Source organism: Triticum aestivum, chromosome 7A (genome assembly GCF_018294505.1).
Source record: "Triticum aestivum cultivar Chinese Spring chromosome 7A, IWGSC CS RefSeq v2.1, whole genome shotgun sequence".
In the NCBI taxonomy this organism is placed as follows: Eukaryota; Viridiplantae; Streptophyta; class Magnoliopsida; order Poales; family Poaceae; genus Triticum; species Triticum aestivum.
Genome location: NC_057812.1, coordinates 330,170,385 through 330,242,473, shown reverse-complemented (window position 1 = coordinate 330,242,473; position 72,089 = coordinate 330,170,385). Strand labels below are relative to the sequence as shown.

Here is a 72,089-nt window from a genome sequence, read left to right as displayed (position 1 = left end):
TCCGCCGGACGCGACGGCTGCTGGGCATGGATTTCATGCGGGTCCATCTTGCGCCAGAGAGGGAGATCTCGCCGGCGCCGGAGGAGGACGAGCGGGTAATCTTCCGCTCGCACTGCCTGCGCGGCTTTGGCCTGCCGGCGAGTGGGTTCCTCCGCTCCTTCCTTGAATTTTATCATCTCCAGCCGCATCACCTTACTCTGAACGCGATGATGCTATTGTCGGCCTTCGTCGCCCTGTGTGAGGGTTTTCTTGGTGTCCTCCCCACCCTTGAACTGTGGGGAGAATTCTTCCAGTGCAAGCTTGGCACTGTCGTCGTGGGCGTGCCCGCCCCATGCGGCGCCTTCATCGCCATGCAGAGGATGAGCGATAACAACCTATTTCTGCCCATCCCGCTGATCCAGTCGGTGAAGCTCTGGCAGAAATCCTACTTCTACATGAAGAACATCGCTCCGCAAGGCGACTTCGTCAATTTGCCGGCTTACATAGCCGGTCCGCCGGCTGGGAGGCAGCCCTCATGGACCTTCCGGGCCAGGTCGCTGTCTCAGGGTGGGGCCGCCTCCGTTGCACGGCTCCGTGTGATGATCCAGTCGGAGGGTCTGACTGGGTCTGACCTGGTGGATGTCTTCGTGGAGCGCCGGGTGCTCCCGCTCAAGGGCCGACCTCATATGATCTGCCAGATGAGCGGCCGCTTCAACCCGTGCCGGCTAAGCACCAAGGAGATGCCTCACGCCGAGGTGTCTTACATGGTGAACTATATTTCCAACTGCAAGCTCGCCGAGGAGTGGCAGTACAGCAAGGTGTCGTACTCTCGCGCCAATCCTCCGCCGATGGTAAGTTTCTCTTCTTTTCTTCTTTCCTTGTCGCCGGGTTCATGATGGCCGACTCCTGAACAGTCGGCTTGTTTTTGGCAGAATCCCATGCTTCCGCCGGCAACCGGGGCTGCGGGGGTGGAGCGCCAGTTCCTCCCCGACCGCACGATGGACGATGTCGACGACCCGGAACTAGGGGCGGCCGCCATGGAAGAAGACGTTGTAGGGGAGGGCGGCGAGGCAGGCGGCTCTGGGCTCGGGGCCGCCTTCGAGGATTAGCCGGATGATGCTGAGGCCGAAGTTGTTCCGCGCCGTCAGTCGGCGCCCGATCATCAAGGCGCGGGCCCATCTGCTGCGCCGGCTCCTCAAGGCGGCACGTAGAAACGCCGGACCCCGTCGACCCACTTCGGCAGTCGGCCAAAAAGCCCAAGAGTACCACGGCGGCGACCAAGCGGGATGAGGCAGCCGCGAAGGCGGCCCGCTTCCGCAAGGAGGTGAAGCAGCCGCGGTCGGTTTCAGCGTAAGTGTTATTTTTCTTACGCCTTTCTTTTCTTCTTCAGTTGGTATCTTTCTAAGCCTTCTTCTTGACTTATCAAACAGGGCCCCACTTTCTCTTGAACGGACCCCTGCTGCCTCCGTAGTCGGACCCGCGGGAGGGTCCTCAAGCTCCCGCCGTGTGGATCCCCGCGCCGATCTCCTAGAGGCGACGAAGCGAAACGCGCGGGAAGCGCGGGAGGAGCGGGAGGCAGAGGAGCGGAGGACGGCTCGGGAGGCAAGGGAGAAGTCGGCGGAGGCACGGGCCGACGCGGCTGCCAAGGCCCAGGCGGAGGCCGAAGCCACGGAGGAGATGGAGGCCCGGCGGAACCAGCCTCCGCTGCTCGTCATCCCCCTTCGGGCCGCGGCACCCGACATTCCAGTTCCCCCGACGGAGGAGACCCGCCGCGGCCAGCTAGCAAAGGGGAAGGAGACGGAATCGACGCCGCCGGCTGGAAAGGGTCAAGGTAGCCGGCCCGACGCGCCGCCCGTGCAGCCGACCGGAGGTGAGCCGACTGTCAGGGCCGACCTTGTGGTCCTGTCGCCGTCCCGTCGGCGCGAGGAGAAAGCGACTTCCGCGCCAGATCCGCACAACGCCGCTGGCGCCGGCCCGTCGGCCCAGGACCTGGAAGCGGCTAGCGATAGCTCGTCCGGGTGGACGCCGGGCGGCGGGACGACCGTGCTGAACGTGGCGGCGGAGGACGTCCAGAACCGGCTTCAGGCCCAAGCTACCGCGCTGAAGCAGTACACCCAAGAATTTCTCACGACGCGAACGGTGATCCGGGTGAGTCCTTCCGCTCTTCATTGATTGCTCCTGATTTCTTCCGTGGGGGCGCGTCAGCGCACCCACTGGGTGTAGTCCCCGAGTTCCGAGCCGGCTGCTGAGCAGGCGGCTTGGAACTTCTTGGTAGACTCTAATTGTCGTCTTGTTCTTACTTGTATCACTTACCTTATCTGCAGGAGTATCATAACCTCCGCGCGGCTGCCTTCAACTCCCAGGCCCAGGAGTTGAATCAGAAAACCACCGATCTGACCGAGAGTCGGAGTAAGTGCTTCATTTTTTGTCTCAAGTGGGGGCGCGTCAGCGCACCCACTGGGTGTAGTCCCCGAGATTCGGGCCGACTGCTGAGCAGTCTGGTCGGATCTTTTCCTGACAACTTCTTTCTTCATATCTGTAGGGGCCAATGCTGACCTGAGGAGCCAGCTGAGCGGAGCCCAGACCGCCCTTCGCGCCAAGGAGGCCGAGTGCGCCGCCCTGGCTCAAGAGCGTGACCGCCTGGCCAAGAAGTTGGCCGACCAGGAGGAGAGCCACAAGGCGGCCCTGAAGGCGGCGCAGGACAGTGAGGCCGCCCTCAAGGCCGAATACGAGACCGAGGCGGCGAATTGGGCCGAGGCCAGCAGGCGCTGAGTCAAGGCTACAGCCGGGTAGAAGACTTGATCGATGGTGGGCCGCCTTCTTCATCGTTTCTTTGCATGCCTCCTACTATCTGGTTCGTCTTTTGACTTTGTGCTACTGCTTTCTTCTTTGTGCAGATTACTTTCCCGGTTACTCTGCTGCCGCCACCCAAGCCATCGAGGCCTACCGCGACGCGCGACGGCAGGCGGGGGCCGAGGTCGCACCGGGTGCCAGCCGGTCACTTGAGGAGCAGCTTCTGGTGCTTCAAGCCTGCCTGCAGCCGACCCACCGCATGCTCCGCCGTCTTCAGCGCGCCGGGGCGCAAATGCTGGCCGCCCTATGGCCCGGCGAGGTGATCCCGTGCACCCCAAGTCAGACCGCCGACTGGCTGGAGGTCGCAGTCGGCCGCTTCGAGGCTTGGAAGGCGTTAGCAGTCCGGTCCGGCGCTGGGCAGGCACTGGAGTTCGTCCGAGCCTGGTATCCTGGGCTGAACTTGGACCAACTGAGCACCTCGCGGAAGGAGGCTGACGAGGAGCTGGAGGCGTTGCGGCCGGCTATCATCCAGCGCACCTCGGCGATCGCCGAGTACACCGACACCAGCGCCTTTGCCCCTGAGGTAGATGACGCCGGCGTCGCTCAGCCGGAGGAGTGGTTCGAGCTGAACCCGGCAGAAGGTGAGGACTCGGCGGAGGAGATTGCCTCCAGTGATGAGGGCGAAGGGGAAGAGGGGGAGGATGGTGAAGACGCTGCGCCGGACGGTGTAGCGACCAGCCCGCCTCAGCCTGATCTTGCCTCTAGCAATGACGCCGAGACTCGCCAGCCGGTCACTCCTCCAGCCGGCACTGCCGACCCCACCAACCTTCTCAGCTCGCCCGTCGTTCCCCTGGCCTTATCCGCCGTCCTTGCTTTCCTATTTGTTACTCTTTTGAACAATCTTTAAATTTGTGCGGTTCCACCCACTGGGGGTGTATTCAGACTATGTTGAATGCTGGCCTTTCGAAGGTCTTTTGTGTAAATATTATGCATGTGTTTGGCTTCCGTTCATGTTTGCTTTTCATCCTTTTGGCTTTTTACTTTGCCGCCTTTCCTTGGCCGCCGCCTTCCCAGCCGGACAGCTGCTCTGCATTCTGTGGCTGGAGAAGGACTTGGTTGTTTTGGGAAGGCAAGTAGTCGAGCTTTCTTAGATTGCAGCAAGGTGAACGGGAAGCCGGCCAGCCGGCTGCTCTGGTAGCCGGCTGGCGGGGCGGGAGGCCGGCTCGCGTTATATAAGTTCGTTGGTCCTTAGCCGTTTTTCGTGTGGGCATCCTTTCCTGCCCTTGGCTCTTGCCAGTCAGACAGTCGATTCTTCGAGCTGCGACTTTTGGCAAGAGGGGGCTTGGGTGCCGGCACACTACTTGTCTGACTGCAGGAAGAACTTTATATATAACTTAAGGCGGCAAGTTCCCGGGCCGACTGGTCAGGCCTGGTGCCGGATGAAAAAACAAAATGTAGTAACATATTCATAGGCATGATACCCATCATCCATAGATAAAAGAGGGTTAGTCCCCGAGTGCTCCTCGGGGGACCCTTTGTCTCGTACTTAGTACAAAAGTTAGCGTGATACATACTGCTTTTTAACTGTAAAATCTTCGGAGGAGATTGGCGTTCCATGGTCGTTCTGACTCCTTGCTGGAATCATCTTTCTTGCGTTCCTTCGGCTTCTGCGCGTTGATTAGGTAGTAGGAGTTGTTGCCTAGAGCTCTGCTGATGACGAAGGGGCCCTCCCAAGGGGCCGAGAGCTTGTGTTGGCCGGCTGTTCGCTGGATCAGCCGGAGCACAAGATCGCCCTCTTGGAAGGATCTTGGCTTGACTTTCCGGCTGTGGTAGCGGCGCAAACCCTGCTGATAGATGGCGGACCGGCTGAGGGCTAATAGCCGGCCCTCTTCCAGCAGGTCGACGCTGTCTTCACATGCTTCCTTGGCCTCCGCCTCCGTGTACATGGTGACCCGAGGTGAGTCGAACTCGATGTCAGTTGGGATGACCGCCTCGGCGCCATATAAAAGGAAAAAAGGGGTGAAGCCGGTTGACTTGTTTGGGGTAGTGCGCAAGCTCTAGAGGACGGCCGGCAGCTCGTCGAGCCAACAGTCGGCCGAACGCTCCAGTGGCATGACCAGTCGGGGCTTGATGCCGGAGAGGATGAGGCCGTTTGCTCGCTCGATCTGACCGTTTGACTGCGGGTGGGCGACGGACGCTAGGTCCAGCCGGATGTCGTGTGTTGCGCAGAAACGTGCCAGTGCTCCCTTTGCAAAATTTGTGCCATTGTCGGTGATGATGCTGTGCGGTATGCTGTACTGGGTTGTGATATCTGTGATGAACGTTGCAGCAGTCGGCCCATTCAGCTTCTTGATCGGCTTTGCTTCGATCCATTTGGTAAATTTGTCCATAGCGACAAGTAGATGTGTCATGCCGCCGCGTGCCGTCTTGAATGGGCCCACCATGTCCAGCCCCCAGACGGCAAAAGGCCAGGTGAGGGGGATGGTCTTGAGTGCAGAAGCCGGCAGATGTTGCTTGGAACTGAAAACTTGGCACCCTTTGCAGTGTTTGACTAGTTCCCTGGCGTCATCCAAAGCAGTCGGCCAGAAGAATCCATGGCGGAAAGCTTTGGCGACGAGTGACCGTGAGGCCGCGTGGTGACCGCATTCGCCTTGGTGGATGTCCTTGAGGATTGTTATGCCCTTCTCCGGCTTGACCAGCGCTGGAAGACTCCAGTGACACTGCGCCTAACGAGCTCTCGGTTTACTATTGTATATGCTCCGGCTCGGCGTTGAACTTGTCTTGCCGAGATTTCGTCGGTTGGCAACTCTCTGTTTACTAAGAAGTTGAGGATGGGCTGGGCCCATGATGGAGCTATGACTTCTTCTATTGTCAGAACTGCTACTATGACCAGGGCGGGTGGGCTGGGTGGTGAAGAGTTGGAGTCGGCCACCGACTGTTGCGTCGATGTAGTCCCCGGGCCGACTGCAGTAGCCCCTGGGCCGAGTTTCGAAGTCCCCAAGCCGGGTGCGACTACGGCAGCCCCCGGGCCGCTTGTCGAAGTCCCCGAGCCACCTGCTTGGTTCCCCAAGTCGGATCCGACTGCGTCAGGGTCAGGCGGCACGAAGATAGAATCAGATTCTAGAGACGGCTTGATAGACGGCTTGAGGAGGCGGTGGAGAGAAACACCGGCTGGTATAGCTTGCCGGGTGGAGCCTACTCGTGCTAGGGCGTCTGCTTGCATGTTGTCGGCGTGTGGTACATGAAGGAACTTGCATCCTTCAAAATATCCACTAATTTGATGAACGAGGAAGCGGTAGCTCGCCATGTTCGCGTCCTTGGCGTCCCAGTCGCCAGATGACTGCTGGACCACCAAGTTCGAGTCGCCATAGCACAGGATCCGGCGGATGCCGAGCTCCTTGGCTAGCCGGAGCCCGTGTATGAGCGCCTCATACTCGGCCACATTGTTGGAGGCGGCAAAATGAATTTGCAATGTGTACTTGAGCTTGTCGCCCTTGGGGGAGGTGAGGATGATGCCGGCTCCCAAGCCGGTGTGCATCTTGGACCCATCGAAGTGCATCCGCCAATGAGTGGAGTCGGGGGCCGGTGGTCGGTACTGGGTTTCGTCCCAGTCGACGAGGAAGTCGGCCAGTGCTTGGGATTTAATGGCGGTGCGGGGCTGGTAGAAGATCGTGTAAGGAGCCAACTCAATGGCCCATTTTGCCACCCGGCCGGATGCATCCCGGCTGCCTATGATCTCGACGAGCGGGGCAGTACATACTACCGTGATGGGGTGCTCTTGGAAGTAGGGCTTGAGCTTCTTGGCAGCGAAGTACACACCGTAGCACATCTTCTAGTAGTGTGGGTAGTTCTACTTCGAGGTGGATAACACTTTGCTTAAATAATACACCGGCCTCTGGACCAGCTAAGCTCGGCCTTCTTCTGGGCGCTGGACCACGATGACTGTGCTGACCACCCGGCTAGTAGCGGCAATGTAAAGGAGCATGGGCTCTTTTTCAGTCGGTGCCGCCAAGACAGGCGGCGTGGTCAGCATCTTCTTTAGCTCGTGGAAAGCTTGGTCCGCCTGGTCGTTCCACTCGAAATGAGCGGACTTCTTCATGAGTCGGTAGAGGGGGAGAGCTTTCTCCCTGAGCCGGCTGATGAAGCGGTTCAGGGAAGCCAAGCATCCGGTGAACTTCTGGACGTCTCGCAGCTTTGTGGGAATCTCCATTCTCTCTATGGCCTTGATCTTCATCGGGATGCATTCGATGCCGCGTTCGGAGACCAGGAAGCCTAGAAGCTAGCCGGCTGGTACTCCGAACACGCATTTCTCGGGGTTGAGCTTGATTTGAAATCGGCGCAAGTTTTCAAATGTCTCTCTGAGGTCTTCCAGCAAGGTGCCGCGTTTCTCCGTCTTCACCACAATATCGTCTACATGGACGTGGGAATTTCTGCTGAGCTGGTTGAGGAGGCATTTCTGCATGCAACACTGAAAGGTGGCACCAGCATTTCTCAAACCGAATGTCATAGTCAGGTAGCAGAAGGCTCCGAGTGATGTGATGTAGGCGGTTTTCAGGCGGTCAGCTAGATCCAACTTTATCTGGTGGTAGCCTGAGTAGGCATCCAAGAAGCTCAACAGCTCGCATCCGGCTGTGGAGTCTATTACTTGATCAATCCTTGGCAAGGCGAAGGGATCTTTGGGGCAGGCCTTGCTGAGGCTAGTGTAGTCTATACACATGCGCCATTTGTTATTTTTCTTCAGCACGAGGACCGGGTTGGCAAGCCACTCTAGAAAGAAAACTTCCATAATGAAGTCGGCTGCCAGAAGCCGGCCTATCTCTTCTCCTACAATCCTTATCTTCTCTTCTGATAGTCGGCGGAGGGGCTGTTTGACTGGCTTTGCACCTTCTCGGACATGTAGCTTGTGCTCGGCGAATTCCTTCGGAACACCCGGCATGTCCTTGAGGGACCATGCGAAGATGTCCTAATTCTCACAGAGGAAATCGGCGAGCTCGCCTTCCTATTTGCTGTCCAGGTTTGCCCCGATGGTGGCAAACCTTTCTGGGTACTCCGGGTCCAGAGGTACCTTCTTTGTTTCTTTGGCCGGCTGGAAAGAACCTTGGGCATCACACTCCTTGGGGTTGGGGGACAGGGCCGGCTGTTTGCCGGCCATGGCCATGACTTGGTCCAGTATCTTTTTCTCTTCAGCAATCACGAGGGACTCGGCCAGCCGGCTGCTGGCTGCCGCACACTCGGAGGATTTCTTGTAGTCTCCGGCTATGGTGATGATGCCCTTGGAACTCAGTATCTTCATCTTGAGGTAGGCATAGTGGGGTACAGCCATGAACTTGGCCAGGGCGGGTCGGCCAAGCAACGCGTGGTAAGGGCTTTCCAGATCCACTACCTCAAACCACACGGCCTCTCGGCGGAAATGGTCCTTGTCCCCGAAGAGGACATCTATCTTGATCTTGCCGATTGGGGAGCAGGACAGGCCGGGCATGATGCCATGGAACACAGTCCGGCTAGGCATGAGCTGCTTCGCCTTGATGCTAAGCTTCTCCATGGTGTCACGGTATAGGATGTTGATGCTGCTCCCACCATCTATCAGCACGTGGGAGAAGCGGGCGGCTCGCCTTTCTGTTGCGAGGGTGGCATCCAAAACCAATGCATAAGAGCCAGGAGACGGCATCACCTCTGGGTGATCAGTCCGGCTCCAGCCGATAGGCCTTTCTGACCAGTGCATGAATTCGGGGTTGTTGGAGGCAACTGCGTTGACTTCTTGATGTTGTCGGCGCCGGCTACGCCGATCTTCTGGTAGGCTTGTAAAGACGATGTAGGCGGCCTGCTCATCAGGGAATTCGTCTTGAACAGGCCCGACTGCTGGTCGAGCAGCCGGCTGCGGAGGGGCCGGAGGCGGCTGACCAGCAGGCGGAGGTGGCGCTATCCCCTCGCCCTTGGAGATCCGCGTGAGCCAGTGGCATTTTCGGGTTGTGTTGTTTGAAGGCTTCGCGCCGCTGTGAAACTTGCAGGGGGCATCAAGTGCTTGTTCGTAGGAGAAAGCCGGCTGCCAAGCCGGCTTGCTGCCTTTCTGCTTCTTGGGCGTGGGCCGCCCTTCGGGTTGTTCGTCTTCGACGGTGGCCACCAGCCGATTGGTGGGAGGCGGCGAGGGAGCCTTGCGCTTGTGGTCGTTCTGGTACGGGCGTCGGCTGGAGTCTCCTGCCGGTGTCTTGGGACTTGGAGCGAGTACCTTCCCGGAGGCGTCTACTCGGAGCTTGGTCTTCATTGAGGAGTCGGCCGTGGCGTATTTGTTAGCTATGATCAGTAGCTCGTCGAGGGTAGTCGGCTCGTCGCAGAGGAGTCGGTGCTTGAGGAGGGTGCCTTCTCGGCACCCGGCGGTGAAGTACTCTATAGCTTGAACCTCATGCGCCCCTTCGCAGGAGTTGCGGAGCTCGGCCCAACGTGTGAGGTAGTCGTGAGTTGATTCACTGGGCCCTTGCACACACAAGGAGAGCTGTCGGGGCTTAGGAGCCTGCTTGTAGGTGCTGGTGAAGTTGTGGATGAAGGCTTCTGTGAAGTCCAGTCAGCTGTTGACGCTGTAAGGCTTGAGGCTGTTGAGCCAGGTACGCGTCGTGCCTTGGAGCATGAGGAGAACATACTTCACAGCAACACGCCTGTTGCCGTTCGCGATGCTAACCGCAGTGGAGTAGTCGATCAACCAGTCTTCCGGCTTCACGGAGCCATTGTACTTGGGCGTGTCTCTTGGGAGCGAGAACCCTTTAGGGAAGGGTTCGTCGTGGATGCGGGGGCCAAAGCAGGGCGGGCCGACATCATCTTCTTCTTCCAGAGCCAGGGATCGCACTAGGCGGTCGATCCGGTGGCGGGCGTCATTCTCGCCAACTCCTTTGCGGCGACCCAGTCGGCCGCTGAGAGTCGGATGTGTGACAGGCGGCGGAGTGGGATATCTCTCCCCACGAGGCAAAGGAGGGGGAGGATCGCCCCGCCATTCCATAGCTCAAGGACGGCCTTCTGTGTCACGCTCGATGGAGATTCGAGTCCGGCTGCGGCTGGCAGCTGGCTCCTTTTCTTTCCTTGCGCGGGTGTTGCCCGCCGTCGGTGTTCAGGACGTTGCACCATGCTCTCGGCGTGGGGGAGGACTTTCGGCACGGACGCCGGCTTCATGCCGCTCCGTGGCCGCGTCGATAAGCTGCTGGATGCGTCTGGTCATGTAGGGGAGCTCGTCGGCCCTCAGTCCGTCTAGCTCATCTACGGCCTCCTGGGCGGCGCGTAGGTTCTCAAGAGGCGTGGCATAGACTGGGCGATCTGCTCCCAGCGCGCCAGCGATAGCTGTACCGCGTTTCTTGATGATACCGACATGGCTCGGCCCGTCGGGAGGCGGCGTGCCGAAGGCGGCGCGGTCGACTTCGGCTGGTGAGCCTCGGTGAGGCGTCTCATGGAGGCTAGCTTCTGGCCCTCCGCAATGAGGGCGAGGCGGCGCGCCTCCAGTGTCTGGGTGTCGGCGTCAGCCGAGATGGGGGCGGATAAGTCGTGCAGTGCCGCCTGTAGGGCGTCATGGGCGTTTTCGCCAGAGGCGGTGCCATGGCTGATGACCAGTACCTCGGTGATGGCGCTGCCGCTGCTGTCGGCTCGAGGAAGAGGGTCATTGATGATTACCACGTTGGAGGGGAAAGCGTCAAGCGATGCCATGTCGGAATCGACAAGCATCGGGCCGGTGGAGCCAACCAACTCCAAGTCCGCAGCCAGCTCGCCAAAGACATGGAGTTGGTCGAGGAGGCTGACGAGGTGGCTTTCGAGGCAGCCGGTGCCCGCGTCGGATGCGGGCTCGTCAGAGATGCGAGTCTCGCCAAGAAGATCGGTGAGGCAGCTCGCCGTGCATGCGTCAGCGACGCCTTGCAGCGCGTCGGGGCAAGCGCCATCGGGCGAGCCGGGCTGGCTACGCACGCTAGGGAGGAAGAGGGTTCCCGTCCAGAGCAGGTCTTCGGACGACGGTGCACCTGGCCCCACGGTGGGCGCCAAATGTCGGGTGGTTGGTGCGACATATGCCAACGGGTGGCTTATCATTGTGGGAGCCAATAAAACATCGCCAGTGCCTGGAAACGGGATAAGGCGAAGACATGCACGCCGGCGGATCTTACCTAACTCCAGGGCTCTCCGTGGAGATAACACCCCTACTTGTAACATCCCAAATTTCCAATTTGGAATGTTATACATTAGATCATCAATGCATATCATATTTTATATTGCATTTTGGTTGATCCTAGAAATTCTACGCAACTCAATGACCCACGGAGAGAGTTGGGGATTCCGTTATTTTTATATTTGAGTTTTCTCAAAGGATCATTGATTTTATTTATTTTATCATCAATTATTTCTACTACAAAAATATGAGAGAGGGAATAAAATGACTTTCCCAAAATAAATAAATATTGAGGATTTAATAATAAAATCAAATAAGATTTTATTTCGGAGTTTTACAGTGTTTTATTTGAATTTAGGAAAAATGTGCGTTTTTCAAAATTGCATTTAGGTCCCAAATAAATGTTCACCTTGTGCGGCTTGATTTTAGAAGCCCATGAAAATTTATTTCGGAATTTTTGGAGTCCGTTTAGTATTTCTTTTTATTTTTCTTCCAAGCGGAATAAAAAAATGAACCGACCTACGGGCCATGTCCGACTAGGACTCCGGCCCGAGGGGGCCTTTATAAGCCGAGGCCCAGCCCCGGGGAAACCCTAGCCGCCCCAGCCCCAAGCCGCCGCCGCCACCCGGTCCCGCCGCCGCCGTCGCCTGCCACCGCGCCGCCCCGAGCCGCCGTCGCCGGACGCCACCGCCGCCGCCGAGGTTCGCCGCGCCTCGACTTCTGTGCCAACGTTTTTTTAAAAAAAAATCGGTTTTCGTCGGTTTTTTAGATTCGTTTTTTTAAATAGATCGGTTTTTCCAGTTTATTTAAATAGAGAGAATTCGTCCGTCCGTTCGTTCTAGCGAGCGTTCGTCGTTTTTCTTTTTCTCGGATTAAATCCGCGATTTTTCTGATCGCGATTCCTGATCTGATTTTCGTTTTAGTATAACTTTTCGCTCGTTTATCGGAATCAGGCGATTCAAGCGCCTAGAGTTTCGTCTCGAAACCCTCTACCCGTTTAACCAACTTAAACAAGATTTTGCTACTGTAAAATTTGCCTTAGATCCAGATTACTAGAACGAAGTTGTTTTCTTTCGCCGTTTGACTTTCGTTGCTTCGTTCGATTTGATTCTTTTGGCCAACAGGAGTTCTTAAGTTGAACCTTCTGGTTAGATCTCTTATTTGAGTTTTACCTATGCATTAGATGAGTACTTATTGTATGCTTGTTTGTTTGTCTGCGATAGAATACCCGGAGTGCGCCGCTTGTTACTTCGAATCGTTAGGTTTCGCGGATCATCGGCAAGGCAAGTAACACTTTGATCATACCTTTCTACTACCCAGTTTTATTGCATTAGATCAATCCTCACACATTGCATGATTAGGATCTAATTAAATTGTGGGATGGGAAGTAGATGAGGTATTACCTATTACCTGTTATTATCAAACCTTTGGGAGTTACTTCTGCGTTTGCTTATTATGCCATGCTATGCTAGTAGACGCGGATTGGGTGAGTGATATCCATGATAGATGTGAGATTGTTAATTAATGGTTTATCTAAGGTGGCAACTTAAACACACATCTGGGTGGATTGAGGCACCTGGGTATTCCAGGACTTGCCTGTTTTCTTTTGGACCGCCACCCAGGCTCAAAGGGATCATGAGACTATTCATACTAGAAACTTCCATGTGCAGCCACAAGCTATTATGGGCTCTAGCATAGTTGACTAAGTCGTGCGAACTCTTACAGTGGTAGACTAGCAGATGTAGGGGATGTAGGTGGTATGGTCTACCCGATCGTAAGGTGCTAGCGCTTCTGAAAGACTATGTCTCGGTCATCCGTCTTCTCAAACACCATGTAGTGAGAGAAACCAAACGGAGGCGATCGAGTCTTGTGGGGAAAAGTGCGTAAACCTCTGCAGAGTGTAATAAACTAATCATGGTTAGCCGTGTCCCCGGTTATGGACATCTTGAGTATCTAGTACCTGGATTTTCATGTGAATCTCAACATGTTACTTTAATTAATATTGTTGGGTTTTAATGTTGATGCTTAATTGGGATTGAGAATGCTGTCAACCATTCTCAATGTTTAACAACTACCTTGATAGTTAAATAAATTTATTCCTTTGAAGTAGGGAAAAATTGGCTTTACGCAAAATTGTAACCATGGAGCTTTCCACCAACCAAATATGCATATAGTATAGCTATTTCATTCCATTACTCTCTATGTGTTACATTGCCAGCATATTCCATGTGCTGACCCGTTTCGGGCTGCAACGTTAATGTTGCAGACTTTTCAGATGACGATTAAGGAGTTTTTAGGTCGTGGTTCTATACTCGGTGATGTCGTTGGAGTTGATGGACTCACTTATCTTCCAAGCCTTCCGCTGTTAACGTTATTAGATGACCTTAAGCCATATTTATTGTAATAAGTTCTCTTTTGAGACATTCGATGTAATAAGTGTGTGATTGCTACTCTGCTATAAATCCTTCGAGTACTGTTTGGTGTCAGCATTACTGATCCAGGGATGACACCGGAGCACAGAGATCAGACCGTTTGAGGTCTGGTTGCTACAGAGATGGTATCAGAGCACACGCTGACTGTAGGACACAACCACTAAGTTAGAGACCTAGATCACTATCCACTCTCTTCTCTTCTGACCTCTCATCTTTTCTACTCTTTGGGATGGCGGATGCAAGGAACAAGTTCACACAACCAGATGAAGATACACCCTTTGGACGACACTTGAAGGAAGTCACTAGATACCTGAACATAGGAGTACCAAGCTTCATGGGAACCTACAACGCCACTTTACTTGAAGAAGAGCGCTGGATGATTCAAGTTCAAGTCCCAGGAAGGACGTTCATGCCAGTCACCGAGCCCATAGAGTTTTCTTTTGATGCACCAACTTGGAATCTAGGAAAGAGCATGGCAGCTCACATCGCCATGGGACGTATTGGAGAAGTCTACCGCAAGGATCTCAAGGATACTATCTACCAGATTTGTGGACGCCGAGATGAGCACTGGGAGATGATCAGCACCAGGAAGGATAGGTCAATCGCAGCTTTTATCCAGGAGTTAAATCAGCATATTCGATGACAGGAGAACCAGATGTGCGCCGACATGATAGATCCGAAGAAGGCTAAGACTAGAATCAAGAAACTGGAGGAAGAACTCAAGGCTACACGTGAAGATTATGAAGAGGAAATTGAAGTATTGGTGGAGAAGAATGACGACCTGATCAAGAAGATTGGAATATTTATGGGAGGCCCTACGCCAGTAGATGAAGACGAAGAACCCAAGGAGATTACCCCGGAAGACTACATCATCATCGACGGCACCGACTCGGAACCAGATAGTAGCGACAATGACTATGTTGATGAAGCTGGAGCAGATATCATGGAGTCTGCAACCGAAGAATATTTCTAGTAGACCACCTTATCAGTAGTAGTAGACCACCATGTAAATATAGTAGTCCGAGCACTTTTGCGATAGTTAGATCGATTGTATGCCTTTGTTTGATTGATTGAAGTGAATTGTTTGCTTTTGCCTCATGTGCATATGGGTAGTGTTTTCTCTTTAGACCCCCTCTATTCTTATATCTCATCTTTTCTAAACCCTCAGATGCCTCCGAGACGTGACCCCGGATTTGCCTTTCCACCGGAGCTCACCCAGTTGATCCAGCAGCAGAACACGTTGATGCAGTTGCTAGTCCAGAATCAGAACCAGGGGAACAACAACAACAACCCACCACCACCACCACCACCTGTTGACCACTTAGCCCGTTTTCTTAGGCTGAATCCATCGGTGTTTTCCAGTAGCACCGAGCCGATAGTAGCAGATGATTGGCTCCGCAAGACAGCTAGGGAGTTGACCACGGCAGGATGCACAGATGCGGAGAAGGTGAAGTTTACCGCACATCAGCTAGAAGGACCCACGGCATCATGGTGGGAGAATTTCACAGCCACTTTCCCTGTCGACACTGTCACATGGGACCAGTTTCAGCAAGCTTTTCGTACTGCACGTGTTTCAGCAGGAGCTATGGCCATGAAGAAGCGTGAGTTTCGCAACTTGCGCCAAGGAGGACGGATAGTTGGCCAGTATGTGGAGGAATTTAGTAAGCTAGCACGTTATGCCCCAGATGACGTCGCTACGGATGCAGCTAAGCAGGAGAAGTTTCTGGAAGGACTGAATGATGAGTTGAGCATGCAGTTGATGGTAGCAACCTTCAACAACTACCAGGAGTTGGTAGATCGTGCTCTTATGATTGAAGGGAAGCAACAGCAGATTGAGAACCGCAAGAGGAAGTATGGACAAGGAAAGTACAATTCAGGAGCTCAGCAGAAGCCACGTTTTATCCCTAGACTGGGAGGACATTTTCAGCATACCCATGGAGGAGGTAGCTCGCACAATCACAATGGCACCAAGAATGGTAATGGCAATGGAGGAAGCAACGGCCAGAACCGCACCAACCCCTCAACCCCAGCCAAGAAGGACCTGAGCCAAGTCACTTGTTTTAAGTGCCAGAAGACCGGACATTATGCCAATGAATGTCCTGAAGGCCAAAATGGCAATGGAAGTTCTGGGAAGAAGCCGAACCCTTTCAACAGGGGACAGGTGAACCACGTTAGCATGGAGGAGGTTGAAGCTCAGCCCGATGCAGTAATAGGTAAGTTTTTGGTTAAGTCATTTACTACACTCGTTATTTTTGATACTGGTGCATCGCATTCATACATCTCAAGGGAATTTGTGGATAAGTATAACCTACCAACCCAAGCCCTTAGGTCACCCATGTTAGTAACCTCGCCCGGAGCAGAGTATGTGGCTAGTCTATGGTGTGATCGCTTACCATTAAGGATTGGTAACTATGTTTTTCCCTCAGACCTAATAGTATTGGAATCTCAAGGATTGGATGTGATATTAGGCATGGATTGGTTATCAGAGTATGAAGGGAATATAGACTGTGCTAGTAAGTCAATTTTTCTTACCACCCCAGAAGGGAGAAGGATCAAGTATGTATCCCGGCATGTGCCAAAGAGGACTCAAGTAAATTGCCTAACAGGAGTTGTGCAGGAGGAAGTACCAGTGGTAAGGGATTTCCCTGATGTATTTCCAGAGGAGTTGCCAGGCATGCCACCGGATAGAGATATTGAGTTTTTGATTGAGCTATTGCCAGGCACAGGGCCAATATCAAAGAGACCATATAGGATGCCAGCAAAGGATTTGGTAGAAATTAAGAAGCAGATTAAGGAGTTACTGGATAAGGGATATATTCGCCCAAGTTCTTCGCCTTGGGGATCGCCAGTACTTCTAGTGGAGAAGAAGGATGGATCGTTAAGGATGGTTGTTGATTATCGAGGATTGAATGAAGTAACGATCAAGAACAAGTACCCACTACCAATGACCAACGATTTGTTTGATCGATTGCAAGGAGCTAAGGTATTTTCCAAGATCGATCTGCGATCAGGATACCACCAGTTGAAGATTCGAGAACAGGATATTCCGAAGACAGCTTTTACCACCAGGTATGGGTTGTACGAGTATACCGTTATATCATTTGGTCTGACTAACGCACCTGCCTATTTTATGAACATGATGAACAAAGTGTTTATGGAGTTTTTGGATAAGTTCGTCGTAGTGTTCATTGATGATATTCTGGTTTATTCGAAGAATGAAGAGGAGCATAAGGGGCATTTGTGTTTGGTACTTGGAAAGCTCAGAGAACATCAACTATATGCCAAGTTCAGCAAATGTGAGTTTTGGTTGAAAGAAGTAGGATTCCTCGGACACGTTATATCTGGAGAAGGTATAGCAGTTGATCCCACTAAAGTTGAAACCGTGACCAAGTGGGAAGCCCCAACAACAGTTGGAGAGATCCGGAGTTTTTTTGGACTCGCAGGATACTACCGGAGATTTATTTAGAATTTCTCAAAGATTGCAAAGCCTATGACTGAGTTGTTAAAGAAGGATACCAAGTTCATATGGACAGAGGAATGTGAGGCTAGTTTCCAGGAGTTGAAGAAACGCTTAGTTACCTCACCAGTATTGATTTTGCCAGACCAGACCAAAGAGTATGAGGTGTATTGCGACGCTTCACGTCGAGGACTTGGAGCAGTGCTTATGCAGGAATGGAGAGTTGTTTCATATGCCTCAAGACAACTGAAGCCTCATGAGTTGAATTATGCTACGCATGATTTGGAGTTAGTAGCCGTAGTGCATGCTTTGAAAACATGGAGACATTTTCTCATTGGAAACCATTGTGAGGTGTACACGGATCATAAGAGTTTGAAGTACATTTTCACCCAGAAGGAGTTGAATCTCAGACAAAGGAGATGGTTGGAGCTTATCAAGGATTATGATATGAAATTGCATTATCACCCCGGAAAGGCTAATGTAGTAGCTGACGCATTAAGCCGTAAGAGCCATGTCAATACGTTAATGACGGGAGAAATACCCAAGGAGTTAGCAGAAAATCTTCGTGAACTATGTTTGGAAATAGTTCCGAGAGGCTATATAGCAGCATTGGAGATTCAGTCAACCTTGATGGATAGAATCAGAGAAGCTCAGAAGACTGACAAAAAGATTGCCGCTATAAAGGAGAAACTGAGCAAAGGAAAAGCTAAAGGATTTCGTGAGGATGAGCACGACACCCTATGGTTTGAAGACCGTGTTTACGTGCCCAATGACCCAGACATCAGGAAGTTGATTTTGCAAGAGGCACGCGATTCACCATATTCAATTCACCCAGGAAATACCACGATGTATTTGGATTTGAAGGATATTTTCTGGTGGACCGGAATGAAGAAGGATATTGCGAAGTATGTAGCAGTTTGTGATGTATGTCAGAGAGTAAAGGCAGAGCATCAGAAACCAGTAGGATTGTTACAACCATTTCCGATACCCGAATGGAAGTGGGATAAGCTAGGCATGGATTTTATCACGGGATTACCTAGGACTCGTTCAGGCTATGACTCGATTTGGGTTGTAGTCGATCGATTGACGAAAGTAGCTCATTTCATCCCAGTAAAGACCACTTACACCAGTGCTAAGTTGGCAAAGATATACATGACCAGGATCGTATGTTTGCATGCCAAGGAGTATCGTATCAGATAGAGGAACCCAGTTTACCTCAAAGTTCTGGAAACAGTTGCACGAAACTTTGGGAACCAGGCTAGAATTCAGTACAGCTTTTCATCCACAGACTGATGGACAGACCGAGAGAGTCAATCAGATTTTGAAGGATATGCTGAGAGCTTGTGCGCTAGATTACGGATCTAGTTGGGACGATAATTTGCCATATGCAGAGTTCTCTTACAACAACAGTTACCAAACCAGTTTGAAGATGGCCCCTTTCGAAGCTTTGTACAGAAGGAGGTGCAGGACACCGTTGTCATGGGACGAAGTTGGAGACCGCCAGTTGTTTGGTCCTGACTTGATTAAAGAGTCTGAACAAAAGGTGAAGTTGATTCGCGATAGGCTCAGGATAGCCCAGTCCAGGCAGAAAAGTTATGTAGATTCTAAACGCAAGGAGACAGTTTACGAAGTCGGAGATAGAGCTTATCTTCGAGTATCTCCACTTCGGGGAACAAAGCGTTTTGGAGTTAAAGGGAAGTTAGCGCCACGATTTGTAGGACCATATCGAGTTTTGGAGCGTATGGGAGAAGTGGCCTACAAGTTGGAATTGCTCGAAGGATTGTCAGGAGTTCATGATGTGTTCCACGTTTCTCAATTAAAGAAATGTCACGCGGAGATGGCTGACATACCGTTGACAGACACAGTGCCCTTGGAAACTATTCAGTTGGATAACGATTTGGCCTACGAGGAGAAACCAGTTAAGATTCTTGAGTTTGCCAGCCGAGTTACCCGCGGCAAGGTTATCAAGTTTTGCAAAGTTCAGTGGAGCCACCACACGGAGGATGAAGCCACCTGAGAACGAGAGGAAAATTTACTCAAGGACCACCCTCACCTATTTTCTAGCCAACCCGAATCTCGAGGGCGAGATTCATCTTAAAGGGGGTAGGTTTGTAACATCCCAAATTTCCAATTTGGAATGTTATACATTAGATCATCAATGCATATCATATTTTATTTTGCATTTTGGTTGATCCTAGAAATTCTACGCAACTCAATGACCCACGAAGAGAGTTGGGGATTTCGTTATTTTCATATTTGAGTTTTCTCAAATTTTGAGGATAGGATCATTGATTTTATTTATTTTATCATCAATTATTTCTACTACAAAAATATGAGAGAGGGAATAAAATGACTTTCCCAAAATAAAGAAATATTAAGGATTTAATAATAAAATCAAATAAGATTTTATTTCGGAGTTTTTCGGTGTTTTATTTGAATTTAGGAAAAATGTGCGTTTTTCAAAATTGCATTTAGGTCCCAAATAAATGTTCACCTTGTGCGGCTTGATTTTAGAAGCCCGTGAAAATTTATTTCAGAATTTTTGGAATCCGTTTAGTATTTCTTTTTATTTTTCTTCCGAGCAGAATAAAAAAACGAACCGACCTACGGCCGTGTCCGACTAGGACTCCGGCCCGAGGGGGCCTTTATAAGCCGAGGCCCAGCCCCGGGGAAACCCTAGCCGCCCCAGCCCCAAGCCGCCGCCGCCACCCGGTCCCGCCGCCGTCGCCTGCTGCCGCCCGCCGCCGCCTGCTGCCGCGCCGCCATCGCCGGACGCCACCGCCGCCGCCGAGGTTCGCCGTGCCTCGACTTTCGTGCCAACGTTTTTTTTTAAATCGGTTTTTGTCGGGGTTTTTTTAGATTCGTTTTTTTAAATAGATCGGTTTTTATGGTTTATTTAAATAGCGAGCGTTCGTCCGTTCGTTCGTTCTAGCGAGCGTTCGTCGTTTTTCTTTTTCTCGGATTAAATCCGCGATTTTTCTGATCGCGATTCCTGATCCGATTTTCGTTTTAGTATAACTTTTCGCTCGTTTATCGGAATCAGGCGATTCAAGCGCCTAGAGTTTCGTCTCGAAACCCACCCGTTTAACCAACGTAAACAAGATTTTGCTACTGTAAAATTTGTCTTAGATCCAGATTACTAGAACGAAGTTGTTTTCTTTCGCCGTTTGACTTTTGTTGCTTCGTTCGATTTGATTCTTTTTGCTAACCGGAGTTCTTAAGTTGAACCTTCTGGTTAGATCTCTTATTTGAGTTTTACCTGTGCATTAGATGAGTACTTATTGTATGCTTGTTTGTTTGTCTGCGATAGAATATCCGGAGTGCGCCGCTTGTTACTTCGAATCGTTAGGTTTCGCGGATCATCAGCAAGGCAAGTAACACTTTGATCATACCTTTCTACTACCCAGTTTTATTGCATTAAATCAATGCTCACACATTGCATGATTAGGATCTAATTAAATTGTGGGATGGGAAGTAGATGAGGTAGTACCTATTACCTGTTATTATCAAACCTTTGGGAGTTACTTCTGCGTTTGCTTATTATGCCATGCTATGCTAGTAGACGTGGATTGGGTGAGTGATATCCATGATAGATGTGAGATTGTTAATTAATGGTTTATCTAAGGTGGCAACTTAAACACACATCTGGGTGGATTGAGGCACCTGGGTATTCCAGGACTTGCCTGTTTTCTTTTGGACCGCCACCCAGGCTCAAAGGGATCATGAGACTATTCATACTAGAAACTTCCATGTGCAGCCACAAGCTATTATGGGCTCTAGCATAGTTGACTAAGTCGTGCGAACTCTTACAGTGGTAGACTAGCAGATGTAGGGGATGTAGGTGGTACGGTCTACCCGATCGTAAGGTGCTAGCGCTTTTGAAAGACTATGTCTCGGTCATCCGTCTTCTCAAACACCATGTAGTGCGAGAAACCAAACGGATGCGATCGAGTCTTGTGGGAAAAAGTGCGCAAACCTCTGCAGAGTGTAATAAACTAATCATGGTTAGCCGTGTCCCCGGTTATGGACATCTTGAGTATCTAGTACCTGGATTTTCATGTGAATCTCAACATGTTACCTTAATTAATATTGTTGGGTTTTAATGTTGATGCTTAATTGGGATTGAGAATGCTGTCAATCATTCTCAATGTTTAACAACCACCATGATAGTCAAATAAATTTATTCCTTTGAAGTAGGGAAAAATTGGCTTTATGCAAAACTGTAACCATAGAGCTTTCCACCAGCCAAATATGCATATAGTATAGCTATTTCATTCCATTACTCTCTATGTGTTACATTGCCAGCATATTCCATGTGTTGACCCGTTTCGGGCTGCAACGTTAATGTTGCAGACTTTTCAGACGATGATTAAGGAGTTTTTAGGTCGTGGTTCTATACTCGGTGATGCCGTTGGAGTTGATGGACTCATTTATCTTCCAAGCCTTCCGCTGTTAACGTTATTAGATGGCCTTAAGCCATATTTATTGTAATAAGTTCTCTTTTGAGACATTCGATGTAATAAGTGTGTGATTGCTACTCTGCTATAAATCCTACGAGTACTGTGAGGTGTCAGCATTACTGATCCAGGGATGACACCGGAGCACAGAGATCAGACCGTTTGAGGTCTGGTCGCTACACTACTGCTGCTCTGCGGGGTCTCCGCGTGATCACTAGATTGACAAGTAGCTACAAGAGGCTCCTTGAGCTGTTTGGTGAAAGGATGAAGAAGGGCTAGGCTTTCCTGCTCCTCCTCTCGTTGCAATGTATAAAACTATCCTAAGAGAGCCGTCCCCTGCATGGGTGCCCGGGGGGGTTTATATAGGCATATCCCCCAGGGGTACAATGGTAATCCGGCTGGGCGCGGGCCCCAGCCATCTGTGTCTACGCTGGCCGGCTTCTCCGCCGACCAATGGGCCCGCCGCCTAGTAGGCCCCGCCGGCTGCCGGCCTTCTGGTCGACAGGCTGGCCCCACCGCTCAGGAGTCTTGTCGGAGGCTGGTTACTGTTGCCTTGCCTCTGGTGACGAGGGCTTTATCGTGGTAAGCATGGCTACAGTGCCGTCGCGGGGCGGCTCATCACTGTAGCCTTACCTCGTCTTATCTCCTTAATGAGGCACCTCCTTCGAGGGAGAGAGCCGGCCAGCTATTGGGAGCCGGCCGTACCCCAGGCCGACTGCGAGAAGCCTGGCCGCCTTTGGGGTCTCCCTAACTGAGGGTGGCCGCCACCCACGGGTCGTACTGACTACTCGCCGTGGGTGATGTCATGATCAACATGGCAACAGTGTCGCGCCGGACAGGTGATGGCCGCCCCGTACGATGCACTGTGGCCATGCGTGCTCCGGGATTCGGGGGTGTCCGGCTTCACTGTAGCCACGCCCCGTCTCGTCGCCGTTATGTGGGCGCAGACTCTGAGGGCGCGATCTTGGCCGCCTGCTGAGGGGCCGGCTCCTTGGAGTCGGCTGTGACGCCCCCGATTCAATCGTACACTAACCATGCACGCAAATGTGTACGATCAAGATCAGGGACTCACGGGAAGATATCATAACACAACTCTACAAATAAAATAAGTCATACAAGCATCATAATACAAGCCAGGGGCCTCGAGGGCTCGAATACAAGTGCTCGATCATAGACGAGTCAGCGGAAGCAACAATATCTGAGTACAGACATAAGTTAAACAAGTTTGCCTTAAGAAGGCTAGCACAAACTGGGATACAGATCGAAAGAGGCGCAGGCCTCCTGCCTGGGATCCTCCTAACTACTCCTGGTCATCGTCAACGGGCTGCACGTAGTAGTAGGCACCTCCGGTGTAGTAGTCGTCGTCGACGGTGGCGTCTGGCTCCAGGGCTCCAGCAACTGGTTGCGACAACCAGAAAGAAAGGAAAGGGGGAAAAAAGGGGGGAGAAAGCAACCGTGAGTACTCATCCAAAGTACTCGCAAGCAAGGAACTACACTACATATGCATGGGTATATGTGTAAGGAGGCCATATCAGTGGACTGAACTGCAGAATGCCAGAATAAGAGGGGGATAGCTAGTTCTATCGAAGACTACGCTTCTGGCAGCCTCCGCCTTGCATCAAGTAGAAGAGAGTAGATTGAAGTCATCCAAGTAGCATCTCCAAGTAGCATCTCCAAATAGCATCTCATAGCATAATCCTACCCGGCGATCCTCTCCTCGTCGCCCTGCGGAAAAGCGATCACCGGGTTGTCTGTGGAACTTGGAAGGGTGTGTTTTATTAAGTATCCGGTTCTAGTTGTCATAAGGTCAAGGTACAACTCCAAGTCGTCCTATTACCGAAGATCACGGCTATTCGAATAGATTAAACTTCCCTGCAGGGGTGCACCACATAGCCCAACACGCTCGATCCCATTTGGCCGGACACACTTTCCTGGGTCATGCCCGGCCTCGGAAGATCAACACGTCGCAGCCCCACCTAGGCAAAACAGAGAGGCCAGCACGCCGGTCTAAACCTAAGCGCACAGGGGTCTGGGCCCATCGCCCATAGCACACCTGCACGTTGCGAGGGCGGCCGGAAGCAGAACTAGCCCCCTTAATACAAGAGCAGGCTTACGTTCCAATCCGGCGCGCGCCGCTCCGTCGCTGACGTCTGAAGTGCTTCGGCTGATACCACGACATCGGGATACCCATAACTACTCCCACGTAGATGGTTAGTGCGTATAGGCTCGTAGCCAGACTCAGATCAAATACCAAGATCTCGTTAAGCGTGTTATTATGAAGCAACCGCGGACGCCGACCAGGGCCAGGCCCACCTGTCTCCTAGGTGGTCTCAACCTGCCCTGTCGCTCCGCCACAAAGTAACAGTCGAGGGCCGTCGGGAACCCAGGCCCACCTCTACCGGGATGGAGCCACCTGTCCTTTCAGCCCCCTCGTCAGAATCACCTGCGGGTACTCAATGAGCTGACCCGACTTTAGTCACCATCTGTATAGTATGTATGTATAGTATATACCCGTGATCACCTCCCAAGTGATCACGGCCCGATAGTATAGCAAGGCAGACTGACAAGAATGTAGGGCCAATGATGATAAACTAGCATCCTATACTAAGTATTTAGGATTGCGTGTAAGGTATCAATGACTGTAGCAGCAATGACAGGCTATGCAGCAGAATAGGATTAACGGAAAGCAGTAACATGCTACGCTACACTAATGCAAGCAGTATAGAGAAGAATAGGCGATATCTGGTGATCAAGGGGGGGGGGGGGCTTGCCTGGTTGCTCTGGCAAGAGAGAGGGGTCGTCAACTCCGTAGTCGAACTGGTCAGCAGCAGCGTCGGTCTCGTAGTCTACCGGAGAGAAGAGGGGGGAGAAATAATGAATACAGAGCAAACAAAGCACCACAAAATATATCAAGGTAATACGCGGTGTTCGGTGTGCCCTAACGCGGTAGTAGGTGATACCGACGAAGGGGGAAAACATCCGGAAAGTATTCCCGGTGTTTCGTGTTTTCGGGCAGAGGAGCCGGAGGGGGAAAGTTGCGGGTTCGATAGGTTAGAGGGGTGTGGCGGACGAACGGACCGCGTATCCGGATTCGTCTCGTCGTTCTGAGCAACTTTCATGTTGAAAATATTTTAATCCGAATTACGGATTAAAAGATATGATTTTTAAAAGATTTTAACAATTTTGGAATTTAATTATTTATTTAATTAATTCGAAAAAATGTATTTATGACGTCAGCATGATGTCATGCTGACGTCAGCAGTCAACAGGGGTTGACTGAGTCAACCCTGACATGTGGGTCCAGTGGGACCCACCTGTCATTCTTTATTTAAATTAATTATGATTTAGTTAAACTAATTATTGTTTAATTAAGCTAACAGGTTAATTAGATTAATTAATTAAGGTTAATTAACTTAATTAATTTAGTTAATTAATTAATTAATTAAATTTATTTTTATTTTAATTATTGTTTTATTTATTTTATATATTATTTTTAATTCCTCTTTTTTTTTAAACATTATGGGCGTGGGGCCCATCTGTCATAGGCCCCAGGGGCCAAACGGTTGCGGGCGACGGGCGCTGGGCGCCAGCCCGATACGGCGCTCGCCCAGATCGACAGAGGGCCGACCAAAGGCGCAGCGGGGCCAACCGGGGTCGTAGTGGGGCGCCGGCCAGGGCAGTGGGGCGGTGGCCGGCAGGGGTGGCCGGGGAACGGATGCGGGGGGTGTTCAAAAGGGGGCGGAGGACCATGGCGAGGCGCAAGGCCGAGCGCGGTCGGTACGCGGTGGACGGCGCCGGCGTCAGAGAACGAGGGAGAGAGAGAGAGGACGGGGCTCACCGAGCTCGGTAGTTGAGCAAAGCCTGCTCGAGGAGGAGTCGGGGCTGGCGCGACGGGGTGACGACGAGGTGGCCGTGGCGGAGGCGTCCTGCGCGGCACCGCGGCGAGGAGGAGACGAGGACGACGGGGCGACGGCGCCGTCGGCGGAGACCTCAGGCGACTGGCACGCCGGCGAGGTGGAGCTCCATCGCAGCAATGGGGGGGTCGGGCGCTAGGTGGCTCCGGTGCGGTGGACGGCGACGGGCGGGCGCCGCGTGGCTTGGGGAGGCCGTCGGGCCCGATCCCGATTGGATCGGGGGAAGAGGGAGAAAGCGAGTGGGGGGGAGGGTCGAGGCGGAGGGCGACGGTGGCAGCTCCGGCGTAGTGGCCGCGGGGGTCGGCGGCGGCGTCAACGGGATCCCGATCCAGATCGGATCGGGAGGGAGTGGACCGAGCGGGGGGGGGGGGAGTGGGGGATACGGGCTAGGGTTCGGTGGGAGTGGGGGGTTAAGCAGGGGTAGGGTGGGCCGGTCGGTTGGCCTTTGCCCAGTTGGGCTGGTGGCCTGCTGGGCCGAAGCCCAGTGGTGGGGGGGGGGGTTTGCTTTTCTTTCTTTTTTTTTTACTTATTTTCTTTAATGTTTTCATTTAAAGTTTCTTTTATTTTAGTTTTATAAAATACCCAGTCAGCACCTAAATTAGTGTTACTAATTAGTCCACTGCCACAATTATTTTGGCACACTACTAATTTAGTTTTATTATTATAACTTTATAAAAGGCATCTAATTAATTGTTTTTGGCTGTCATTTCTATTACTTTAGTGCATTTAAATATTTTATTAAAAGATAATTTATCCACCAATATTTACTAAGGATTATTAGACACCTTAGGAACAATTTAGTTTTGAGTTTTGAAAACTTTAATTGTTTAACTTAAATTCAAATTTTGAATATGAATTGTTTCGAACTAACGTGAGATTATCAACAGTAATCCGAGGTGACATGGCATCATTAATGTGGGGTTACTATAGCCTAATCATCCGGGCGTCACAATTCTCCTCCACTACAAGAAATCTCGTCCCGAGATTTAAGACGGGAGTAAGGGGGGGGGGGTTCTGGTTATTCTAATGGATCTTCTTGAAGAAGTTAATCCCTTTCGTTGATGTCTTCAATTCTTTATTCCAAAGCATCATGATGAAGTTGTCGTCCTTTCTTCGGGGAACTCCATCGTACTTACGAATAGGTAAGGGGCAGTTCTACAAAAATAGGAGGTTATAAGGGAAATTCATCTGGGGGTATCCCAAGAATGAACATATGAGTATCTCTCGAGTTGAACAAATTACACCTATCGAGAGCAAAGTAAGACGGGGCAATAAGAAGTTTCAAGCGGATAGGCAATCGTTCATTGCCTGAAGCGAAGTGTGAAAGGGGTTCAGAGCAATGGGAATAAGTATTGCGTCTGATACCAAATTGATGATCTCATCAGAAGGTGGCTCGTGAATTACACACGAGGCCACTGAGGAATAACTTTGGGAACAGGGGGTGTACATGAGAGTCAGGTTTCGATCCTGTGGAACTGTGGGATATGGGCCCACCATGTGGATTAAAAGTAGGAAGGACAGTGACATCTTGCACGATCATGTAAGCAAGGCATGCCAGAGGATAGTCTGTCGGTTATGTCGGCAACAACATCGGTACCAAGGGCGAGGGACGAAGAGAACCATTTTCCTGCTCGTTGAACGAGGCGGGCCAATAGGCAAGGTTCTCGTCCATCGGTGGCTACCGAAATGTCATCAACAATAGTAACAGGGTCTTACTGACACGGTCGTACACCAAGGTGCTTACATAAGCAGAAGAATATTACTATTTAGATCATATAGACCTCAAGAAAGGTTAAACCAAACAATGGAAAGGACATATGATTATCAGATTAAACAGAACAATGGAAAGGAAATTATGTTTAAACACATATTTTAAGGGTATATCCTTCCCAAGGACAAGCAGAGCATGATATCCATGTCAGGATATAATGTAGAAAACTCTTTGGGTAGGGAAGAGAATTTTCATGACATTGCCCATACAATGGTGTTTGGGTAATTGAGCAAGAAACATTTAACATTGGGCTTCAAATGGTCTTGTTGAAAATCGGAGTACCATTGACATGCTTCGAGATAGCATTGACAGGGTCTTCAGGTGAAGATCCGACTTTAGAAACACGAAGGATCCATCAGGAATAACTTGCAGAATAAGTCTTACAATTTCCCCATGGATGAACGGATAACCTTGCTGAAAAGGAATCTATAGTGATAGGTCCTCCAGCCGAAGGGGGGGGTGCTAGGCATGACATCATGTTACCGGGTCATCAAAGGGTCAACTTCATGACTCTTGGAAAATTGTCCCAACCATCATATCTGACCGAGATTCAGATCCGATTGGTGTCAGGATACCTCAGACTTAGGATGTCCGAGAAGAAAAGGCGCAACTCAAATCATTGAAATGGCATTGCAAGATTCTCGGGAAATGAACTATGGGAGCGGGTTCCTGAAACAATAGTTCATCATTAAAGTAAGTAGAGGATGAGGGGGTGGCTGATAGGCTCAGCAACAAATCAGCGAGATTTCCCAAAAGATGGATTTCCACCATTAAGTGAACAAGGAGATAACATTTGTCAGATCAACTGATATAAGGAAGTATGCTCGAGGAAAACATACACAATTAAACATTGGTTGAAGGGTGCGCCCGAAGTACGGGTTGGGTTGCACGACCAATGTTAGAATGGTGATTCAATTAGCGAAGGACTTAGAATGAACTATCGCCCATTCACTTCAAAGCAATAGGGTTGCTAGGAGTTTTGAATTCACACGTCATAGCTCCATTGTCGGTATTCCGGTTGAAAACAATACGGGGACCAAGGAATGAACGAAGATGGCAAGAAGTATTAAGATATCAAGAATTATTAAGAGGTGGTGAAATTCTCACCACATTCTTGACAAAAAGGTGATGGTAATACTTCCGAGGTAAGGAAGATCAACTGCTGGGTAGCAGTGATCTCAAGGTTTACACAAAACGCGAACAAGTTGTGTTGAACGGAAAGCAATAAAGTGGTCGATGAGAACAGGAATCATCGAGGGGCAAGGATGGTATTACCCATCATGAATTCAATTGAATTCCTGGAAGAGCTCATAAGGTTGATGATGATCACGACACAATTGTCGAGAGATTTCATGCAGATGTAGTCAATCTACGATGACATCAAGTCAAAGGAATGATGAAGCAAGAGGTTATTGGAACCACAGTTACAACACAAACTCGAACTCAAGCTTGTTGTTTAAGGTGAAAGGGTATGACGAGGAAAAATTGACGTAAGGTTAGTTCATCGTCGAAATTTGGTGCTCCGAGAATAAGGACCAGGTAGCACCGTTAGAATCGTCACGACAATGATATAGCCAAACAGGCTAGGAATGGCGTGATCGGGTACAAACTCGTACTTAAAGAAGATTACTAAGAGTTGTTGAACCGTAGTGTGGACTTGGTTCAGTTATCGGTGTCTTTGAGTGTTCAATAACTTAGAGCCCATGAAAAATTGGAATCAATGAGAATGTAGCACTTGATGAAGAACTCATAAGAAGTTATGCAGTTCCGTGATAATCTTGAGATACCAGGGGGTAATACTCGACGGCAAATCAAAGTAGAGGTTGGACTGGGGTATTACCCCGTAGAAGACAAGTGCTTAAATTTGCACAAGAAATGTTATTTAAAGGAGAACATGGTCGGAACCACGATTGCAAAAGGCCAGATCCCAGATATAAGATGAACTTATACCAAAGGAATAATTATTTTTACGAGCAGCTTCCATGATAAGTTATACATCGTGTCCCTGGGCATGAACGCAAGGTTCAGGGTCGACTCCCACTTCTTCAATGTATAATCTTCCATTCACTTCTCGCATTGATAAAGGCATTAGTGTTAAAGTTTTTCCTGGTGAAATACCAGATGAGTATGACTCGTGAAACCTTCCGAGTTCACACCTATTAAGGAAGGCATAGATTCAACCCATTGGGGCATCTTAGAATCATATACCAAATCTTCAGAAGTAATTAACTCAAGCTCAAAGGCAGAGCATGGTTGAGAAAGCAAAGGATACAATTTACCAAAGGCATTATGTATCAGAGGAAAGGCTCCCAAGGTTATTGAATATGAAGGGCGTTGTCAGATAAAATCCAACAAAGGATCTGGTGGTCCACAAGGGATCTGACATGAGCATCGGTACTCAACTAGAGGAAGAAGATTGCAAGGAGATCAGATTATAGAAACAACTGACTAACTCAATTGTCAACTGCAAAGGAATTATGATTTCCAAATCAAGGGATCAGAAGCAATGCTCTGAGTAGGGATGGATAAGTTAAATAGCCTTAGGGTACAATCAATGACAATTGGATTGGTCGAGAACCAATTCCAGTTAAAAGAATGGAAGCTCAGCCGGAAAGGTAATTTATAAGGATCAATGATGATTGCGTGTATTCGCAATTATATTGAGTCAACAGACTCAAAATGATAATGACAAGGAATGTCAATAAGATTTCTATACTTATGGGATTAATCATAATGAAAGCAAACAAGAAATTCCAGAGCAATAGGTTGCTGAGGATTTTCGGAATATCGGGTGGTATTTCGAAGACTTTTGTGTAACACATGAACAACTGGGGATAAGCGGATACTTGACAAGTGCGGGGATTTATTTGAAGGGATATTCAGGTGGCAAAGAACTGCTAGGCAGTAGGCACGAAGTATTCTCGGAACAATAAAGAAAGCTTCGGGTATCTTGTAATAACAAGAACAATGGGGAATGATCGTAAGAATGGCAAGTGTAAGTAGTTACTCATAAGGATTTATCGGTGGTCGGGAATTGCAAAAGCAACGGGCACAAAGTCTCAAAAGAGTTTCGGCGAGTAACTTCGAAATCTTCTGGTGCAGCCGGCGATCACCTGGACTGAAGGGGCTCTCCGGGAGAAAGTATTTTCGAGAACCTAAAGTCAGATTTTAGTAAAAATCGTTTAGCCCGAGTAGAAGAGAGTTCAGAGTCCCAGAGTAAAGGTCGAGGAGTAAAAGATCCTAATACCACCCAATGGCGACGTGGGCCCATGGGCCGCACAGCCATGTTAGTAAAAGTTTTGTAAAGTCTAGACTCGACTTCGGCCAAGGAGTTGGAAGGGGGATTCCTACAGGCAGTCGGCTCTGATACCAACTTGTGACGCCCCCGATTCAATCGTACACTAACCATGCACGCAAATGTGTACGATCAAGATCAGGGACTCACGGGAAGATATCACAACACAACTCTACAAATAAAATAAGTCATACAAGCATCATAATACAAGCCAGGGGCCTCGAGGGCTCGAATACAAGTGCTCGATCATAGACGAGTCAGCGGAAGCAACAATATCTGAGTACAGACATAAGTTAAACAAGTTTGCCTTAAGAAGGCTAGCACAAACTGGGATACAGATCGAAAGAGGCGCAGGCCTCCTGCCTGGGATCCTCCTAACTACTCCTGGTCGTCGTCAACGGGCTGCACGTAGTAGTAGGCACCTCCGGTGTAGTAGTCGTCGTCGACGGTGGCGTCTGGCTCCAGGGCTCCAGCAACTGGTTGCGACAACCAGAAAGAAAGGAAAGGGGGAAAAAAGGGGGGAGAAAGCAACCGTGAGTACTCATCCAAAGTACTCGCAAGCAAGGAACTACACTACATATGCATGGGTATATGTGTAAGGAGGCCATATCAGTGGACTGAACTGCAGAATGCCAGAATAAGAGGGGGATAGCTAGTCCTATCGAAGACTACGCTTCTGGCAGCCTCCGCCTTGCATCAAGTAGAAGAGAGTAGATTGAAGTCATCCAAGTAGCATCTCCAAGTAGCATATCCAAATAGCATCTCATAGCATAATCCTACCCGGCGATCCTCTCCTCGTCGCCCTGCGGAAAAGCGATCACCGGGTTGTCTGTGGAACTTGGAAGGGTGTGTTTTATTAAGTATCCGGTTCTAGTTGTCATAAGGTCAAGGTACAACTCCAAGTCGTCCTGTTACCGAAGATCACGGCTATTCGAATAGATTAAACTTCCCTGCAGGGGTGCACCACATAGCCCAACACGCTCGATCCCATTTGGCCGGACACACTTTCCTGGGTCATGCCCGGCCTCGGAAGATCAACACGTCGCAGCCCCACCTAGGCAAAACAGAGAGGCCAGCACGCCGGTCTAAACCTAAGCGCACAGGGGTCTGGGCCCATCGCCCATAGCACACCTGCACGTTGCGAGGGCGGCCGGAAGCAGAACTAGCCCCCTTAATACAAGAGCAGGCTTACGTTCCAATCCGGCGCGCGCCGCTCCGTCGCTGACGTCTGAAGTGCTTCGGCTGATACCACGACGTCGGGATACCCATAACTACTCCCACGTAGATGGTTAGTGCGTATAGGCTCGTAGCCAGACTCAGATCAAATACCAAGATCTCGTTAAGCGTGTTATTATGAAGCAACCGCGGACGCCGACCAGGGCCAGGCCCACCTGTCTCCTAGGTGGTCTCAACCTGCCCTGTCGCTCCGCCACAAAGTAACAGTCGAGGGCCGTCGGGAACCCAGGCCCACCTCTACCGGGATGGAGCCACCTGTCCTTTCAGCCCCCTCGTCAGAATCACCTGCGGGTACTCAATGAGCTGACCCGACTTTAGTCACCATCTGTATAGTATGTATGTATAGTATATACCCGTGATCACCTCCCAAGTGATCACGGCCCGATAGTATAGCAAGGCAGACTGACAAGAATGTAGGGCCAATGATGATAAACTAGCATCCTATACTAAGTATTTAGGATTGCGTGTAAGGTATCAATGACTGTAGCAGCAATGACAGACTATGCAGCAGAATAGGATTAACGGAAAGCAGTAACATGCTACGCTACACTAATGCAAGCAGTATAGAGAAGAATAGGCGATATCTGGTGATCAAGGGGGGGGGGCTTGCCTGGTTGCTCTGGCAAGAGAGAGGGGTCGTCAACTCCGTAGTCGAACTGGTCAGCAGCAGCGTCGGTCTCGTAGTCTACCGGAGAGAAGAGGGGGGAGAAATAATGAATACAGAGCAAACAAAGCACCACAAAATATATCAAGGTAATACGCGGTGTTCGGTGTGCCCTAACGCGGTAGTAGGTGATACCGACGAAGGGGGAAAACATCCGGAAAGTATTCCCGGTGTTTCGTGTTTTCGGGCAGAGGAGCCGGAGGGGGAAAGTTGCGGGTTCGATAGGTTAGAGGGGTGTGGCGGACGAACGGACCGCGTATCCGGATTCGTCTCGTCGTTCTGAGCAACTTTCATGTTGAAAATATTTTAATCCGAATTACGGATTAAAAGATATGATTTTTAAAAGATTTTAACAATTTTGGAATTTAATTATTTATTTAATTAATTCGAAAAAATGTATTTATGACGTCAGCATGATGTCATGCTGACGTCAGCAGTCAACAGGGGTTGACTGAGTCAACCCTGACATGTGGGTCCAGTGGGACCCACCTGTCATTCTTTATTTAAATTAATTATGATTTAGTTAAACTAATTATTGTTTAATTAAGCTAACAGGTTAATTAGATTAATTAATTAAGGTTAATTAACTTAATTAATTTAGTTAATTAATTAATTAATTAAATTTATTTTTATTTTAATTATTGTTTTATTTATTTTATATATTATTTTTAATTCCTCTTTTTTTTTAAACATTATGGGCGTGGGGCCCATCTGTCATAGGCCCCAGGGGCCAAACGGTTGCGGGCGACGGGCGCTGGGCGCCAGCCCGATACGGCGCTCGCCCAGATCGACAGAGGGCCGACCAAAGGCGCAGCGGGGCCAACCGGGGTCGTAGTGGGGCGCCGGCCAGGGCAGTGGGGCGGTGGCCGGCAGGGGTGGCCGGGGAACGGATGCGGGGGGTGTTCAAAAGGGGGCGGAGGACCATGGCGAGGCGCAGGGCCGAGCGCGGTCGGTACGCGGTGGACGGCGCCGGCGTCAGAGAACGAGGGAGAGAGAGAGAGGACGGGGCTCACCGAGCCCGGTAGTTGAGCAAAGCCTGCTCGAGGAGGAGTCGGGGCTGGCGCGACGGGGGTGACGACGAGGTGGCCGTGGCGGAGGCGTCCTGCGCGGCACCGCGGCGAGGAGGAGACGAGGACGACGGGGCGACGGCGCCGTCGGCGGAGACCTCAGGCGACTGGCACGCCGGCGAGGTGGAGCTCCATCGCAGCAATGGGGGGGTCGGGCGCTAGGTGGCTCCGGTGCGGTGGACGGCGACGGGCGGGCGCCGCGTGGCTTGGGGAGGCCGTCGGGCCCGATCCCGATTGGATCGGGGGAAGAGGGAGAAAGCGAGTGGGGGGGAGGGTCGAGGCGGAGGGCGACGGTGGCAGCTCCGGCGTAGTGGCCGCGGGGGTCGGCGGCGGCGTCAACGGGATCCCGATCCAGATCGGATCGGGAGGGAGTGGACCGAGCGGGGGGGGAGTGGGGGATACGGGCTAGGGTTCGGTGGGAGTGGGGGGTTAAGCAGGGGTAGGGTGGGCCGGTCGGTTGGCCTTTGCCCAGTTGGGCTGGTGGCCTGCTGGGCCGAAGCCCAGTGGTGGGGGGGGGGTTTGCTTTTCTTTCTTTTTTTTACTTATTTTCTTTAATGTTTTCATTTAAAGTTTCTTTTATTTTAGTTTTATAAAATACCCAGTCAGCACCTAAATTAGTGTTACTAATTAGTCCACTGCCACAATTATTTTGGCACACTACTAATTTAGTTTTATTATTATAACTTTATAAAAGGCATCTAATTAATTGTTTTTGGCTGTCATTTCTATTACTTTAGTGCATTTAAATATTTTATTAAAAGATAATTTATCCACCAATATTTACTAAGGATTATTAGACACCTTAGGAACAATTTAGTTTTGAGTTTTGAAAACTTTAATTGTTTAACTTAAATTCAAATTTTGAATATGAATCGTTTCGAACTAACGTGAGATTATCAACAGTAATCCGAGGTGACATGGCATCATTAATGTGGGGTTACTATGGCCTAATCATCCGGGCGTCACATCGGCCTTCTCATGGCCGGCTTCTCGGAGCCGGCCTTCTCGTGGTCTTGCTTCTCAAGGATTCCAGGGCTGGGCCGCCTTTCCGCAGCCGGCCTGAGAGGTGGCCAGCTGGGGGAAGGCGGTCCCACGTCTTGGACGCTTGGAGGCTCACTCGGCCTATAATTTTTCTGAAGAACCAGGGGAAGCCGCCTAGGCTACTCGTGGTTATTTAGTCCGACAGACGGTTACTCAGACAGCACCGTGGGCGATGAACTCAAACAACCCGCACGGTTTCTAGAAAGTAGGTGTGTTCGATCAACTAACAATCACACACGGCTTCCGGCAGCGAACTGTTTGCGTTAGGCCACCTTGCACAAACGATTCCACCCAAAGAACTGTGTGTGATATACATACGAACGGAAACATTTTCCCTGGATTGACTGTGTGGGATGTACATAAGAACATAAACGAATTCCTTGGATTGACTGTGTGTGATATACATACCTACAGAAATGTTTTACTGGGATTCACCGTGTGGGATGTACATACCTACAGAAATGATTTTCTCGGATTACCGTGTGGGATGTACATACCTACGAAAATGATTGGGTTTCGATGCCTCGCCCGGTCGCACACGACCCCAGCCTGGGTCCCAGGAGGGCCTATCCCCGACGATTTCTGGGTCGTGTGGGAAGGACGCCCTATCGCACACACTCACTTGGCGACGGTTCCAAATGCCGTCGCGGAAAGGGGTTAAAAACCGTTTGTTTAGCACGTCGTTGTACCAGTGAGAGAATACTAATGAAAGGAAAGAGGTTTCCTAATATCCCCCTATGTTCTCTTATGATGAATCAGGTAATGAGGAAGAGCTTTTTATTAACCAAACTCATTAATAAGGAGCTCCAAAAGGATGATAAAACCCACACATGATGTGAAGAAGAAAAAGAAAAGACAGAGAAGCAAAGGTAAAAAGGTATCCCTCCCAAATGATGTTGCTACTATTATTGTTATGCCTATTACTCATTATGATGATTATGATTGGGAAAGTAATGATACTTGTTATAATCTTGAAAATCTTTTTGGCACCAACTTAGAAAGTTGTGATAATAATTGCTATAATATTGGTGCTATTCATATTATTAATGATGAGAGCGATTATGCTTGTGATATGCAAAGGCCCAAGCTTGGGGATGCTATGTTTAATGAAGATGATATTTTTAGTCCTCCAAGTTTTGATGAGCAAATTTGTTATGATGATAGCATGCCTCCTGTTTTTGATGATTAAGAAAGTGGGTTTGGAAGAGTGCCAACTTTAGTAAGTTGTGATCCCATTATTTTGGAGGGTGTTAAATCTTATTTTAATGATAAAAATGGATTTGAAAAGGTTATGACTTTATTTAATAATGATTCCACTATCTTGGAAGAGTTTTCAATTGATTATGATGAGAACAAAGTTGCTACTTATGATGATTATTGTGATGTCACTTATGTTATAAAAAATAATGATGACTATATTTATAAAGTTTGTCATAATTATGATTACCCTTTTTCTGAACATTATTCTTTTAATGTGGAAACAATATATAGTATTCAAGTTTCGTATGAGAATAATCTTCAGCATCTTTCAGAAATCGTCTGTGTACTATCATGTGTATAGCAAGTTTCTAACTCATATAGTGATGGAAACCACCCACTTGCTGAATTATTTTCAGCAGGCACGGTTATTACTCTCTTCATGCTAACCCATGAGAATGTGCTCTCAAATCATACAGAACTAACAACTCACAATCACAAAAAAATACTCTTCTTTTCATAGCATAATCAGATAAAAACAAAGGAGAACACAAAGTTTACATTCACAACCAACCGAAGATTAGTATCTGGCTAACGCCTAATACTAATAATATAATGGGATATTACATGACTGGAAATTATGACTAACAAGTCATCACAAATAATATTGATATGGTATTTCTCAAAAGAATTAGAAAGATAAAATTAAGCGAGCCCTGATTATAAGTGAGTGTGTGCCAAAGCACAATAAATTCCAGCACAATAAATTCGATACACAGTTCTACCAGTAACTTGGCACATATGGGATGTGAAGCAAAGATCCCAGCACAATAGATTCTAACTAATGGGTCTCATTGCCAGGAAACTCATGATTCCCAATAACAAACCACAATATTAATTTCTGCAGTAACATAATACAGGTTGTACCTTCAAATATTGATTTTAGTCGCATTCTTTTAGATTTTCCTGTCTTGACCAGCTTGTCCCTGAAAGAGTTGAATATCAGATTAGCAAATTAAAGATTGGAGCACTATATATTGCTAGCATGCATTTTTAACTATGAAAGAGCTAAAAAGTGAATATCAGATTAGCAAATTAAAGATTGGAGCATCATATTAGCAACTATATATTGCAAGCATGCATTTTTAACTGTAAAAGAGCTAAAAAAGTGTTTACTTCAAGAAAATATAACAAGCGAAGCAAAAATGTATTTCTAAAAGGTGAACAAAAAATGAAATATCAATCCTAATTAGGGTGTGCAGGACCAAATAATTAATATGCCACTCTGGGAAGAAAACTTCAAAACGTACCAGCGATTGTGTTCACATGGTACAATTGGTTGTCTTGTCATATTCCTCTCATCATTACACGAAAAAAGGACTCCCATAGCCTCACATATGTAGTCGGGATGCTGCAAGAAGCAAGAAGCAACAAACAACCAACAAAAAGATAAATTTGCATATGTACCTATTGAGAGACAACATACACATTTTCTGGATGATAATTTGAATGTTGTACAAAATTCAAGAGAAATTCTCCTCCACCAAACAGTGCTCGCTACATTACTTCATTGCACATATACTCTGCACTGGAGCTATTGACTGCAGGAATTAATCTGATCTCAAGGTCGCCAACAACATCAATCAGCCATAACAGACAACACTATAGTGCCCAGTCTTACAAATCTAAGCTACAAACTATAACAAAGGACATGAAACAATACGGTACCTGGACCAACAACAGTCATGTGGAAGCAGAGGGATCACATCATATTTTTGTGTAAGATTTTCCAATAAAACCAGTCAAAGGGTGTAAACTTTGTTCCTTTAGGTGGATTGAATAAACCATATAACCAAGACCATTAACTCATCCATGAATTCTAGAGAGAAGAATAAGCTGTACACACATTAGTTCATGAGAATAAAAAAAAGGAGAGAATAGATATACACACATAAACAATGCACTGGTCAATGATGAGATGAAGAAAAAGCCACAAGAAGAACAAGGAAAGAGAACGTGCAAAACATCATGTTGCTCTCCTCGCCGGGCTGCTACCGCCCCCCCCCCCCCCCCCCCCGCGCGCACACGCACACACAACACAACCAAGAGCCATCAGGTGGAAGAGCTTGGATTGGCACCTCTCGTGGCAGTTCTCCATGGCTGCCGGCCCTGCTCGCCGGACCCCGAGGTAGGAGACGCGCGGGTGGACAGCCGAGCGAGACATGGGCGCGCGCTGGCGGTGCGTTCGGATTCAGGAGTATGTGGTCTACGACGCTACGGGAGCTCGGGGCGTTCCGGCGACAGGCGACCGTGCGGCTGAAATTGGGGATCGTCGGTGGGAGGTGGGGTTTGGGATTGCCGAGGGCATCGAAGAAAACGGAACGATACGTTTGACTTACGGATAGCGATACCGGGGACTACGGGTTGAATTTTAAAGAGGCCAGGGGCTTTTCCCAAAAAGTGCGCGACAGTGAATCCTATAAAATCAATTCGTGCTTTATTATTAAAAATACTAGCAAAAGAGCCCGTGCGTTGCAACGGGTATAAAGTAAATTTCAAAGTCCACCCGATATTGAGGAATTTATCTGTCGTGGTGAAATACTGAGCTATATCTCTCAATCCGTTAAATTCTTCATTGTCTTAATGTGAATTCATATTTTATACTTGCCCACTTCAAAGATAAGATGGCCGTTTAGAAACATCATACAACATATATAGCCTCTGTGAGGTTCCGTTTGATTTTAAGAGTCCCACCACACACAACATATATAGCCTCTTCCTTCCTTGTTAATTTAGTCCATATATTAGCCTCTCCCTTTTCTTTCTTTTGCCTCTCTATTTTTCTTCCTTGTCCCGTCCACGTCTCGTTTAATTTCCTTCCTTTTTAGTATAGGCCACAAATTAGCCTCTCTCTCTTTTCCTTTCTTATTTCTGCCAACGCCCCGTTTGATTCATGAGACGGCTTTATGATACTGAGGGAATTTAAAGACGTATATAAATTGGTTAGATATGGTCTAAAATAGCGAGGTGGGACTAAGTTGACATCTGTATCAACGTTAATAGGAGCACACAACAGGATCTAGGTGGTTTGCTGTGTTATAATGTAATCAACAGGAGGTCTTGAGATCGATTGTATTGACCAGCAATTATTTTTGCCTTATACTGCCAGGGCGCAAGAAACCTTAGCTGAGCCACGATTTGTGAGCCAATAATTCTCCTTGGATTATTACATGTATTTAACTTAATGCTAACACAAATTGATGGTAAGTACTTTAGATGGTACACACGTGCAACATTTATCGGTAGGGCTCAAGTTCGATCCCCAACATAAAACTCTTTATTTTTTTACGTCATGGCCTAGGCGAGATATTAAGAAAAATATCAAAATCATGAAAAAAAAACGGGCAGGAAGAAATGTATTATGACTTGTGACGGTGAACCCGACAAAGTCAATCCGTGCTTTATTATTAATTAGGGAGAGATTAATTACTAGTAAACATGCCCGTGCGTTGTAACGGGAGAAAATATATATCATATGCCCAACCTAATAAATATGGCTCGAGGATCCCTCCCTCGGCACACGTATGTCCATGTCATCACTTATCCTCCTTCCCGCCCTCGTTGACGGTGCCCACGGTACCGAACGTGATCAATCCCTACACAATGTGCTTGGTCGCCACATGACACATTTTACCGTTATCGACACCCAGTGTCCTAGGCTCAAATCTTCGTTCTCTCCTTAGTTTGGCTTCTCCTTCCTCCTCCTGTTGACGTTAACAAAACCAAATTCCAAATCAATCGTCCACGCTATTTGACCTTTCTCAAGGCATCCGACCAATTGGCAACGCAACACACTTCTCAAGGCATCCGACCGATTGGCAACGCAACACACTTCTCAAGGCATCCGACCGATTGGCAACGCAACACACTTCTCAAGGCATCCGACCGATTGGTAACGAAGCACAAGCGCTCAACCGCTCATATTTTTCAGTGAAAGAGACTTCATGGTTTAACAGACCCGAGATGTCTTGAACAAGAGCATAAAACAAGCTAAGCATATGTTCTTACCAACACCAAACAGAGGATATAATTTATAGCTACCAAGATGTATATTCGCAATTATACAGAAATTTTAAAAAACTGTTGTTGACAGGTGGTTCAGTTATTCGAGTGTCTTCCCACTAGCCTAGTATAAGGAAACGCAAGTATCATCCATGATTGATGAATTATAGCTACCAAGATGTATATTCACAATTATACAGAAAAACTTACAAACTGTTGTTGCAGATATAACACCGCCGTTACAATAAAAAAAGATTACAGGTGATTCAGTTATTCGAGTATTTGCCCATTAGCCTAGTAAGAATACACCAAGTATCATCCGTGATTGATCACTGGGACATCCTTTGTGCTTCATAAGGCTAACGCAGGCATACAAATGGATAAAAACCAATATTGTATTTTCTTTCCGTCCAAAATAAGACTCCCTAGTAGTAATAGGTAGCTGCCGACACCCCAAGCCGAAGAACAAGAGAGCAGAATGTATGTTCCCTAACACCACATCACAAAAAGGAATTAACTCGAAATAGATCAAGCAAAACTGAACTAATCACAACATCCCACTGCGACAGAAATTAAACACACTTCTCTGAACATCATCATAAAAAAATTGATTGGTAAGTGGAGAGAGGTATCCTTGACATGTGATGTTACTGGAACCAACTCATCAGTCTGCAAACTACCATCTGTTCGAATCCTACAGAAGCAATCTACATTTGCAGATACAATGCTGGAGTATAGATTGTTAGGACTTCACCTGTTTTTGGTATAAAAAAAATAGGTATCTTGGGACACAGCAAGCTGAAATTATCCGATGTATAAATAGTCAATTAGGATCTAAGGCATATTACATTTTTTATGAGGTTCATAGAAAAGCATCTATCTAGAATACAAGTCCGAATAATTATGTAGTCATGAGCAAAAGGTGGGGCGAACAAAGAACCTAATATATGCTAATTAAATTCGATAAATATATATATCCATACTAATAACCTTTTCATACAGAATTAGGAAATTGTCCTACTGAATGATGAAAAAAATTGGAAGACAATATGTTGTTCATATGCACCTGATTTCTCCATCAAGTCATGTCTTCCATTCCTATTGGCCGTCAGCTTGAAGCTCTCTTGTAGTACCGATTCCCTGCGCCACAAACCAATATAAACGACGATCACCACAGGGAACTGATAGTGCTATGGTAGCCAGCGACTCATTTGTGATCAAGGCCGGAGTGTTATGGAGTCTTGCATAAAGAACAACATAAAGATTTGGGCTTAGGGTAGGATATAAAACTTATAAAGCTTTACATGTTTTGCCTTTTCCTCATCAAATTGGCAATAATAGTACTTAACGATATAGGCCAAAAGATTGATTAAATATGTGTGTAGTTGCTATTTTTATCCTAACAATGGCCAATCGCTTTACAGGAGGGTAGTAGAGATGCCGCTGTATTAGGAAAAACAATATGACAAATAGAATTCAAAATTGCCAACCTGTAAAGAGAGATGTGTATTTTAAGTTTTACAAACTTTCCAGATTTCTCAAGATGATTTTTAATATTGTGTATTATCTATCTTTGGTAGATCTGCAGTAAGCTTTTCAAATTGTCGCCCATGCAAAAATTAAGCTAGATGTATGACATACCTGAGTTATATAGGTTTTGTTTACATCACGTACATGTACCCCGTGTACACGACCCGCCTATATTTCAACTCCAATGTATGTGCTTTAATGATCGGATAATCCTGATCCGAAAAAACACATTAATAACTCAAAATGAATTATGGATTTACTACATACTTTTAAAGATAGAAATACCATACCTCATGTATATGAGGTCAACCACAAGCAGCTGACTCAGATAATCCTGATCCCAAAAAAACACACGAATAACTCAAAATGAATTGCGGATTTGTTACATACTTTTAAGGATAGAAATACCATACCTCATGTATATGAGATCAACCACAAGGACGCTGACTCCAGCAAAGACACTTGCTCCAAATCAAGAAAAGGAAATCATAAATTATGATAAGTTTCTCTCTTATTAATCAAGCAACCGTAGCACACCAGTCCCAACTCCCAAGTACTGTTCCAGTTTCTCTCTGATTAATCAAGCAACCCTGATCTCTCTGAAAGATCCTAATCAACCAGCACACTAGTCCACTGATAAATCAAGCAGTCCCGATCTCTCTGAAAAATCCTCAATTTACATGTTCTCCTTCCTTCCCAGCCATGGCCAAGACTATACTCCTCCTTTCATTGAAGGGACTTTCTCAGCCATGCCATTTATCTACAATCAGAAAAATCAAGGTAAACAATACAGATCTATTTTCTTCAAAAGATAGTATAACATGGAACAATCAGATGGACAGAAAGATGCAGTACTCACAGCAAAGATAAAGCTCATGAACATTGGCTCTGACAAACACACAAACACCTTGTGTGCAAAAAACAATAGAGAACATCCACAAGATATAACCAGCTAAATCATTAGTTGAGGTGGAGGGCAGTGCAGAGGGGACGACGAGGTCGCCTACGAGTGCAAAGACGACCGGCTGGCGAGCGCGAGCCCTCCAGGGCGGCGCATAGCGAGGAGCTCGGGGGCACGGATGAGAAGAGGAGCTGAGGTGGAGCGGTGGTGCAGGGTGCTGCGATCTGGCGTCGGTTGGCGACTGGCGCGACACCGGGTCGAGCGTCGCGCAGGGTATGTCGGTTGGACGCAGAGGTGGTCGGGGTAGGTCTTGGCACGGCTGGGCCTTGTGCTCGCTGCGCTGGAGGCGCGCCTCCCTCGAGCACAGGAACAGGAGGCAGGCGACGAGCTACAGGAGCTCCATGCTGGAGGTCATCGCAGGTTGGGCGGCCCCGGATCGGGTAGAGGAGGTGGAGGGCGCGCAGATCCCGTAGGGAGGCGCCGGATCTGGCCAGTGGAGGTCACGTGGCGGCGTTCGAACCTCGAGCTCGAGGACTGGGCATCCATGGCCCTGGCACTGATCTCCTGGAGACAAGGAGATAAAAGGAGATTAGAGAGAGAGGGGAAAGAGAGAAGGCAGGGGAGCGGCGGCGTGACCTGGGTGGTCGCCGGCAACGGCGCCGGTCGCCGGACGACGCGCGAGGGAGGCAGAGGAGGAGGCGCACGGGAGGAGGAGCTCAGGGTCGGGCGCTGGTGGTGGCGGCGTACCGGCGGCGACAGCACTCGGGCCTGGGCGGGCCGGATTTCTCACTTTAACCGCAGATTGAATTTCGAATACCGCAGGGACTCTTTTTCAAAAGCGACGCGACAGTGAACCCGATAGACTCAATCCGTACTTTATTATTATTAGGAAGAGATTAATTATTAATTACTAGCACAAAAGCCCGTACGTTGCAACGGGAGAAAGAAAACTCTCTCTAACCCAATAAGGCTTCTTTCGTCCATGTCTTGTATTTTTAACATGACATCTATGTCAACATAATAGCCCGCCCGTGTTGCCACTTATCCTTCAGTAAGTTCTTACAACGATGCTTGTGTTGTTTACCTGATCAAAGCATGTTGGAACACAATCAATTCCAACATGATGAGGTCAACCACCACATGACACACTTTTCATTGAAAAGGTCAAGGAAATGTTTATAACTTCAAATAATAATCGCGTCAAGCTAGATATGAGGGCCGCCCTCTGTGAGCTAGTCCTGCACCTAGTCTGTACACCGATCTACTCATGCATCAAGTCCATATAACGCCCCGATACTCCAGCTCACTTTTGACTTGTAATGTTGTGGACTTGTTTTCTGGAGGGAGGGTGAGTCATGCGCGTGTCCCCACATGCCTCTTTAGTGTTTGGCTATGTAGCAAACGCCAAAATTTTCCTTAATTTCCAATAATACAATTGGAGATATGTTCGCCACAAATATTACACAAATGTTCATCTAGAACATCCCATTCGACTATACTACAATGATCTAATGCATCTTAGCTAAAAATATATTATCAAAATCTACGTAAAAATAATTGACCAACACAAAGGTAAGAAACTTCTCAACAAATAAAAAGTGATAGTGTACGTGTAGACTCTTTTGACCATAAAAGAACAGATATATTGATGGTGGCCTTATTCTTGGAGCATTTCTTCAATTACTTGGGAAACCAAACTTACATAGTGTCAGGAATTCCATTTGAATTTCTACATACTTTCTCCACATAGCCTTGTGCTGGTTGAAAGCAAAAAAACTCTATAGTGATTACATAGAGTAAGCACATAGAAAATGATAGTCATCCACACTCCCCAAAGTAAGCAGTCAGTTAGCATAAATTGCTAGTCATTGATCATAATTTCAATAATATAGTCACCATAAGTGAGAACAATATTCTTCCGCGATAACAACACAAACTCAATTGCAACTCAATCAGAGCCGACGCAACACACAACACTTGCCAGATCAAATAATTTCATGGTGATGTTGTTTAGAGCGAGTGTTTTTCAGTGGAATAAAAGAGTCATCTGGAGCGAAATTTTGGGATGCCTGCACACTGTACTATTTTAGGATGACATAGTAGATAAGTCATAATACAAGTAGAAGTGGCAACTGACAAGAAAACATACTTAAGTACTTAAATGCATAAATAATGTCAATGACTCACCAATTAAAGTACCGATCAAGCTGTTTTAAGGGTGCTCTAGTATTCTTGTGTATACCACAGCTAGATGACTCCATGCTTGAAGTGATTCTTCATTCTTGATGTACTCATCCCACAAAGTATTGGAACCATAATCTGTTTCAACATATGCTAAACCCCGATTAAACAGTCTGTGGGAAAAACAGTGGGTTTAGTTGCTGATGAAAGAATGAAACAATCAATCCCTAGAAAAAGAAACATTAGATAGTTCCAGGAACACTAAATGAATGATGGCTTGTACGGTCAAATAGTGAAAGCTACATTTGCAACGAAGGAGGATTGTATTTTTCTTGAAAGATCTAGACTTCAGTATTTTGTATAGCACAAACATGTGATCTCCAAATTGGCCACGTAGTTAATGCGCTAAATGACTAATATTGGCTATATGAAAATACTTATACTCCCTCTATCCAGGTTTATAGGGCATGAGCGGATATTTTAAGAACTCGACAATTTGACTAACGAAACATATGTATATACCAGCAAAAGCATATCACTGGATTTGTATTCGAATGAAGTTTCTAGACATACTTTCGGTGGCATATAGCATGTTGAGGACCTAAAAGCCTGTGCAAGCCCTACAAACCCAGATGAAGGGAGTATAGATTATAGCTGCTACAAAAGGAAAAAGGTCAAACAGATTATGTACTTCATGGAGGGAGATTAGTCATTACAACTAACAGACATGCACGGAGTCTAAGAACACACTGCCTAAGCCAAAATTTGAATATATGCAACATCTCCATGGCCTACACTATCACAACGAATGCGAAAATACAGTGCTATATTATAAAGCATTTCATCAAGCATTCATGTTCAGGTACTAAGTATTGTAAAATCACTTCTCATCATGTATTCCTGTATATATATACAACCTAAAATGCATTAGTTAACAAAAGTCAAGACATAAAAAGAAGTTAAAAACTTCATCAGAATAGTTTGGGTATTCAATTGCTACCTTCTGATGACATCTGGGTCATTGTATGTTGAGATCGCAAACTGACAATAATTACACCATATGTCCACTGAATAAGTAACTGCAAGAACTGCCCATTCATACACCTCAAAAACTTTATTGACACCATCTAGACGGCCTTCATGATCTGCATATTTCTTCCAATAGCCAAAGCACAGAGGGAACTCCGCACGGAATGCATCATACACTTTCCGTATTTTTAATATCTCGCTCTGACCAGGAATACACAAAAATCTGCCATTAGCATAAATTTGTTTATCATTAAAAATCCATTTTATTTTATTAACCAAACAAAACAAATTTATATCTAGTGTTGTCCATTAAAACACGAATAAGGACAGATTGACAAGACTACAGTAGGACAATGATGAAACTACTACAGGGAACAAGGCCCATGAAGTCAAAAAGAAAATATACTGGGATCCTACAAGACAGAGAAATGTAGAAAGAAAATGTGCTAAACAAAAACAAGGGAGCGAGTGACCATCCATGCATAACAAAGATTGGCATAACTTTGTGGTCCACAAGATACAGATCGATTGCATATGACCACTGGAATATGTAACACATGTGGGCACAAAAAGAGGATAAGCTGCTGAAAATTATGACACATCCATACAACAAGTTGCAAAAAGGAGAACAATGCACTGTATGGTAAGGCAACAATTTCAATTTCACCTCAGCAATCCTCTCCGTCTCTTCAATAAGTGCGGTCCAAGCATCAACGTCTAAGCAATCCAAGGTGAGAACATCCCATAACCTAGCCTCTTCCACTGAAAGCAACAACCTATTAGCAACAAAGTAGCAGGCAGGCAACGAAACCAGATAGAGAAGGCTTCTGCCTCAGCAACATTACCATCCTCATACAACTGCTAGGGGACCATGGGATCGGCCATCTCGACGGCGCCGACGCCGTCCTCCGTGGCCCCCGCGGCCTGGTAGCCCGCTGCCTCGCCGAAGGTCCCGTACGCGGATCCGCTGGCTGTCTGCGCCCTGTCGTAAGGGGCGCCCCCCGGGAGATGCGGGGGTGGTGGTGGGAGAACCTCGGCCGGGTCGTTGCCCAGACCCGCCTCCACGGTGTCCAAGGGCGACGATGGGGGAGCCTGGACGGGTCGCTGCCCAGACCTGCCCCCACGTCAGCTTCTGCGTGGCCGTCGGGGTTCTCCATCCCCGCGCGCCCACGAGCAATGGTTCGGGCTGGTGTGGTGGAGGCCGGAGTGGGCGGCGGCATTGACCCGCCGGTCCTCGGCGTCCAGCAAGGCCCAGTACGCCGTCCCGGCATGGCGGCGGAGCGGCAGGGGAGGAGGCGCGTGGTGGCTCGGGAAACGGCCGGGGAAGAATACCGGCCGCGCGGGCGCGCGAGGTGGTTGCGCCGGCGCCGGTGTCGTAGGCATCGAGGAGGAGGTCGCTGCCCAGACCTGCCCTCACGTCAGCTTCTGCGTGGCCGTCGGGGTTCTCCATACCCGCGCGCCCACGAGCAATGGTTCGGGCTGGTGTGGTGGAGGCCAGAGTGGGCGGCGGGGTTGCGGCGGCGCCGGTGTCGTAGGCATCGAGGAGGAGAGCCCGTGCTGCTGTATTTCTTTTTAAAGAACTGCTTCCTCCGTGACCGTGAGTCATCCTAGCCCACGAACGAAACGTGAAGTCCGGATCGGACACATATTTTTCGCGGAAAGGGCCAGGCGGGACGAAGGCCCAGCCGTTCAATGCACGAAGAAACACACGTGGCTATCAACAGAAGGACGTGCGGACCCCAAATTAGTACCACCTTGTTTATATTACGATTTCGGCTTTACAAATCGTAAAATCGTATTATGACATGAGAAGAAAGCGTATTGTGACGGTGAACCCACAGAGTCAATCCGTGCTTTATTATTAGGGATAGATTATTATTATTATTATCAGGGAAAGATTACTAGTAAATGTGTTAGGCGTACATGCAATTTGTGTGCCTGTTGCACGGGATCCAATACGCTCTGTGAGAAAAAAGATGACACGACTTTGGCTATAGCTGATCTGGCGGCATCATACAATAGCGATCATTCGCTATTGTAGTACTATGATGACAACTCCTATAAACCTTGCACTTGGCTCTTCGCCACTTCGGGAGGTTCAACAGTTCGTACCCCTATGAACCTTGCACTTAGGTCTTCGCCTCTTCGAAAGGTCCAACAATGATGATAGTACAATACAATATGCTTCTAGCAATCTGACACCAAATGAACTTCTGTATGTCCACTGTAAGGTTGAGGGCGAGGGAGAGGGTGCTGTAGTCAAAACCCTCTCCTGGTCCTGCGAGCGAGAGGGCGTAGGCGTACATAGTAAGCAAGCTTTTCCTCGTCCTGTGAGCCACCACGCGTGGGCAAGCGAGAGGGCGTAGTAAGCAAACTTCTCGTTCTGCGAATTGATAGGACATATCAAAGTAGTACTAGTCTATGCCGCGTCCTTTCCAGTTTATATGGCTTAATTTGAAACGAGAAAAATACACTGCGCCAAAGTATGTAATAATACGCTCATTACAGTCACTATATAGTTTTGCGGTGATTATACGGTCACTAGCTCGCCGTAGAGCACCGTATTGCACCCTGCTGACTGGGCCACATAGTCGATGTGGTATTTGTTGACTGGTTAAATTGACACCTGGTTTCTGGGTCCCACCTGTCAGTTGGCAGAGCAAAGAGATCAGTTAAACAAAACTCTAAACAAACGCGACAGGAGTCCAACCCTTGCGTGCGAACCACCCTGGCTGCGTATGCGAGTGCATGCACGTGTACTCCCTCGGTCCGTGAAAAACTGTACATCTAGCATTAGAAATTTTTCCAACAAAGAGTGTACATCTACACTTCCAATGCACTTAGAATTTAATCTAATCAGCATTTATTGACTAATGCACCAACTTGTGCTCTAGCTATAGGCTGCATGTCTATCCTTAATGACAGCATGCAACAACCTTCATTTATTCTTCTTCTCTGGTCACATGCACACATAAGTCTGCTACTTTTGGGCGTTAATTATGCCATGAAGTTCCGGTTCCTCTTGGCCAATGTGTAAATCTCTATATGTATAGTCTCTCACGGATGGAGGGAGTAGGTTGGGCACTTGAGCGTGAGCGTGTATGTTGAATCGTGTGATGTGTGCCGCATGGATGCGTGAGTGTTACATGCGTGCATGTGTACGTGTGAGTGTTGCATGCATGCATGCATGAGGCTTTTACTCTCTTCCATTGACATGTTCATATTTCAAGCTTCATTAACATGTTGCATGCAAGAATTAATAGAAAACTCACCAATGTGTGTAGGTCTTTTGTTCTTCACGCAGCATTCCAATTAATACGTTCGTAAACACATTTTTCTTGAGGAAAATGAGCCAATTATTCAGTACTTTTAGAAAAAAAATCTTCGGGCACTCATCATTTACAACTACCTAATTTTTTATTGACCTGTATATAAATCTTCATCCTAATTTATTGGTCTGCTTCCTACTTAGTGTAAAAAATTTGACCGTAAATTTAAGTAACAAAGTGTCAATGCATGTCATAAAAAACTATACCATTAAAAACTATGTTCAAATACGAATCCAGTGATATGCTTTTTAGTGACATGCATTAACATTTTATTAGTTAAATACATGGTCAAAGTATGCCACAAAATACTAGTAATACTCCTACATTATTGGCGCCGGGTGCCTTGGACAATGTTTCTTGTTGTTGGACAGGATGAGAGTAGGGATATTGTCAATAGAAAGTTTTGGCGATCTATTATTCCCCATCTCGGTCAGAGATAACTATTCAACTAGTCTTCACAGTGAAGTGACAATACACGCTGAGCAGATAGGACACTTAATTAATAACCTGAGCTAACATATTGGTGTTAGTAATCAACTTTACCATGTACTGCCATCATGTTTGCCAGTGGAGCATGCTTCCGAAAATATGCCTACACACCTCTCCCTTCCATTAACTAACATATGGGCCCTCTTGAGGTAGACCCACGTGTCATCGGCTTAACGATTTACACTCTAAATGATGGTATATACTGGTAATAGTACCAGTAGAATTGAGATTTAATGCACTTTCTTGCCAGTCTTTCCCTCTTCTTCCTCCTCTCTTCTTCTTCTCCTCTCTTCCCCATCGTTGGCCGCACACCATTTCCCCTGCTCACTGCTCGCCCGCCCGCGCCATCTTCCTCAGTAGCTCGCACGTACCATATCCCCCCCCGCTCACTGCTCGGCCACACACGCCATCTTCTTCGCTCGCCCGAATCCACTTCCTCGCTCGCTCGCAGGCACCGAAAACCCCAATCACTCAGCGCCCTAGAAAACCCTATGGCAGAACCGACTGACACGCAGAGCCGCGATTAGAATTCCCTCTCTGATATTCTCTTGGAGCAGATCTGTAATCGTATGGACCTGCTCAGCACCGTGTGTCTGGCCGCATGCTTGGTGTCTATGTACTGTGTACTCGTCTAGAACCGTCCAACTCTTTTCAAGACACCATGCTTGCTGATGCCCGATCCTCACAGGCAGCCCAGACACCGACTTGACGATCCTACATAGGTTGTCTCGTGTCCCTCGACATGCTACCACTACCCGCTCACATGTTCTTCATGTGCGGCCACTACTGGGCGGTCATGAAGGCCAACTGGATCGTCCTCATCCAACAATCCGGTAGTCAATGGCGTCTCGTGGACCTGTACACCCATCGAGAGATCACCCTTCCATCATTGGATACCGCCGACATTGAGCCTCGCGGCCCGCCGGACACTCCTTCCTAGTACGCACGAGATGCATCGAGCATTTGGTATGACCTCTATTTGCTGAAGGTTGTAATCTGTGAAGTGCCCACACCATCGGAAGACTATATGGATTACAAGCTCATTGCCTTGTTTGACGGGGGATTAGTCTATTTGGAATCCGGTCGCCATACATGGATATGGCTCATCATCAATCCTCTTAACCCTCCATTTTTGTCTGATGCTATAGTGCAAGATATCATCATTTACGCGGTCGACGCACAGATTAGCTGCCCATACTGGTGGAATCTATCGTCGTGTAATTGTTCTATCTCATCTCATCTTTACCTTATGAATACGACTTCCTGTTGATTGTTAGAAATTTAGAATAGATAGTATATAACACCCTCGATGCGACTATAGCTCCCACGTGTCGAGGCACGACTTAGAGATATAATCGCATTGAAGGCATATGTCGCAAGTTAGGCAATCTTCACAACATCCCATGTAATGTAAATAATAAAGGGGAGATAACATAGTTGGCTTACACTCGCCACGTCAATCAAGTACATAAATAACATTACATCATGCATACACTCATGGCCCAACTATGGCGCCAAAATAAAAGAGAACCCAACATGTGACACGGTCCCAATCACCCCCAACTGGGCACCACTACTGATCATTGGGAAAGGAAACATAGTATCGTTGAGAGTCTTCATCGAACTCCCACTTGAGCTCGTACGCGTCTCCTGGAGCGGAATCATCAGGCCCTGCATCTGGTGTAATAGTAATCTATGAGCCACAGGGACTCAGCAATCTCGCACCCTCGCGATCAAGACTATTCAAGCTTATAGGTAAGGCAAGGGTAAAAATAAGTGGAGCTGCAGCAAGCGACTAGCAAGTATGGTGGCTAACTTATTCGCAAAAGAGAGCGAGAAGAGGAGGCAAAGCACGAGCGAGAAGCTAGAGAACAACTTGCGCAAACATTACTCCAACACCGTGTCCACTTCCCGGACTCCGCCGAGAAGAGGCCATCACGGCAACACACTCAGTTGATTCATTTTAAATAATTAAGGTTCAAGTTATCTACAACCGGACATTAACAAATTCCCATCTGCCCATAACCGCGGGCACGGCTTTCGAAAGTTCAATCCCTGCAGGGGAGTCCCAACTTAGCCCATGACAAGCTCTCACGGTCAACGAAGGAATAGACCTCCTCCCAAGATGTTCCGATCAGACTCGGTATCTCGGTTACTCAAGACACTTCGACAGGTTAAAACAAGACCAGCAACACCGCCCAAATGTGCCGACAAATCCCTATAGGAGCTGCACATATCTCTTTCTCAGGGCACACTCAGATGAGACATCCTACGAGTAAAAACCAACCCTTAAGTTGCCCCGAGGTGGCCCCGCAGTCTACTCGGTCGGACCAACACTCAGAGGAGCACTGGCCCGGGGGGGGGGGGTTAAAATAAGATGACCCTTGGGCTCCGGAAACCCGAGGGAAAAGAGGCTAGGTGGCAAATGGTAAAACCAAAGTTGGGCATTGCTGGAAAAGCTTTAATCAAGGCGAACTATCAAGGGTTTCCCATTATAACCCAACCGCGTAAGGAACGCAAAATCCAGGAACATAACACCGATATGACGGAAACTAGGGCGGCAAGAGTGGAACAAAACACTAGGCGAGTGGCCAAGCCTTCCACCCTTTATCAAGTATATAGATGCATTAAGATAGCAAGATAATATAATGACATCCCAACAAGTAAATAAATGTTCCAACAAGGAACGGCTCCATATTCCCCTGCAACTAGCAACGCTATAAGAGGGGCTGAGCAAAGCGGTAACATAGCCAATCAACGGTTTGCTAGGACAAGGTGGGTTAGAGGTTTAACATGGCAATTGGGAGGCTGACAAGCAAATGGTAGGCATCGTAGCATTGGCATAGCAAAGAGCGAGCAAACTAGCATAGCAAAGATAGTAGTGATTTCGAGGGTATGATCATCTTGCCTGCACAGTTGTCAGAGTTGACTGGATCCTCACAAGCAAACTCAACGGGCTCCTTGTTAGCGAACTCGTCTCCCGGCTCTACCCAAACAAGACAAACAAGCAACAAGGATACAATCAACCACGTGCAAACTCAAACAACAAGATGCAAAGATGATATGCTATGCGGGATGCGATGCGGGATGCGAAATGCAAGATATGATAGGAAATGCATGATCCTGGCCTCAACTTGGAAATCCAAGTGTGCCACTGGCAAGATGAGATGAAATCTCTTGAAAACGATATAAAGAACGCCGGAATCGGAGTTACGGTTTGGAAATGGCAAGCGATTCAAATATGACACCGGTCTGCGATTTACAGCAAGTAGGCATCTAAATGCAATGAGATGAACATGCTACAGCACCCAAACATGACAACAAAATATATGACAGGGATTCACACAAGATGCTTAACAAAAGTCTAGCACTGAGCTATGGCCAATTCATCCATTAACAGGTTCAAACAAGCATGGCAAAAACGCAAATGGTAAAACAGATCTCAGACTTAGTGAAATCAACACTTGTCTGGAATTTCAGATCATATAGCCCTCTTCGGAGCAACAAAACAATATGCTACAGGACCTGAACATGACAAAGAAAGACATGGCATGGAGCTACTCAACAAGCTTAACAAAAGTCCCTTAGTGACCTTGAGCGAAAAGGGATCACAAAATATACTAACAAGCACACGAACATAGCAAAAACATAATCAGTTTTCAGACTTAGTGAAAACTGAGACATGCTGAAATATAACTCACGAAGGCATGTTTACGAGTTCGATGCACTCACTACGGTGCAAGTCATGGCAAGACAAGCATACATCCATTAAGAAGGCACAAAATTCTAGCTAGACATGGCAAGAACAAAGGCATAGCATGCACGGATCCACTACAATAGCATCGGCAAAATCGCAAACAAGTTGATGATCTGCCCAGATTCACAACGAAGCAAAAGTAGAGCTCGATTGACTCAAGCTAGGGTGCTCCATAATTGCAAACAAAGACATGGATGGATAGAGCACTACATGGTTAACAAAACTCCCTTACTGATCATCCTCAAAAGAGGCACGGATCACTAGGAAACAACACGAACATATGGCATCATGAACTAAACAATCCCAGACTTAGTGAAAACTACTAAGTCCCAGAAAACAGATTTACCGGGTGCCTCACTTTGCAAGCTTGCACAACTCACCACACACATCCTAAAAATGCATGGGTTGCACCTCTGGAAAGATAACAAGATGCTTAACAAAACATATGAAGGACTCACAGGCATATCATGCACACAATAATCATGGCAAAAATGACAAAAGTCTAAGATGAACTAGCAGATCTGACAAATAACTCACGAAGCCTCCTTCTAACAGCATTTCGGGCATCAAGATGAGCTCAAATGAAAATGATGCAATGGAATGAAATGATGTACTCATCGATGCGAACATTTTGATATACTATATGTCCAAAACGGAGCTACGGATGCGGAGATATCACCGGTCAAAGTATGCATAAAAAAATAGGGGGAGAGGGGAAAAAATCAACCCCTAGGGTTTTTCAGATCTGAGATCCGGCCTGATGCACTGTTCACCGAGCGCGGATTTCGAGGTTGGCCGGCCGGAGACGGGGTCGCCGGAGCCGTTGGACGTCGCCGGAGGAAGCGGGGCTCGCCGGAGCTCGAGGAGAGGCCGGGCGGCGCCGGCGTGGAGGAGGAAGACCCGGGGCGGCGCGCTCGAGGCGGCGCGGGACGGCGGCGTGGAGGCGGCGGCGCTCGAGGCGGGGAGGAGCGGGGCGGCTCGAGCGGCCGGAGATGGCAGCGCGGTGGCGCCGGCCACCGGAGCCGAGGGAGGCGGCGGCGTGGTGTGGAGGGAGGCGCGGGGGCACGCGTGGGCTTGCGGGGGCCCGGATCGGGCTCCGCGGGCTGGCGGCGGTGGGAGGCGGTGCCTGCCACGTGGCAGCTCAGGACAGGGCGGTGGCGGTGTCCGGCCAGGTCGGACAATGTCCGGCATGGCGCGGGGGCGATTTCTAGGGTTAGAGGAAGGGGAGATCCGCGAATTTTTAGGGGGGTGTATATATAGGCATAGAGGGAGCTAGGAGAGTCCAAATGAGGTGCGGTTTTCGGCCACGCGATCGTGATCGAACGCTCTAGATGATGGAGTAGAGTTTGGTGGGTTTTGGGCCAAATTGGAGGGGTGTTGGGCTGCAACACACATGAGGCCTTTTTGGTCCCTTGGTTAACCGTTGGAGTATCAAACGAAGTCCAAAAGATACGAAACTTGACAGGCGGTCTACCGGTAGTAAACCAAGGCCGCTTGACAAGTCTCGGTCCAATCCGGAAATGTTTAATCCCCACACACGAAAGAAAGCTAGAAATGACCACCGGAGGAGAACGAAGCGCCGGAATGCAAAACGGACAACGGGGAAAATGCTCGAATGCATGAGACGAACACGTATGCAAATGCAATGCACATGATGACATGATATGAGATGCATGACAACAACAGCAACACACGGAGACAAAACCCGAACCCGAGGAAATAAATATAACTTAAAGCCGGAAACGGCAAGAGTTGGAGTACAAATTGGGAAAGTTACATCCGGGGTGTTACAACACTTCACCACTACGAAAGGATCTCGTCCCGAGATCTAGGACTGAAAGAACTCCGGGTACTCAGAACGGAGGTGATCCTCGCGTTCCCAGGTAGCTTCACGGTTGGAATGGTGTGACCACTTGACTTTGAGAAATTTGATTGACTTGTTGCGAGTCTTGCGTTCAGTCTCTTCAAGAATAGCAACTAGGTGCTCACGATAAGAGAGATCTTCTTGGAGCTCAATGTCCTCGAAGTTGATGGTGCTGTCAGGAGTCTTGAAGCACTTTCGAAGCTGAGAGATATGGAACACGTCATGAACATTTGCAAAGTTTGAAGGAAGCTCGACTTGATAGGTGAGGTCGCCTCTCTTGCTGACAATCTTGAAAGGTCCCACGTATCTAGGGGCAAGATTCCCTTTGATACCGAAGCAACGAGTACCTTTCATAGGAGAGACACGGAGGTAAACATGATCTCCGATCTCGAAAGCCAAATCACAGTGCTTACTATCATAGTAGCTCTTCTGACGGGATTGGGCTGCTTTGAGGTTATCTCGAATGACTTTGCACATTTCTTCTGCTTCTGTGATTAAGTCATTACCCAGCAGCTGACGTTCACCGGTTTCAGACCAGTTGAGAGGGGTACGACACTTCCTGCCATACAGAATTTCAAATGGGGCCTTGCGCGAACTTGCTTGAAAACTGTTGTTGTAGGAGAATTCAGCATAAGGAAGACAATCCTCCCACTTCATGCCGAAGGAGATCACACAAGCCCTGAGCATATCTTCAAGAATCTGGTTGACACGCTCGACTTGACCGCTTGTTTGAGGATGGAAAGCAGTGCTGAAGCGGATGTTGGTGCCCATGGCCTTCTGAAAAGAATCCCAAAACTTGGAGGTAAAGATGCTGCCACGGTCTGAAGATATCACTTGAGGAATACCGTGCAGAGAGACAATACGAGAGGTATAGAGTTCCGCCAATTGAGCTGCAGTGATCGACTCTTTGATGGGCAGAAAATGAGCCACTTTGGTGAGTTTGTCGATGACAACGAATATAACATCATTGCCACGCTTGGACTTAGGAAACCCAGTCACGAAGTCCATCTCAATGTGGTCAAACTTCCATTCTAGAATGGCAAGAGGTTGGAGGAGACCAGCTGGCCTTTGGTGTTCTGCCTTCACTCTTCTGCAGACATCACATTCATTCACGAATTGAGCAATCTCGCGCTTCATTCGAGTCCACCAATAAGCTTGCTTGAGGTCCTGATACATCTTCGTGCTCCGAGGGTGGATGGAGAGGAGAGAATTGTGAGCCTCGTTCAAGATCACTTTACGGAGGTCACCTTTGGGTACAACAATACGATCCTCGAAGAAAAGAGTGTCCTTGTCATCAAGGCGGTAGCACTTGTACTTGGACTGACTCTTGGCAATCCCAATCTTCACCTTTTTCACCATAGCATCAAGAAGCTGGGCTTGGCGAATCTGGTCTTCTAAGGTAGGAGAGACTAGAAGGTTGGCGAGGAATCCTTGAGGAACAACTTGCAGATTAAGTTTGCGGAAAGCTTCACAAAGCTCGGGTTGATAAGGCTTGAGAATCAGACTGTTGTAGTAAGCCTTCCTGCTCAAAGCGTCAACAATCACATTGGCCTTGCCTGGAGTATACTCGATACTCGGATTATACTCTTGAATCATTTCGACCCATCGAGTTTGCCTGAGGTTGAGATTAGGCTGAGTGAAGATGTACTTGAGACTCTTGTGATCAGTGAAAATGTCCACTTTTCTTCCCAATAGAAGATGTCTCCAAGTCAAAAGACCATGCACAACTGCCGCCAACTCGAGATCATGAGTGGGGTAGTTCTTCTCATTAGGCTTCAACTGGCGAGAGGTATAAGCAACAACTTTCTTCTCTTGCATCAATACTGCTCCAAGACCTTGGAGAGAGGCATCACAAAAGACCTCATACGGCTTGGATTCATCAGGTGGAGTCAGAACTAGAGCAGTGATCAATTTCTCTTTCGAAGTGTTGAAAGCAGTATCACACTCCGGAGACCAAACGTACTTGACGTGCTTCTGAAAAAGATTAGAGAGAGGCTTCGCGATCTTGGAAAAGTTTTCAACGAATCTTCGGCAGTAGCTTGCGAGACCGAGAAAACTGCGGAGTTGCTTCACGTTCTGAGGAGGTTCCCAATTCACAATTGCAGACACCTTCTCAGGATTCACGGCAATGCCCTTGGCAGAGATGATATGACCAAGATAAAGAACCTCATCGAGCCAAAATTCACACTTGGAGAACTTGGCGTAGAACTGGTGTTCCCTCAGCTTATCGAGAACCAAACGCAAGTGCTTGGCATGATCTTCCTTATTCTTGGAGAAAACCAGAATGTCGTCGAGATAGACCAAAACGAAGTCATTGGTGTAGGCGTTGAAGATGAAGTTCATCATGCGAGAGAACGTTGGAGGAGCGTTGGCGAGGCCAAAAGACATGACAATGTATTCATATGAACCCAAGCTTGTTCTGAATGCTGTCTTGGGAATATCTTCTTCACGAATGCGAATCTGGTGATAACCCATACGGAGATCAAGCTTGGAGAATACTTGAGCACCTTTGAGTTGTTCGAATAGCTCATTGATGTTGGGAAGTGGGTATTTGTTCTTAATGGTCTTCTTGTTCACTTGACGGTAATCAACACAAAGTCGGTCCGTTCCATCCTTCTTCTTCACAAAAAGAACACCACAACCCCACGGAGAAGAACTAGGCTGGATGAGACCCATTTTCTCTTGCATATCGAGTTGCTTCTTCAGCTCTTTCAACTCTTCAGGTCCGAGCTTGTAAGGACGTTTGCACACAGGTTCCGTGCCAGGCTCAAGTTCAATAACGAATTCAACTGGCCGGTGCGGAGGCATTCCTGGGAGCTCTTCTGGAAAGACGTCTTGATATTCGCAAACGACTGGAATTTGAGAGATGGCATCCAATTCACCCTTCTCATTGAGAGAAAACAGACGGATAGTATCATCACGAGCGGCAAAGACAATTACATCCTCAGACGAATGAGTCAATTGAATCTGCCTGGCTGCACAATCAAGCTGAGTCTTGTGCTTAGAAAGCCAATCCATTCCGAGAATAAGATCAATATCCGAGTTACCAAGAACCACCGGAGAAGAGAGAAACTTGTAATCACCCAATGTGATAGAGATATTGGGAGCAACCAAACTAGAAGTCAAAAGCTTGCCGGGAGAAACAACTTGCATGACTTTGGGCATAATCTCGGTATCAACATTGTGCTTCGATGCAAAAGGGCATGACAAAAAGGAATGCGATGCACCAGTGTCAAAAAGAACTTTTGTGGGAACATCGTTAACAGGAAGGTTACCCATTATCACATCTGACGAGTCCTCTACCTAGGCTGCATTCATCAAATTAACCTTGGCATGCTTGGGGTTATGCTTGACCACAGCTGTACTTGCCGATCTCACAGGAGGAGGAGGAGGAAGACGCCTGTGGTTGAAACACTTGTTGGCATAGTGACCCTTCTGTTGGCACTTGTTGCACGTGACCTCTGAAAGCGGACGGTGATACGGAGCACTCGATCTTGGAGCTTGAGACGAAGTCTTGTTCTGAAAGCCAGGGTTGGGTGGGTGGGAAGAACCACTGCCACATTTGCTCTTCTGCTGAAACGGCTGACAGAACGTAGGAGGAGGAAGCCAAAACTTCTGCTGCTTGGCCACTTGAGTAGAGGAAGAAGGAGTACCATCTCTGACTCGCTTCTTGGAAGCATCACACCTCAACTGAGCAGCCTCTTGCTTCAGTGCCATGTTGTACACTCAAGGGCTCAAAGAGAACAAGAGCGAGCTGGATATCTTCTCTGAGACCACCCCTGAACTGATATATCATGCTCTTCTCATCCGGAACGTCCTGCTTGGCAAAGCGGGCGAGCTTCTGGAACAACTTGTTGTAGTCATAGACAGACAAAGAGCCTTGCTTCAGATTGCGGAATTCCTCACGCTTGCTTTCAACCACGCTCTGCGAAATATGATGAGCTCGGAAATCTCGACGGAAATCATCCCAAGTGATAACACGTCCACCTCTGGAGTCCTTGTACTGCTGGAACCATTCTGCAGCTTGATCTTTGAGTTGGAAGGAAGCGAACTTAACAAAGTCCTCAGGCCTGACATTACTGCACTCGAAATGCTTACACAGATCCACAAGCCAATCGTCAGCATCGGTTGCCTCAACACAATTGCTGAAAGTCTTTGGCTCGTTAGCAAGGAACTGGTTGAGTGTAGCAAAGTGATTCTGATTGCTGCATTGATTCCCTTGACTGCCTTGATTGCGCTCTTGGAGAATTTGCATGATCAGCTGTGTGTTTGCATTAGTTGCGGCCATCACAGCTTGCCATGCCTTCGGAGGAGGTGGAGGTGGTGGCGGATCAGGATTCGGAGTCGTGCGCGTTGTAGGAGCCATCCTAAAGAGGTTGACCACCATTAGCACATTGGCAGATAAATTATTGAAGCTGAATCCAACAGAATGAAAATTGTAACATATAGTCTTCACATCCGAACAAAATGAACGAATGCATTCCTCTTGAAATGGTCACATGTCCATAAATTGAGAAGCCACGTAGAGTTAAGGTAGAGAAATAAATCAACAAGGTACGGATCAAGAATGAATAATCGGTAAGAAATCCCAATCTCAAACCAATATTCGTGGAAGAAGAACTAGAGCTACTAGAATTCCCACCTATGAAACTCCCGAACCTTTCCGGTTATGCAATCAGGTGTTGGGGATACAGGGGAAGCATAATATCTCACGCAAACTAGCAAATCCTACATCCAGCTATATCCATCCTTCAACACATAACCAAGAAACCTTCAGAAACCATCTACCTCAACCTTCGAAAAGCATCTGTTATACAAGTTATGGCGATACTCCCGAACTCCCGCCCCAGTACTGGGTGGCGTCGAGGTTATCTCACCAACGAACTGCATAAAAGAGATTTTTGGTGTCGGCGTACTAAACTCAGGTATTCCAGAACTGTAACGATAAAATTATGATGACAACACCTCAGAGCTCAACTCCCCGGGACACTTCCACTAAACCCCTGACAGGAGGCACCAAGACAATGTTCTCATCATAAAACCATCGGAACGATTCCAAGATACCCGCGTGATCCTAAATTTTTTTTAGTGAAATTTGAGAAGAGAAGAGTCAAAACTCTATGTCAGGATGCCTTACCAGAGCGATGAGGAGACTGGGAAGTAAAAAGAATTCCTAATCTCTCCGATATATAATTCCTAATGACTCAAAACATTTTTCTAGACACAACTCGGCCGCTAAAAAACGAGCAAGCAATGGGGCTCCTAAGGTCGGGGAAGGCTCTGATTACCAACTTATAACACCCTCGATGCGACTATAGCTCCCACGTGTCGAGGCACGACTTAGAGATATAATCGCATTGAAGGCATATGTCGCAAGTTAGGCAATCTTCACAACATCCCATGTAATGTAAATAATAAAGGGGAGATAACATAGTTGGCTTACACTCGCCACGTCAATCAAGTACATAAATAACATTACATCATGCATACACTCATGGCCCGACTACGGCGCCAAAATAAAAGAGAACCCAACATGCGACACGGTCCCAATCACCCCCAACTGGGCACCACTACTGATCATCGGGAAAGGAAACATAGTATCGTTGAGAGTCTTCATCGAACTCCCACTTGAGCTCGTACGCGTCTCCTGGAGCGGAATCATCAGGCCCTGCATCTGGTGTAATAGTAATCTATGAGCCACAGGGACTCAGCAATCTCGCACCCTCGCGATCAAGACTATTCAAGCTTATAGGTAAGGCAAGGGTAAAAATAAGTGGAGCTGCAGCAAGCGACTAGCAAGTATGGTGGCTAACTTATTCGCAAAAGAGAGCGAGAAGAGGAGGCAAAGAACGAGCGAGAAGCTAGAGAACAACCTACGCAAACATTACTCCAACACCGTGTCCACTTCCCGGACTCCGCCGAGAAGAGGCCATCACGGCAACACACTCAGTTGATTCATTTTAAATAATTAAGGTTCAAGTTATCTACAACCGGACATTAACAAATTCCCATCTGCCCATAACCGCGGGCACGGCTTTCGAAAGTTCAATCCCTGCAGGGGAGTCCCAACTTAGCCCATGACAAGCTCTCACGGTCAACAAAGGAATAGACCTCCTCCCAAGACGTTCCGATCAGACTCGGTATCTCGGTTACTCAAGACACTTCGACAGGTTAAAACAAGACCAGCAACACCGCCCGAATGTGCCGACAAATCCCGATAGGAGCTGCACATATATCTTTCTCAGGGCACACTCAGATGAGACATCCTACGAGTAAAAACGAACCCTCAAGTTGCCCCGAGGTGGCCCCGCAGTCTACTCGGTCGGACCAACACTCAGAGGAGCACTGGCCCGGGGGGGGGGGGGTTAAAATAAGATGACCCTTGGGCTCCGGAAACCCGAGGGAAAAGAGGCTAGGTGGCAAATGGTAAAACCAAGGTTGGGCATTGCTGGAAAAGCTTTAATCAAGGCGAACTATCAAGGGGTTCCCATTATAACCCAACCGCGTAAGGAACGCAAAATCCAGGAACATAACACCGATATGACGGAAACTAGGGCGGCAAGAGTGGAACAAAACACTAGGCGAGTGGCCAAGCCTTCCACCCTTTACCAAGTATATAGATGCATTAAGATAGCAAGATAATATAATGACATCCCAACAAGTAAATAAATGTTCCAACAAGGAACGGCTCCATCTTCCCCTGCAACTAGCAACGCTATAAGAGGGGCTGAGCAACGCGGTAACATAGCCAATCAACGGTTTGCTAGGACAAGGTGGGTTAGAGGTTTAACATGGCAATTGGGAGGCTGACAAGCAAATGGTAGGCATCATAGCATTGGCATAGCAAAGAGCGAGCAAGCTAGCATAGCAAAGATAGTAGTGATTTCGAGGGTATGATCATCTTGCCTGCACAGTTGTCAGAGTTGACTGGATCCTCACAAGCAAACTCAACGGGCTCCTTGTTAGCGAACTCGTCTCCCGGCTCTACCCAAACAAGACAAACAAGCAACAAGGATACAATCAACCACGTGCAAACTCAAACAACAAGATGCAAAGATGATATGCTATGCGGGATGCGATGCGGGATGCGAAATGCAAGATATGATAGGAAATTCATGATCCTGGCCTCAACTTGGAAATCCAAGTGTGCCACTGGAAAGATGAGATGAGATCTCTTGAAAACGATATAAAGAACGCCGGAATCGGAGTTACGGTTTGGAAATGGCAAGCGATTCAAATATGACATCGGTCTGCGATTTACAGCAAGTAGGCATCTAAATGCAATGAGATGAACATGCTACAGCACCCAAACATGACAACAAAATATATGGCAGGGATTCACACAAGATGCTTAACAAAAGTCTAGCACTGAGCTATGGCCAATTCATCCATTAACAGGTTCAAACAAGCATGGCAAAAACGCAAATGGTAAAACAGATCTCAGACTTAGTGAAATCAACACTTGTCTGGAATTTCAGATCATATAGCCCTCTTCGGAGCAACAAAACAATATGCTACAGGACCTGAACATGACAAAGAAAGACATGGCATGGAGCTACTCAACAAGCTTAACAAAAGTCCCTTAGTGACCTTGAGCGAAAAGGGATCACAAAATATACTAACAAGCACACGAACATAGCAAAAACATAATCAGTTTTCAGACTTAGTGAAAACTGAGACATGCTGAAATATAACTCACGAAGGCATGTTTACGAGTTCGATGCACTCACTACGGTGCAAGTCATGGCAAGACAAGCATACATCCATTAAGAAGGCACAAAATTCTAGCTAGACATGGCAAGAACAAAGGCATAGCATGCACGGATCCACTACAATAGCATCGGCAAAATCGCAAACAAGTTGATGATCTGCCCAGATTCACAACGAAGCAAAAGTAGAGCTCGATTGACTCAAGCTAGGGTGCTCCATAATTGCAAACAAAGACATGGATGGATAGAGCACTACATGGTTAACAAAACTCCCTTACTGATCATCCTCAAAAGAGGCACGGATCACTAGGAAACAACACGAACATATGGCATCATGAACTAAACAATCCCAGACTTAGTGAAAACTACTAAGTCCCAGAAAACAGATTTACCGGGTGCCTCACTTTGCAAGCTTGCACAAGTCACCACACACATCCTAAAAATGCATGGGTTGCACCTCTGGAAAGATAACAAGATGCTTAACAAAACATATGAAGGACTCACAGGCATATCATGCATACAATAATCATGGCAAAAATGACAAAAGTCTAAGATGAACTAGCAGATCTGACAAATAACTCACGAAGCCTCCTTCTAACAGCATTCCGGGCATCAACATGAGCTCAAATGAAAATGATGCAATGGAATGGAATGATGTACTCATCGAGTCGAACATTTTGATATACTATATGTCCAAAACGGAGCTACGGATACGGAGATATCACCGGTCAAAGTATGCATAAAAAAATAGGGGGAGAGGGGAAAAAATCAACCCTTAGGGTTTTTCAGATCTGAGATCCGGCCCGATGCACTGTTCACCGAGCGCGGATTTCGAGGTTGGCCGGCCGGAGACGGGGTCTCCGGAGCCGTTGGACGTTGTCGGAGGAAGCGGGGCTCGCCGGAGCTCGAGGAGACGCCGGGCGGCGCCAGCGTGGAGGAGGAAGACGCGGGGCGGCGCGCTCGAGGCGGCGCGGGACGGCAGCGTGGAGGCGGCGGCGCTCGAGGCGGGGAGGAGCGGGGCGGCTCGAGCGGCCGGAGATGGCAGCGCGGTGGCGACGGCCACCGGAGCCGAGGGAGGCGGCGGCGCGGTGTGGAGGGAGGCGCGGGGGCGCGCGTGGGCTTGCGGGGGCCCGGATCGGGCTCCGCGGGCTGGCGGCGGTGGGAGGCGGCGCCTGCCACGTGGCAGCTCAGGAGAGGGCGGCGGCGGTGTCCGGCCGGGTCGGACAATGTCCGGTGCGGCGCGGGGGCGATTTCTAGGGTTAGAGGAAGGGGAGATCCGCGAATTTTTAGGGGGGGGGTGTATATATAGGCATAGAGGGAGCTAGGAGAGTCCAAATGAGGTGCGGTTTTCGGCCACGCGATCGTGATCGAACGCTCTAGATGATGGAGCAGAGTTTGGTGGGTTTTGGGCCAAATTTGAGGGGTGTTGGGCTGCAACACACACGAGGCCTTTTCGGTCCCTCGGTTATCCGTTGGAGTATCAAACGAAGTCCAAAAGATACGAAACTTGACAGGCGGTCTACCGGTAGTAAACCAAGGCCGCTTGACAAGTCTCGGTCCAATCTGGAAATGTTTAATCCCCACACACGAAGGAAAGTTAGAAATGACCACTGGAGGAGAACGAAGCGCCGGAATGCAAAACGGACAACGGGGAAAATGCTCGAATGCATGAGACGAACACGTATGCAAATGCAATGCACATGATGACATGATATGAGATGCATGACAACGACAACAACACACGGAGACAAAACCCGAACCCGAGGAAATAAATATAACTTAAAGCCAGAAACAGCAAGAGTTGGAGTACAAATTGGGAAAGTTACATCCGAGGTGTTACATAGTATGTCTATAACCACAACATTGCTATATGTTCCTCTTGTTTCCTAGATTTTTATGACCACACATGTTATTATTAGAGTTGATATGAGAACAATTGTCATCGAATGATTGTTAGAATAGATATTATGAGTATAACCTCATGATTGCTATATGTTACTCTCATTTCCAAGATTTTTATACCCACGCATGTTATTGTTAGAGTTGATATGAGAACAACAGTAATTGCTATGGTAGAATATGAGTAGGCCCTGGCATAGCTGTTTTCCTCTCATTTTTACATGATGTTTGAACCATGACATATTGCTAGAATATGAAAGCCATTGTCTTAATTTTTTAACTTAGGGTTTGATTATGACCATGGCATTGCAATTCTTTGGCTATGATCTATATCACTGTTATAATAATCTCAATTCCACACATACTTTGAACATGATTGTATATTTTTGTTCTTCTGGTCTCCAATTTGATTTGTTGCAGCAGACGCAAATGCATTGGCCTTCATAATTCTAGGTGAAAGTGCTAGTTATCGACTAGAGGAGGGTGAATAGGCGATTTTTATGAAAGTCTTCAAAACACGGGGGCTTTGAAGACAAACTCTAAGTAAAGAGAGGTAAATGATAGAACCAGTTGCTTGGTGAGGACAAGGATTTGTTGGACCAGTTTCTAACGCCCCCAGACACACCCGCCGGTGGTAGTTATTCCTGGCGGGATCTAGACTGGCCCCATAGATCAATACTAGTCTTTTCTATGCACTTTGTCCTCACTCATGCGCACCCGGGAGAAACTTCCCGGTCGGTCACCCATCCTGAAACTACTCCAAGCTGAGCATGGTTAACTTGGGAGTTCTGTCCGAATGGGCTTCCGAAAAAGAAGGAATTACTTATTGATATGAGTAGTATATCATCCCTAATAAGCCAGGCTATCACATACACCCCCACTCAGAGGAACCGACGTCCTCGTTGGGCCACAGAAACGTTCCCTCTTGGCACATACGTCTATGCATCCAGTTCGGCACATGTGTCATGCCGTGTGCCACAACGGGTCACAAACGTCATGAACAACATGACCGCGCACCTGTCTGCAAACATCCGTGTAACCACGAGAGTCGGCTCTGATACCAACTTGTAACGCCCCCGGACACACCCGCCGGTGGTCGTTATTTTTAGCGGGATCTAGACTGGCCCCACAAATCAATACTAGTCTTTTCTACGCACTTTGTCCTTACTCGTGCGCACCCGGGAGAAACTTCCCGGACGGTCACCCATCCTGAAACTACTCCAAGCTGAGCACCCTTAACTTGGGAGTTCTGTCCGAATGGGCTTTCGGAAAAGAAGGAATTCCTTATTGATATGAGTAGTCTATCATCCCTAATAAGCTAGGCTATCACACGGTTCCAGTTGCTGTGACAACTGTACGTCTGGTTAGGGAGGCTGAGATTTAACTCAGAAGACCGTGTCTTCACCTTATTCCCCTTGAGCTAAGGATACCCAGTCCTCGCCCAATCACTCTGGTAAGTCTTCAAGGGAGACTTCCAAACCTTCACAGACTTTGTTCACCGGCGATCCACAATGACTCTTGGATGCTCAGAACGCGACACCTAACCGGCTGGAGGATTCTCAGTCCTCAAGTGTAACAAGTCTTCAGATCGCGCAGATAGAAAGACTTCAGTGATGCCTAACACTCTTTGGCTCTGGGTGTTTAGGGCTTTGTCCTCGCAAGGATTTCTCTCTCAAACGCTTCGGAGGTGGGTTGTTCTCAAACGACAAAAGCCGTGCACTAACTCTGAGCAGCCGCCAGTTTATGGTGTAGGGGGTGGGCTATTTATAGCCAGGAGGCAACCCGACCTGATTTGTCCGAAATGACCCTGGGTCACTAAGGAACTGACACGTGTCCAACGGTCAGATTTCAAACACACGCGGTAGCTTGACTTGGGCTACAAGTAAAGTTGACTCATCCAGCTCTGGATAAGATTTGCTCTCATTGTCTTCACTCGAAGACATAGGATTTGGTTTAGCATCACTTCAGTCACACTGACTTTGTTCACTTGGACCCCACTTAACAGTATGGTGGTTCCTATGACTCAACAAAGAATAAAAGGAAACTACAAAACAACTATGTCTTCGCAATCCATAGTCTTCATGCGATGTCTTCTCATGTCATGGTCTTCAATGTGGATCTCTTCACAGACCACCATTGTCTTCAATGTCTTCACACATTTTTAGGGGTCATCTCTGGTAGGTAAACCGAATCAATGAGGGACTACTACCTGTGTTATCCTGTAATTCTCACAAACACATTAGTCCCTCAACCAAGTTTGTCGTCAATACTCCAAACCCAACTAGGGGTGGCACTAGATGCACTCACACTAGGACTTGGAAATATACAAGTCAATGGGTGGTGGTTTACCGCTCGTCCAACTGACGGTGGTCATTTGATGCTCATTAGCATGTACCAAATTGACAAAACCATTTCATCAAACCACATGCAGTACAATGCATTGGGCGTTCGTGATTGTGATGGCTATGACTGCTTCGTGTTCGAGAAAGATCCCAGCTCTGTTGGGCCAGGTGTATTCAACTAGAGGCGGGTTTACAGCCTCGGCAACCACTCCATGTTCCTCAGGCTCAATTATCCGATCATCCAACCAATCATCGATCATATAACCAACAATGATTACCGTGCTATGCAACTTCCATTCGCCATGGGGAACTTTGTTTACAAACCGTACCATGGGTTTCATGAATCACCATATCCAGAGACTCGTCAACCATATGGGGGACTACTACCCGTGTTATCCTGCAATTCTCACAAACACATTAGTCCCTCAACAAAGTTTGTCGTCAATACTCCAAAACCAACTAGGGGTGGCACTAGATGCACTCACAATCTCCCCCTTTTTGGTGATTGATGACAAACTGGTTGAAGTTTTCAGCGGGGATAAAAGTATGTGAAAGTTTAGAGATTTAAGGCATTGTCTTCATAAGTAGCAAAAGGCTCCCCCTGAAGATGTGCATATAAGTAGTTTGCTCTTGAATGCAAATGCACATGGCAGGTTTTACTTGTGGAGATCCTCTTCAACCTATGAAGAAAATTCATTATGCATATAAAGATATAACGAAGATAATGACATGCATAATGAAAAATGGACGTCTGCGGAATGACTTCAGGCGGAATTTATCATCGCATCACAGAGTGGCAGACAAAGTAGCAGACGACCGTCAAGTTTAAGTGTTACAACCCAAAGAACCAAATGTATCAAAAACGAGAGTTGTAACCACTTAGCAAAAAATATAGCAACCACCCATATGGACCCGCTTGAAGACTATCAACTCATATGCTTCTCCCCCTTTTGTCAGTAAGGACCAAAAAGGTTTGAAGACATAGAGCATCTACTCATTCCCATCAGGAGTAGATGAAGGTACAGGGCCGATGTTGGCGTGCGGTGGTGCAGAGAGGCCTGGTGCAGTGTTGAGACGCAGTGAAGCCATGGCTGGTGAAGTGGCATCGTCTTCTTCTTCGACGACTCTCGCAACAACAATTGCAGCCGAAGATGAATACTCAGAATCTTCAATGGATGGAGTTCGATGCCAGCTTGCATTGCGAGGAGGAGTGGAGTCAAATTTGAAACCCCCAGTGAAGCCATCTTCGCAAAGATCTTCTTTAGGGCATAGAAGTGTGAGACTCTTCCAGGACCTCCTACAGGCTTCATGGGCAACAAATGAGTTCTTGGTGGCCAAGTTTTTGAAGTGATTGACGTCCACCAAGATGCTCCACATCTGCCGCTTTAGCCAGTCATGGTGCCTATCTTGTTTCTGATGCAAGGCCACAAGAAGCTCTCGGTCATTGAGCACACGAGATCGCTTCCGAGGCCTTTGAGCAATGGTGCTTTCAGTGGCTTCAGTAGTTGCACAATGAGGTGCACATGTATTGCCAACCAGAGGATAGACACGAGTTGCAGCAAGAACTCCCTCAATTGGTTGCGAGGAGCTTTGGCAATCAAAATTATGAAGATAAATTGGCTCCTTGGCAGGCTCAGGGTAGATGGCTTCGACAGACATATCAACCTCAGGCAAGAAGATAAGATGGTTGCGCGCAAAGGGCTGATAGTTGACAGAAGAGTGAAGCTTGATTAAGCGCATCACCCATGGAGCATAAAACTTCAGACCAAATAGATCAATTCTAGATGTAGCAAGTTGCCTGATGAAGAAATCTTGAGCATTGAAGTTGATGCCATTGAGAATATAGAACACCAGTGTCTTCATCGTGCCTTCAAGCTTGGCTGCAGGAGAATGTGCTTTGACGGGCCATAGAGTTCGCCTTACAATGTGATAAATGGTCCGAGGAAGATACTCGAGGTCTTCGACAAAGAATTCCTTAGGATATTCAGCATCTTGTGGCAGTGGCTTCATCATGCTGAGCATCTGACTCATGTTGGGCTCGGGCTTCTGAAATATGCTCTCCAATGCATTCATGTGTAGCTGACAACCAGGTTCATAGAACTCGCCTGGAGTGGGAAGGCAAGTAAGCTCGATGATATCTTGAGCTTTGGCTTCATGGTGCACATCACCTGTCATCCACTCAAGGACCCAAGTCTTTGGATCCCTATTGTAGCCACGAATGTGAAGAGTAGCATAGAACTGGACCAGAAGCTCTTCATTCCAATGCTCTTTGTCAGTGAAAAACTATAGAAGGCCAACATCACTGAAACAATCTAGAGCTTCTTCCAAGCAGGGCAGTCCAACAATGGCTTCACAATCCAGACGCATGTGAGGAAAGATCCACCCTTGATTGTATAAGATACATGAGTAATAGCTGCGCTGCTGAAAGCCCCAGAAGCGATTAGATGAGATCTTTGGCTTCGAGTACGGGTTCTTGGCACTGTCAAAGAATGTGTTGTGTGCCCTGAAGCTGTTCACACTGAACGATCCTGGCGATGTTGCAGTACCGGGAAACCTTGGCAGTCTGGGCTTTGGCTTCTGGACCTGAGGCATGTGCTCCACATGATATTCATATTGTGGTCTAGGAGCAGTGGGAGGAACCAGAACAGGCCATCTGATAGTGACAAGTTGGCCGCGATCAAATACCAGCTGTAAGTGCATCTAGTGCCACCCCTAGTTGGTTTTGGAGTATTGATGACAAACCTGGTTGAGGGACTAATGTGTTTGTGAGAATTGCAAGATAACACAGGTAGTAGTCCCTCAATGATTCGGTTTTCCTACCGGAGATGACCCCTAAAAATGTATGAAGACATTAAAGACAAAGGTGGTATGTGAAGATATTCACATTGAAGACTATGATAAGAGAAGACATTGAGTGAAGACTATGGAGCGCGAAGACTTAGTTGTTTCGTTGTTTCCTTCTCTTCTTTGTTGAGTCATAGGAACCACCGTACTGTTAAGTGGGGTCCCAGTGAATAAAGTCAGAGTGACTGAAGTGATGCTTAACCAAAATCCTATGTCTTCGAGTGAAGACAATGAGAGCAAATCTTATCCATAGCTGGATGAGTCAGCTTTACTTGTAGCCCAAGTAAAGTTGCCGCGTGTGTTTGAAATCTGACCGTTGGAACACGTGTTAGTTCCTTAGTGACCCAGGGTCATTTCGGACAAATCAGGTCGGGTTGCCTAGTGGCTATAAATAGCCCACCCCCTACACCATAAATTGGTTGGCTGCTCAGAGTTAGTGCACAACTTTTGTCGTTTGAGAGCAACCCACCTCGAAGCCTTTGAGAGAGAAATCCTTGCGAGGACAAAGCCCTAAACACCCAGAGCCAAAGAGTGTTAGGCATCACTGAAGTCTTCCTGTCTGTGTGATCTGAAGACTTGTTACACTTGAGGACTATGAATCCTCCAGCCGGTTAGGCGTCACGTTCTGAGCATCTAAGAGTCATTGTGGATCGCCGGTGAACAAAGTCTCTGAAGGTTTGAAAGTCTCCCTTGAAGACTTACCAGAGTGATTGGGCGAGGACTGGGTATCCTTAGCTCAAGGGGAATAAGGTGAAGACACGGTCTTCTGAGTTAAATCTCAGCCTCCCTAACCAGACGTACAATTGTCACAGCAACTGGAACTGGTCCAACAATCCTTGTCTTCAACGAGCAACTGGTTCTATCCTTCTCATCTCTTTATTCACAGTTGGTCCTTGTGAAGTCATTGCCTATTTGCATTATCTATTTGTCTTCATGGTGTGACTGCTTGTTCTGATTGGCTTCATACTGTCTTCCATCCTGATCCATACTGCCTAGCTGCTATTAGTCTTTGTGCTTTCACTTCATTGAATACTTGACTATGGCTTGCCTAGTGTAGTCTACCTTCCGCTGCATGTTAATAGGTTCATTTCTATCGATTATCTTCGAAACTTTCATGTTTTGAAGACTTTCATAAAAATCGCCTATTCACCCCCCCTCTAGTCAATCACTAGCACTTTAAATTGGTATCAGAGCAAGGTACTCCCTTGTTTTGTGTGATTCGGTTTAACCACCTGGAGTTTTAGCTATGTCCACTGCAGGGATAATCAAAGTCTCCGCTGCGTGGTGCCCCATCTTCGATGGAACTAAATATCCCTACTGGAAGAATAAGATGTGCATGCATCTTGAAGCCATTGATGTCGACCTCTGGTATGTCGTCAAGAATGGCGTCCCCAAGGCTGGTGAAGGTGTCACCGTTGCTGATGTCAAGAAGTTCGTTCAACTGGACTCCACTGCCAAGAACATCATCTGTGGTCATCTGACCAAAGGGCAGTATGGTCGTGTGAGTGCTCTGGAAACATCTAAGCTAGTCTGGGACTGGCTCTCCAAGGTCAACGAAGGCATCTCAACCCAGAGAGATCAAAGGATCAGTGTCCTTTGCAACCTCTTCAACCGCTTCAAGAGAAACGACAATGAGAATGTTCAGCTCACGTTTGATCGCCTTACTGATATCACAAATGAGCTTCAAGCTCTCGGCGCTACTGAGATCACCAAGCATGAAATCGTCAAGACACTCCTGAGATCACTTGACAGCTCATTTGACACCCTAGCCCTGATGATTCAAGAACGCCCTGACTTCAAGAAACTCGATCCGTCTGACATACTTGAAAGGCTCAACACACATGAGTTTCAGCTTTCTGAGAAAAGAAATATTTACGGTCCCAACTATGGCCGAACTCGTGCCTTGAAGGCAAAAGTTGTTTCCTCATCTGAAGAAGAATCTGACTGCAGTTCTGATGATCCTGAAGACATTGGAAGAGAGCTTGCTATGCTTGTGAAGAAGTTCCAAAAATTCACCAAGAAGAAAGGCTTTAGAAAGTCTTCATGATCCAGCTCAAGGAATGATGAAGCTTCTGCTCATGACTACAAGAAGAGAACATGCCACAAGTGCAAGAAACCTAGTCACTACATCTCTGAGTGTCCGCAGTGGGACAATGAGAACAACAAGAAGAAAAAGAGCAAGGAATATGATTCTGACGACAAGAAGAAGAAGAAATACTCAAAGTCTTCTTCCAAGTCTTCCTCAAAGTCTTCATCACACAAGAAGAGCTCATCTGGCAAGGCTCGTGTGTTTGTTGGCAAGGAAATGGATTCAGAGGAGGAGTCTGCTTCTGAGGAGGCAGAGGTGGAGTCTGAGGAGGAGTCCAATTCTGGCATTGCAAGTCTGGCTATAGCCTACGTTGCCAAGTCCATCTTCAACACTGAAGACAATGACTTCGTCACCGATGCCGATGCTAATGACAAGGACAACTCTACTCCACCTATTGCTTCATGGCACGCGGTGCCAAGGTAAACTCACACAATACTCACTATCAAACATCCAGTGAAGATGACTCTGATTGTAATTCCAAACCCAGCTACAAAATACTTGCTAAAATTGCAACTGAACAACATAAAGCTATGGAACATATTCAAAAACTGTTAGACAAAAGCGATGACTTGTTGGACGCTGAAATGACTCGATCTTAGTCCTTAATTGAAGACATAAAAAATCTTC

The 72,089-nt window shown here is 47.7% G+C and overlaps 2 long non-coding RNA genes and 1 pseudogene across 2 annotated transcripts; all 3 read right to left on the bottom strand.

Moving 5' to 3' along the window:
* Positions 1-36,065: 36,065 nt before the first annotated feature.
* LOC123154296 (uncharacterized) lies at positions 36,066-37,845 on the bottom strand. The gene is made up of 3 exons (XR_006476765.1): positions 37,576-37,845; positions 36,748-36,848; positions 36,066-36,423 (listed from the first exon to the last, which is right to left on the bottom strand). It is a non-coding gene; the product is annotated as an uncharacterized lncRNA (long non-coding RNA).
* Positions 37,846-39,652: 1,807 nt separating this feature from the next.
* Positions 39,653-42,703, bottom strand: LOC123154294 (uncharacterized). Its single transcript, XR_006476764.1, has 6 exons — positions 41,889-42,703; positions 41,443-41,789; positions 41,320-41,363; positions 41,141-41,241; positions 40,566-40,639; positions 39,653-39,988 (listed from the first exon to the last, which is right to left on the bottom strand). It is a non-coding gene; the product is annotated as an uncharacterized lncRNA (long non-coding RNA).
* Positions 42,704-43,886: 1,183 nt separating this feature from the next.
* On the bottom strand, positions 43,887-46,746 carry LOC123153320 (pre-mRNA-processing factor 39-like; annotated as a pseudogene).
* Positions 46,747-72,089: the final 25,343 nt, after the last annotated feature.